Source organism: Telopea speciosissima, chromosome 5 (genome assembly GCF_018873765.1).
Source record: "Telopea speciosissima isolate NSW1024214 ecotype Mountain lineage chromosome 5, Tspe_v1, whole genome shotgun sequence".
Lineage (NCBI taxonomy): Eukaryota > Viridiplantae > Streptophyta > Magnoliopsida > Proteales > Proteaceae > Telopea > Telopea speciosissima.
This window is the reverse complement of record NC_057920.1, coordinates 46,874,345-46,946,433: the sequence shown is the minus strand read 5'-3', so window position 1 is coordinate 46,946,433 and position 72,089 is coordinate 46,874,345. Positions and strand designations below refer to the sequence as shown.

General features: G+C 40.0%; 1 long non-coding RNA gene across 1 annotated transcript; it reads right to left on the bottom strand.

The window, feature by feature from the left end:
• Positions 1–31,177: 31,177 nt before the first annotated feature.
• LOC122662169 lies at positions 31,178–43,240 on the bottom strand. The gene is made up of 3 exons (XR_006332985.1): positions 43,074–43,240; positions 40,680–40,682; positions 31,178–31,188 (listed from the first exon to the last, which is right to left on the bottom strand). It is a non-coding gene; the product is annotated as an uncharacterized LOC122662169 (long non-coding RNA).
• Between the last annotated feature and the right edge of the window lie 28,849 nt (positions 43,241–72,089).

Here is a 72,089-nt window from a genome sequence, read left to right as displayed (position 1 = left end):
GAGTAATTTATGCCGAACAGGTTGTTTCCATGGTAGTTATCTCTATTTTGTTATCTACACATACAACTTGGAAAAAAAATCATATTACAATGGAATGGGATGCAGCGAAATAGCATTTCTTGGAATTTAAAATCGACAATGTAACTCAGAGGAATAATAAACATACTGAAATGAGGAAAACATGCATGGATATGGTTGTATTCCCCTCACCTGTGGATGTCTCTACTTCACTTGAATTTCCTTTTCTTTTCCTTTTGGTGGCCATGGCTGAGACCATAAGGGCCTCAACCCAACACTCACCCACTCCAATCAGCAACCACAGAAATACACATACATCCAACCACATGGTCAGCAATATACATGCACAAGAACACACACACACTGCCATATGGACAGCAACACACACACAGCCACATGGGCAGTAACACACTCACACACCCATAATCACAAGCACCTAGACAGCAATTAAACACACCTCACAAACACACGGTCTAATCATTTCTTTTCTATTCTTTTCAATAACAGTGGCTGAGATCCCAAACACACACACATCCAAGGAAAAAGGGGGAGAAACACTGGCTGCTGGCCACTGTTGCAGCTGGGCTGGGCTGCTGGCCGGACCTGCTTTAGGCTGGCAGCTCCCCATGTATCACCCCCTCCCATCTTCACTTCTTCTCTTCTTCTTCTATTTCTTCCTCTATTTCAGGTTTAAATCCTCTACAAAACAACTCAAAACCCAGAAGAAAGGACGGACAACCCATCTCCCTTGTTTCTTTTCTTTCTTTTTTTTTTTTTTTTTTTAACACAGCGGATGAGATCACAAGGACCTCAACCAAACCACAAACATTCACCGTGGGAGGGGGGAGAGGCGGCTGACCGAACTCTCTTGCTTCCCATTATAGATATGTACAATCCAGAAAATGAAGACCCAAAGCACAAAATAGAGCATACGTACTCATCTCAAACAAATCGAAACAGAGGAATACAAAACTCAGTGCTTATTTGAGATGAAATCCTTACCTTTTAGAGAACAAATTTCCTTTTTGTTTGATTTGCTCAGCCCACAGCCTCATAATCTCCAGCCCTAGTTCATGACTTGAATCCAAGCTGTTGTACCCAAGTCTCCTGCCTTCTTTCTAGCTTCCACGATTTTGCTCCTCTTCTCTCCTTGTTCGATTTCTCTCACTTTTCCTCTAGTTCTCCTTGCTTCCACAACCCAGCGTCTCGTTCCCTTTATTCGATCTCCATTCCCCCTTCACTCTCTCAGTTCAATCTTTCTCTCTTTCTTTCTCTCCTCTTTCCCCTTTTTGGCTTGGTGTTTGCTCTTTTACCCACCTTTTTAACCCTAATCTCCCAATCATGCCTTGCTTCCCCCTTCTATTTCCCTCCCACGAGCTCAGCTTCCCTTCACCTTGGTTCGATCGTCACAACCTCCTACTCACTCCCTCGCCAGCAGTTTTGAGAGACATTGAGACTGATTGTGAGAGTTGTTAGGGATTTAAGAGACATTGAGAGGTATTTGGGAATAATTTTTAGAGTTGAGAGAAAATTGTGAGAAAGAAGCGTGAGAAATTGTGGAGACAGAATGTTTCCCTCTCAAATAAAATTGTTATAATAGGGACGAAAATAATCTGTCTCGAATAAAATCATTATTATTGAGATGAAAATTTCCGTCTCTAACTAACCCAGTCTAACTTCTCCTTAGCACTGACAAAATATCTGTCACTATTAAATTTTATTAGAGACGGAAAAAAAATCTGTATCAATTATATATTTGGTTTATAGGGACGGAAATAGTTTTCAACCCAAATAGATGTTTTATTTGGGACGGATAAAAAGTTTTGTTCCTATTATGCATATTAAGGGACTGATATTTATTCCATCCCAAGGTAACTAATCTTTTCTATTTCTTGGGATGGGAATTAAATTACCGTCGCTATCAACTTTTATTAGAGACAAAAAAAAATTTCCGTCCCTAAAAAGCGTTGTACACTTTTTTGTTGTAGTGGTGGTCATATGACCTGCTGCTTGCTCTAGAGAAGGCAGCAAGCAGTAGGCCATATGGCCCACTACTTGCAGACAAGGGATGAACCCATCCAATATGGCCGACAGTCCCACTGCTTTAGGATTAAATGCCAACAATAATGGTTTGCTCTCCCTACCCTCAAATCGTTCTTTTCTAAGTTGTTTTTTTTTTAATATATATTCAATGGGCTGCTAGCCACTATGGCCGACAGCCATCAACTCTCTAATGGCTTGCTTCCATGGCAGCCCAAGAAGCAGCCCCAACTCAAAGCTGAGACCACCCTACCCCTTCTTTTCTCGACCTCAGTCCCTCTCTCCTCTTTTGCTCTCAATCTCTCTCTCACTCTCTTCTCTTTGATCGATACCCCATGAAGGGTTGTGTGAGATCAAAAACAGAATAAGAGAAAGAAGAAAAAGAAAAATTAAGAAGAGGGAAGAACAAGAACAAGAGAATACGGAAAACCTAAATAAAAATCAGATTTTTATAATCAACATATCATATCAAAACATGTGTCCATCGAAGAACGTCGCTCTGATACCACTTGTTGGCGGCAGCGAAAGTGATACAGTACTGAATACATAATAAAAATTATAGAGACAGGATCTCAATGAACACATGTGATAACGAATCAATCTTTCGGATGAGTAGGTTACCTAGAACACACTGATGGCACGTTCCTCCAAACGAATGCAGCACAAGAGTATGATCACCAAAGCTTTGCTCCAACTCCAATGGTAGAAATCCTAGCTTGAGGAAGAAGAAGACTTTCTTTTCTTTCTTAAGAACTCTCTCTCAACTGTTGAGAATAATTATGTTGCCACACCAGGGTTTAAACCAAGCATCTCTTTAAATAGAAAAGCTTTAATTAGGATATTACAAATCAATAGTCGATATCATATCAAGTACTGTGATCCTAAAGGGTAGCCCTTTAAGTTGTTCATAATTACACAAAAGGAAATCTCTACACATTAAAGTTTTCTTTAATTACATAAAAGGACATCTCTACAAAAAACGTAACTTGAAAACCCCCTACGGTAGAAACTTTCATTACATTTTCTCCCCATACTACCAACATCCACAATGCACCCTCACAAGTATGGAAACAAAACGTTCCGCCAAAATTGCAAGTGCACTATATAATTAACCGTGAATATTAGGACCAATGATCAACCAAATTATATGAAACTTCTTTCAAATAATAATATATAATATTACCGAGGCACTAGATTCCAATCGATCATTATCCAATAACTCACATACTTGATGTTCACCCTATCGGGGTTTGAAGCCTTATTGAGGAACACCTTCATTCACACATATAAATCATACAATGAGCGTCCGGTGTTTAGCCAGTCCTGTCGATAGACATCAACCATTGGATCACCTTAATTGCATAAAATAAAAACGCAACAATAAATGCCTCTCAGGTATGGGAAAAAGTAACTACCAAAAATTCCACTTGCGAATACAATGGCAATATACAGAATCAAGAATTCCAATGAATCAATGTTCAACACAATTAAGTACCCACATTTATATTTCCATACTAATCTCCATTAGGGAATATATAATTTAGCAACCTTAGAATAGAGTGCCCAAATCTGTCCATAGTATTGGACAAATAACGGTAAAAGTGGGCAATTACACATTATCAAAATGATCACTATAAGCACATGAATATGAAAATGTATTAATTAATTTTATCATATTAAATTGTGTTTGATGGACACATACATCAAATGCAATTAATCCAACACATACATCCAGACATATGCTTCACTGTTGGCATGGTTAGCCATTATCAGAGTAACCCAGGACCAATTCATTGGCAAGCTGTAAAGAGGAAACTTCGGTACCTATGTGATACTACAGACCTTTCGCTCACCTACAGTGGTTCAGATTTGAGACTGAGAGACTATAGTGATGCTGACTAGGTGTCACGCCCCCATCGCGGTGTAATATATATACTGCCACATAGGGGGTGACTAGGACAACACGTGTCATCCCAACGCCTACCAGGATTGCAGATACAGTGTCCCAAGCCACAGTCCACCCTGTCATCACATTATGATAACAGAAAGAAACGTACCAAAGTGGAATAAATCGTTCCAATCACAGAGTTAGCGGAAGCAAAATTTAATTAAATCATGTGAAATTATAGAGCATCAATTCTCTAATGATAACACATAGTACACTGTTCATAAATCTAATCATTCATGAACATTTATAGACTGTGGAATCCGATCCTTAATTGGATTCCTAATTAATTCTAGGCTCTTAGCCTATAAATATCCTCTTGATTAATGCTCGAAACACCACAATTGATCATAATTAAGAGCTCTCAAGATTCAATTACTCCCAAGTGAGATTACATACTTAAGTTCAAGGAAGTTCAATCTCACCTTGCTCCCTTCATTCGCATTTGCATTTCAAGCTTCATTGTTTGAAAGGTAGCATTCATTTTTCACTAAGGTCTGAGATAATACTAAACCCCGTAGTGTTTATTTTCAACTTTACATTAGTTGGTTGAGTCCTCTTGCTTAAAATCAAGAGAAGGAGTCCTCTTGCTCATTATTTCAAGAGTAGTTCTTTGAGTCCTCTTGCTCGTTTCTCAAGAGTAGTTGTGCGAGTCCTCTTGCTCTTACTCAAGATTCTAATAGTGAAATTCTCTCTAAGTTGAGAGGAGTGGACGTAGGCACGTGTTGGTCGAACCACTATAAATCTTTGTCTTTTTCTTCTTACTCCAATTATTGTCTAATTATTGCTTGTCTTTATATTTTGTGTTAATTTTTGCATTTATTTTTAATCTTCAAACCTTCACCTATTCACCCCCCTCTAGGCGAATTCACATTTGGTATCAGAGCGGGAGCTCAAGACCGTGATTTTTATAATCCAATTAAGAGTTTAAGACCATGGGAACCTCTGCTAATCGCAAGTTTGAAGGTTACAACATTACCCAACCTCCCTTCTTTGAAGGAGAAGGATTCTCCTATTGGAAGAATCGCTTCAAGAACTTCGTGTGTGCCAATAACATTGACGCATGTGAAGTTATTGAAAATAGATCAAATACCATAGACAAGCCCAAAGAAGAATGGACCCCATCTGAAAAGGCTAAGATGCAACTCAACTATGTAGCTATAAGCTATCTCCAATGTGCCTTAGGAGAAAAGGAGTATAATAGAACATGCATATGTGACTCCGCTAAGGAGATGTTTGATAAGCTTATAGTGACTTATGAAGGTACTTCTGAAGTTAAGCAATCTAAGATTGACATGTTAGTGAATGAGTATGAATTATTTAAAATAAAAAATGATGAAAATATATATGCTATATTTACTCGATTTACTAACATTGTGAACAAGCTGAAAGGATTAGGCAAAGTTTACTCCAATGATGAGAATGTTCAAAAGATCTCAAGATCCCTCTGAAAAGAATGGAAACCCAAGACTACAACCATAAGGAAATAAAAAGAAATTGACAGACTGAGTTTAGATGAGCTGTTGGGGTCACTCCAAACACATGAGATTGAGCTAAAGTAAGATACCAAGGAGGATGAGCCTAAAGAACCAAAGAAGAAGGTTGTTGCATTCAAAACCTATGATATCAGCGACGCTGATGAAGAACTTTCGGATGATGAAATTGTTTACTTGTCTAAGAAATTTTTAAGATTTTTTAAGAACAAAGGCAAAACATCATTCAACAAAAGAAGATTTTCTAAAGATAAAAAAGGTAAGAATGTCTCTAAGGATAACACTGACTCTTCTTCAAAAGATATTATGTGTTATGAATGTAGGAAACCTGAACAATTTAGAGGAGACTGTCCTAAAATGAAGAAATATTAGAAGACCTACAAAGCTGAACACACTTTCGACTCAAGTGATGAAGAAGAAGATAATGAAGAATCACACGAAGAAGAGGAACAATCAAATCTTACTTTAATGGCTACTGAAGATGAAGAAACCCAAGATAAGGTAACTTCCACTTCTCCCTCTCATAAAGATAAGGACTTCTTAGAATTGGAAGAAGCTTTTGAAGACTTATACCAAAGTAGCATGGAATTAACTACCACTAAGAAAAATCTCCTAAAGAAGATAAACACCCTCAAAAACCAAAATACAACTCTAACTTCTCAAGTAAATATCTTGGAAGAAAAAAAAGAGAAGTTCTGTAAATCCTTAGAATTTTTTACAAATGGTAAAAAGACATTTGATATCTTACTTGAAAATGCCTCCAAAGCATCCTTCAACAAGGAAGGAGTAGGCTATGATGTGAACAAGAGTTCAAATCAAATCAATGAGGCAAGTTCAAGTAAAATAACAAGTAAGAAAGCTAAGAAGAAATTCTTTAATTATTGTAAAAAGAAAGGACATTCAATTGAGGAATGTTATGCTAGAAAGAAAACTTCTCAATCTAGTAAACTAAATCTCAAAAGAAAGACTTTGTACAATCCTCAAATTGTTGTATGCAATAATTGCAACAAAAAAGGGGCATACTGTTTGGGAATGTCATCATATGAATCAACCTTTCCACAATTCTAGAAGATCCTATAATGGTCAAAATAGGAGGAGTCATCCAATGGCACCAAAACTAACTAGAACTCTAACCAAGGTGCAAAGATCACCAAATAACCAAGGATCATATAAAAAATTTTAAAATCAAAGACCTTGGAATCCTCAACCATACACAAGTTGGTATGGAAATCAAAAGGGAAACGGTCACCAAATGGTGTGGAGACCAAGAGGAATGTATAATACTAACAATGATGGACCCAACACTCAATGGGGACCAAAGTTTTATTAAGTACTCTTGTCTTGTAGGTAACCAACATGGAATGGTATATTGATAGCGGTTGCTCAAAATATATGACATCCAATCCAAAGATATTTTCGGAACTTAAGAAACAAAAAGGAGGATGGGTGTCTTTCAGAGACAACAGCAAAGGAAGAATCATTGGAAATGGATCGATAAAGTTTGGAGGTACAGTAATCTCTAACGTCAGTCTAGTTGATAATCTTAAGTACAATTTACTTAGTGTTAGTCAACTATGCAATAATGACTATTGTGTTAACTTTAATGCCTCCAAGTGTGAAATTAAAGATTCTAATGATAACATGATTCTTGAGGGTTGTAGGAAGAATAATGTTTATATTTGTACATTTAACATGAACTCTCATGATGCTTGTCTCATATCTAAATTTGATGATGCAACCTTGTGGCATAGAAAATTGGGACATATTAATCCTAAAATTATTAAATCCCTCTCTTCTAAGAACCTTGTGAGAAACTTACCTTAGTTGAATTTTGATAAGCAACACACCTGTGGAGCTTGTCAAAGAAGTAAACTTACCAAAGCTTCTCATAAGGCCATTAATTTTGTTACCAGCTCAAGACCACTACAATTACTTCACTTAGACTTATTTGGACCTATACAAACCACTAGCTTGGGAGGAAAGAAATATACTTTCGTTATTGTAGATGACTACTCCCGATTCACTTGGACCCTTTTCCTCAAGCACAAGAATGATGCATATGAGGAGTTTGTAGCTCTTTGTAAGAGATTACAAAATCAAAAGGGTTACATGATTACTTCCATAAAAAGTGACCATGGTGGTGAATTTGATAATATAGAAAAATTTGATGAGTTTTGTCGAAAATAAGGTATAACACATAGTTTCTCAGCCCTTAGAACACCACAATCAAATGGTGTAGTTGAAAGAAAGAATAGAACTATTCAAGAAACGGCTAGGACAATGCTTAATGAGTATTCATTGCCTAAGTACTTTTGGGCTGAAGCTGTTCACACAGCTTGCTATGTGTTAAATCGGATTTTGATAAGACCTATCCTATTAAAGACCCCCTATGAATTGTTTCATAACAAACTACCTAAAGTTGATTATTTCAAAGTTTTTGGTTGTGTCTATTTCATTCTTAATACTAAGAATAACTTAGGAAAGTTTGAAGAAAAGGCAGATGATGGCATATTCCTAGGCTACTCCACAAATAGTAGAGCATATAGAGTATTTAATAAAAGAACACTAGTTGTGGAAGAGTCTATGAATGTTAGGTTTGATGAATCTATGGCAAAAGACAAGTATAAAGACTTTGAAGAAGTTGATGAAGATGAAGTACTTGAAATTAGGAAAAGAGTTGAAAAAATCACTCTAGATGAACCTAATGATCAAGTATATCAACTTCCTAAAGAGATTAGAACTGTCCAAGACCATTGATGAGCACATTTATATGTGAAATCTTAGGGCATAAAACATACATTTTACCACATTGGACAGAGTTACTCGGTGCTTTCTTGTGCTTTTCAGGTTTTAGGTGAATTCTTGTGAAAATAGAGGAGATGATGCTAAGAAAATGTTTTTAAGCTGTTTAAAGGTGTTAATGGCTTGGATGCGTAGCCCATCGAGTCAGCTTCGCAACGGTTCAAACGACACTTGATTCCGAGTTGAAACGAAGAAGTTACGGCCGTTTCCGTAACGAAGCACGAAAATGGTCTATAGGGGTTTATTTGTAATTATTGACACTCGACTGGGGACAAAGTGAAGCGAAAGTTCAATTCCAGGGGTCTTAACGCAATTATTAGAAGTTATATTTCCTGTACCCGAAAGATTCCATTTGGAGGGCTCTGGACAGTCCAACTTCAACTTGAGATATCTTGGGCTCCCAAACTCCAAATTGGACGAAATTTGGGTCTATTTTGGGTGATTTTTCGCAAGGAACACAATGGTGATGCCTATATAAGCACCCCATGCTCCACGTTTTCTGAAGGATAGAATGGGTATTTTATTTATTCTTGAAGGAATTCTAGTCATCACCCTTACTCTCTCTCTCCTCCAACTTCTCAAGGGCATTTCTGGAATTCTACTTGGGATAGATTTATTTTGAAAGATATTTTTTCATCTATGGAAGGTTGAAAAATCAAAGATGCTTTGATTTTATTGCTTGGAGAAGATATCTACAAAGAAAAGGAAGCACAAGTTAGAATTAGAAATTTATTTTTCTAAAAATAGCAGATCTATGTAAACAATTTTCTCTTCTTCTTCTTTCTATTTTTTTCTTTTTTCTTAGGATTCAAGGCATTGTAAAAGAGGAAGGAGAAGAGAATATTCTCTTTTCTTAGGGAATATTTCTCCTACACTTCCCTCTTCTCTCTTCTCCTCTCTTCCCCCTATAAATACCCCTTGCCCTTTGGGTTGTAGGAAGTTAGTTTTTTTAGTTAGTTTCTAGTTCAATTTTAATTCAGTTTTTTAGTGTAATTTTTATTTCATTCACTTAGTGAAATTTTCTCTTCTTTTCGTATTTTTAGCTTAAGTTCTTAGTTTTGATTTCATAAGTTTAGTTTAATGGTTGTAATAGTTTTAGTTTAAAGCTTCCTAGTCTAAGTTCCTATGTTGATGACAAGACATGGAGATTTAGAAGAGGAAGCCATGGTGAGTTTATTCAAGTATTCAAGCACATCAAGGTATCTCATTCTCTAAACCCTTAATCTCATTCTCCCTGTCCTCTATCTCTCTCTATCTTCTTCTTCTTCTCCCTCTATTTCTTTTATTTTTTTTTATATGGTTGTGATATGTGGATGCACTTTTATTCCCTTATTTCTTTTTATGTGATTATGAAGTGTGGCTGCGTTTTTGTTATTCCTTTCAATTCGCTTTAGTTTGATAGGTTAGATGCTCATGTGTTAGGACGTCAATTTAATCCCTTAATTTTGTTAGATGCTTATGAGTTAGGATGCATTAATTTTCATTAGTTTAATTAGTTTAATTTAACACTTTAATTTGGTTCACTTTGCATTACTTTTAAGTTAATTAAATAGAGTGGCGTATATCTCCTCGTGTTCGACCCGTAGCTACGATTGACCCATACGCTTGCGGTATTATTTTAACTCAAACAAGTTTTTGGCGCCGTTGCCGAGGAGATTATTGACCACTTTATTTTTTTGATTTTTAAGTAATTCGAAGTGCTTTAGTTTCTTCTCTTTCTCCTCTTTCTTTTTTAAAAAAAAAAAAAAAAAATATTTTGAAAACCTCTTCTTGTTTCTCTTCTGTTTCAAATAGTGTGCGCCCAATCTAAAGTCCTTCATATGCCCAAACCCAGTCAATCTTGGTGTCCCTTGATTCGTTGGGTGGTTTGGATTGGCATGTGACTTATCTTTGGAGGTGACCACTCTTGATAACAGGAAAGCGACATAGTGAGGCGTTGGAAACATAAACGTATAGTAGTCCTCCACCCTACATCAGAATCCATTTAGAGTCGCCCGTAGGTGGCTCGTGAAGACTATACGGGTTTCCTTGCTGTCAACCTATATGGCAACCTTACAGCTTTGGAACCATTGTTTCGATTTCTGAGGGATAGATGCACTATCTACCTTGGGCTCCCTCTTATTTTTAGTATTTTTTTTTCTAGTCTTTTATTTTTCTTTAAACTTTTTTTTATGGGAGACCTCAATTTGGGATAGGTGGTTAATTTAGAATAATGGGAGATACACTTCCTTATAAGACTTTGGGGGAAAGATGGACCTATGCTAAGGCAACCATGATTTTGGAGGAAATGTTTAAACAGGTTAGGGAAGCCAAAAGTAGTGAGATAGAGAACAAATTTGCACCACCCCATTACAATTTTGCTCCCCAACCCAACCATGGACTTTCGAAAAATTTTGATTGGTCACATCCCCAAACTATCCATGTTATGGAAGGATGCCCTAATCTTTATGGAGGTTGCAATGGTGATGAGAATGTGAGCCCTCAATTTCAATACAATTCTTTTGGCACTTACAATCACGGGTGGAGTGATCATCCCTATTTCTCGTGGGATCAATGGAATAACCAAGCTGGACCACCCAATTTTCAATATCATGGTCAGTTTGGTCCTCCAATGCCCAACCCTCCATTAAATCTCAATGGGCCACCTCTCCTTGAACCATATCACCAACCCCTTGAGTTTCAAAACATGGGTGAGGAGGCCAGACTGAATGAGCTTGAGAAATACATAGACCTTCTCACAACAAGCCAAAATACCATGGAGATGCAACTCTCTCAGCTAATAACCATGGTGCAAGAGGAGGAAACGGGTACATTACCTAGTCAGCCTGAACTGCCCCATCCCCAGTTTAATGATATTGAAAGTCCACCACCTCAGTTTGAGGTTAATGAGAGTCATTCCCAACAAGCTGTTTTTCATGATGATTTATTTGTTGAGATTGAGTCTCCTCAGGATATTAGTGAAGCGAGATTTGATGAGCTACCTGGGGAAATCCCACTTTTTTCTGAAATTTTTGATTTTAGTGAGCCTAGTGTTTTTATTGATTTAGAATTAGATTTTCATGATAACATAGAAACCCAGGAAATTCGATCTCCCCCTCTCTCTTTGGAAAACTTAGATAATTGTCATTTTGAGGATTCCATTGTCTCACATGTTGATTTGTCCAAACCTCCTAGGTTTAACGATTTTATTGAGGAGGACAATGTTAGTCATAATGCCTTTCAAGCATATTTCCATGATCCTTATTTGGCAAACCAAGTTATGCAAAGAGCGGATAGTTGTATTGCTAGGATTGATTTGAGTAAACCTCCAATTTTTGATGATTATTTAGATGAGGTTATTCATAATCCTTTTTATGCTTATTGTGATCCGTTTTTGGTTGGTTTTTCAAAGAATGATAGGTGTTCTACATTGCAAATGGGAGAGAAGGGAAGGATTTATGGCCTGAGTTTTATTGCCTTCATTTTTCACTGTCCCTGAGGATAGATTTTTCTATTGGATATTTCTCAGTTGTGCTTAACTTCCGTATTATTTCTCGCTTTACTAAAATTCATGGTCAAGTGTTTTCTGGTTCTGAAGCTATTTCTCCATTTACTGGCCATGGATTGAGATTTCTATTGCTGTTCCTAGCACTTTTTGTAGCGCTCATGAATCTTCATGATCCTCTTTGTTGATTATATCTGGTAAGCCCCTTCAGCTCCTCCCATGTCCTTATTTTTTTTCTTTTATGCATGCATTGAGGACACTGCATGAATTAAGTGTTGGGGGGATGTTGGGCTTAATTGGTGAATTTTGATTGTGGCAATAGTTTGGTTTTATGCATATGTCTCTTTGATTGCAAAACGAGAGAGAAAGGGAATTAGGTGTCCTAGCATGCGAAATAATAAAAAATCCCTTTTCAAGGACGGTGGTTGGTTTGTATCCGGTGAGAGTGATTGAATTGAAAAATATGAGCATTATTTCATTTGATGGTTAGATTTCTCTATGTATTTTATGGACCTTTTGATCTTTTGGCTAGTAGTTGAGACCAATTTGTTTGTGACAAGGCAAGGCATGAAAGTGAATGAAAGAAAAAAAAAAAAAAAAAAGGAAGGTGGAATTCCTTGGGACTAGACAGGGCACTGTGCCTCATGAAGCAGGGTGACTTGATCAAAATTCCTTGGAAGGAAACTCAAAAAAAAAAAAAAAACTCTTGCATCAATGTCTCAATGTCTTATGGATATATGCAAAAAACGAAGCTACCAAGTATTTGGGTGTCTGGTGTATGCTCCACCATGTCATTCAGGGAATAGTGGTTGAGTAGAAAAAGAGTTTGTTGTTGAGAAAGAAAAAAAAGCTTTTGCCTTAATGCCTGAAAAAGAAAGTATGGCCAACAATACTCAATGCCTAAGTCTTTGGTTCCATCGATGCTATGGGGGGGTTTACTTGAAGGTGAGTAGTGTTCAGAAAATATGAGGAGATCCCTTGAACTTGATGCATGCTTGTTACTTGAATTGATGTGGGGTGATAAAATTCAAGTGTGGGGGAACCTTTGGCTCCTTGATCTTTAGTTGAACACTTTTTGGGATTATGTGCACTGTCCTACTTATGCTATGATTAAAATTTGCAGCATTCATTTACAATTGAATTTTGGGTATATATTCACTGCAAACACCCACGAGACACAACTCGTCCACTAGGGGTAACCTAGGGGTTCAAAGGCTTGTTGCACATGCTAAGTGCAACCGTGATTCCTACGAAAGTGAGTTAGGATTTTCTGCATTCTAGGTTAGTTTTTCTTTTGCTTTACTTGAGGACAAGTAACGTTTAAGTGTGGGGGAGTCTGATGAGCACATTTATGTGTGAAATCTTAGGGCATAAAGCATACATTTTACCACATTGGACAGAGTTACTCGGTGCTTTCTTGTGCTTTTCAGGTTTTAGGTGAATTCTTGTGAAAATGGAGGAGATGATGCTAAGAAAATGTTTTTAAGCTGTTTAAAGGTGTTAATGGCTTGGATGCGTAGCCCATCGAGTCAGCTTCGTAACGGTTCAAACGACACTTGATTCCGAGTTGAAACGAAGAAGTTACGGCCGTTTCCGTAACGAAGCACGAAAATGGTCTATAGGGGTTTATTTGTAATTATTGACACTCAACTGGGGACAAAGTGAAGCGAAAGTTCAATTCCAGGGGTCTTAACGCAATTATTAGAAGTTATATTTCCTGTACCCGAAAGATTCCATTTGGAGGGCTCTGGACAGTCCAACTTCAACTTGAGATATCTTGGGCTCCCAAACTCCAAATTGGACGAAATTTGGGTCTATTTTGGGTGATTTTTCGCAAGGAACACAATGGTGAGGCCTATATAAGCACCCCATGCTCCACGTTTTCTGAAGGATAGAATGGGTATTTTATTTATTCTTGAAGGAATTCTAGTCATCACCCTTACTCTCTCTCTCCTCCAACTTCTCAAGGGCATTTCTGGAATTCTACTTGGGATAGATTTATTTTGAAAGATATTTTTTCATCTATGGAAGGTTGAAAAATCAAAGATGCTTTGATTTTATTGCTTGGAGAAGATATCTACAAAGAAAAGGAAGCACAAGTTAGAATTAGAAATTTATTTTTCTAAAAATAGCAAATCTATGTAAACAATTTTCTCTTCTTCTTCTTTCTATTTTTTTCTTTTTTCTTAGGATTCAAGGCATTGTAAAAGAGGAAGGAGAAGAGAATATTCTCTTTTCTTAGGGAATATTTCTCCTACACTTCCCTCTTCTCTCTTCTCCTCTCTTCCCCCTATAAATACCCCTTGCCCTTTGGGTTGTAGGAAGTTAGTTTTTTTAGTTAGTTTCTAGTTCAATTTTAATTCAATTTTTTAGTGTAATTTTTATTTCATTCACTTAGTGAAATTTTCTCTTCTTTTCGTATTTTTGGCTTAAGTTCTTAGTTTTGATTTCAAGTTCTTAGTTTTGATTTCATAAGTTTAGTTTAATGGTTGTAATAGTTTTAGTTTAAAGCTTCCTAGTCTAAGTTCCTATGTTGATGACAAGACATGGAGATTTAGAAGAGGAAGCCATGGTGAGTTTATTCAAGTATTCAAGCACATCAAGGTATCTCATTCTCTAAACCCTTAATCTCATTCTCCCTTTCCTCTATCTCTCTCTATCTTCTTCTTCTTCTCCCTCTATTTCTTTTATTTTTTTTTTATATGGTTGTGGTATGTGGATGCACTTTTATTCCCTTATTTCTTTTTATGTGATTATGAAGTGTGGCTGCGTTTTTGTTATTCCTTTCAATTCGCTTTAGTTTGATAGGTTAGATGCTCATGTGTTAGGACGTCAATTTAATCCCTTAATTTTGTTAGATGCTTATGAGTTAGGATGCATTAATTTTCATTAGTTTAATTAGTTTAATTTAACACTTTAATTTGGTTCACTTTGCATTACTTTTAAGTTAATTAAATAGAGTGGCGTATATCTCCTCGTGTTCGACCCGTAGCTACGATTGACCCGTACGCTTGCGGTATTATTTTAACTCAAACAACCATCCCCATGACCTTGTCATTGAAAACCTAGATAAAGGTATACACACTAGGAGTAAAATCCAAAATGTTTGCTCCAATGTGGCTTTCATATCTACCATTGAACTTAAGAACATTAAAGAAGCTCTTTTGGATAGTGATTGGATAATTGCTATGCAAGAAGAACTCAACCAATTTGAAAGGAATCAAGTTTGGGACTTAGTACCAAAACCCTCTAACTCCAAGATTATTGGAACTAGATGGGTATTTAAGAATAAACTTGATGAAAATGGTAATATCACTAGAAACAAAGCTAGGTTAGTTGCTCAAGGATATAACCAACAGGAAGGTATTGACTTTGATGAATCATATGCACCTGTAGCTAGACTTGAGTCAATCAGAATGTTGCTTGCCTTTGCCTGTTATAAGAATTTCAGGTTGCACCAAATGGATGTCAAAAGTGCATTCTTGAATGGTTACATCAATGAAGAAGTCTATGTCATTCAACCGCCTGGTTTTGAAGCCTCAAAATTCCCTAACCATGTATTCAAGCTGAAGAAGGCCCTATATGGTTTAAAACAGGCCCCAAGAGTATGGTACGACAGATTGAATAAGTTTCTAGTTAATATTGGCTTTTCAATGGGTAAGATAGATACCACTTTATTTGTTAAGCATGATAAAAATGATGTGATCATAGTTTAAATTTATGTTGATGACATTATATTTGGATCTACAAATGAATCTTTTTGTCATGATTTTAGCAAATGCAGGAGTAATGAATTAGCGATGAGTCTCATGAGTGAACTAAATTTCTTTTTAGGACTTCAAATTAAATAAACTCCTAATGGGATTTTTATTAGTCAAACTAAATATCTTAAAGAATTACTAAAAAAGTTTGACATCAATGGACCAAAGTCATCAAGTACTCCAATGAGTACATCTGTAACTTTGTCCAAAGATGAAAATGGAATCCCTGTTGACCCAACTAAGTATAGAGGCATGATAGGTAGTTTACTCTATCTAATGGCTAGTAGACCTGACATAATGTTCAGTGTCTGTGCTTGTGCTAGGTTCCAAGCCAAACCTATGCAATCCCATTTGAGTACCGTGAAGAGAATCTTTAAGTACTTGAAAGGAACTCCAAGCATTGGCCTATGGTACCTCTTGGACAATGACTTTGACCTTGTTAGCTTCTCTAACGTCGATTTTTCCGGTTGTCATGTTGATCAAAAAAGTACAAGTGGTACTTGTCATTTTCTTGGATCATGTTTGGTTTCGTGATTTAGTAAGAAGCAAAATTCAATTGCTCTATCTACCACCGAAGCTGAATACATCACTGCAGGACGATGTCGTGCAAAAGTGCTATGGATGAGGCAAACTCTCCAAGATTATGGAGTTAAGTTTGACACTTCCTCAATCCAATGCGATAACACAAGTGCAATTAATCTTAGTAAGAATCTGATTTTACACTCTCGAGCTAAGCATATTGACATTCGTCATCACTTTCTACGTGATACAGCTCAAAGAGGTGAAATCCAACTCGACTATATTGAGACCGAGAAGCAACTCGCAGACATCTTCACAAAACCCTTGAGTGAAGAAAGATTTTTCTCTCTTAGAAGAGTCTTGGCTTATGTGACCCTTTTGAATTAACTGGAAAATGTTTTTCAAAAAATTACTTTGATTTAAAATTGCTGCTTTTTCACTATTTTGCTTGAAACGGTATATCGGTTGTTAAAACGGTATACCGAATCAGCATTTCTGCAGTTTTTAGTCGTTATTGCTTGAAACGGTATACCGGATGCTCAAACGGTATACCGGATCATATGAATTTCTGCCCCTTTTTTTTACTGTTGCAGCATTTTTCAATTCACTGTTCACTTCATCTCTCCCCTATCTCATTCATCTAAAACCTCTAAAATTCTCTTTTCTCTCTCCTCCTCTCTCTCTTACTATAATGAGTAGAAGAGGCAAGGATGTTATGCCCGAAGTGCAACAACCTTCCAAAAGGAGTAGAACCGGCAGTTCCTCGAGACAACCTTATGATTCTGGAGAAGATCATCTCTTTCACTCTTTCGAATGCCGTGCAAATTGGCCTCTTTATCTTGCTCAAAAAATCGAAGAAGGCCGTGAAGTTGACATTTTCTCTTTCAATAGCATTCGGCATGAGAGCATGTTCAAGGATATCGGTTGGGACCCTCTTCTCAACATGAATGACCTCTGCTACCCTCAACTAGTCAAGTATTTCTACACAAATCTCTATTTCAGTGGGGCAGATGAAACCTTGAAGCTTCACTCTTATGTGAAGAGTACTCACATAGAGCTTTCCATTGCCACTTTTGCTAGTTATCTTGGTCTTTCTTGCGATGGCCCCTGCATTTTTTGGACTCCTAAAAGCATCATCTTCAAGGACATCATCGACCATGAAGAAGTCTACTCTTCCATCTTGAAGGTTTATGATCCACAGGCAGCAACAGTGGTAACTGGAAAACTTCGCCTCATTCCTTATGTTATTTCATACATTATTCAGCATAATTTTATTCCTCGGCGAGGCGATCGAAACAAATGTCTCACTCTTCAAGCCTATCTCACTTACTGTGTTTACACCTCTACACCTCTTTGTCTTCCTTATTTCATCATGAGGTATATGGAATCTTGTGCTCACCCCCAAAAGCACACTAATCTACCCTATGGGAGACTTCTCACTCATCTCTTTAAAGCTTTTGATATTGATCTCTCTCTCGAGAAGAATCCTTAGTGACTTTTCAACCCATTACCCGTAATAGTTTTCATACTATTGCTATCCCCTCTCCTTCTGAGGTGTTTATTGAAGAAGACGAAGAATTGGATGAGAATATACCTCCTCCTCGTCAAGCTCAAGAAGGAATTCCATCTTCCTTACAAGAATGGGTGTCAAGCATCGATGACTACATGGACGAAGCAAATACACGCATAATGGAACTTGAATTTAGACAACAACGAATTCAAGATGAAGTAGCTTCTCTCCGAAATGATGTGCAGATCGGTTTTGACTCACTCAATGTGCGCCAAGATAAAATTCTTAATGCTGTTCAAATTCTTGCTTTAAATCTTGGTCACCTCTCTCTTGACACACCGGGTGCCACTCCTCAAGGAGTTCGTCCACCTTTCCCGGTGCAACCAGTTGTATTCCACCTCTTCCTCCTTTTGATCCTACCTACCTCTTAAGTTGTGATGCCTCTCTTTTTTGATAATGTCAAAGGGGGAGAAGTATTGGATTTGGATTAGTTAATTAGTTATAATGGAACGTCTACATGTTTTTTTTTATGCTTATTGTCTTATTGTAATAAACATGTTTTGATCATTGATGAATTAATGAATTGTTCTATTACTGTCAATGAATTAATGACCTGTTCTATTATTGTCTCTTATGTATTATTATCTTTTATGGATTATTTGTCATCATCAAAAAGGGGGAGATTGTTAGGGAAGTACACACGACCCAATACTCTCCAAATATACAAAGATGTTTTGATGATAACAAATAAGACCATCCTTGGACTAATGCTTGTGTTCTAAGTGTTTTAGAGTCAAAGCATAACACCAAGTGAGCGGGAGAGTATACAAATACAAGAGCATACACAAGAAGAGACATTTCAAGACTTGGAAGATAATCCTTGGAAGATTGAAGACTATGTGCAAGCTTTGAAAAGCTCTGAAGAATTTGTATTAAATACTTTTGTATTTTTTCTTTTGAGTCACATTTGATGTAATGCACACATGCACGCATGCATCCATATAGAATGTCCCTAGGAGGTAACTAGACCCCTAAGACATATGCCCATCTAGGTTTGGACACCCCAAACCTAAGCCTTAATGGAATTGGACCTATTTACAATGAATTTGCCCAATCTGACATACCGGTTCCTGATCCGGCATACCGGATTAATGGGAAATCTCAGGAAAAAGGAAACAGTAGCTTGGTTAAGCAAATTGGATCAGGATCCAGCATACCAGATCCTGAGAACCTGCTAAGTGCCCTGATCCGGTATATCGGATCATTACTGGTCCTTTATGATTTGACCGTTACTCCTGTGTTTTAAATGGAAGTTAGGTGATCCGGCATACCGGATTATTTATAGACTGTGGAATCTGATCCTTAATTGGATTCCTAATTAATTCTAGGCTCTTGGCCTATAAATATCCTCTTGATTAATGCTCTAAACACCACAATTGATCATAATTAAGAGCTCTCAAGATTCAATTACTCCCAAGTGAGATTACATACTCAAGTTCAAGGAAGTTCAATCTCACCTTGCTCCCTTCATTCGCATTTGCATTCAAGCTTCATTGTTTGAAAGGTAGCATTCTTTTTTCACTAAGGTCTGAGGTAATACTAAACCCCTGAGTGTTTATTTTCAACTTTACATTAGTTGGTTGAGTCCTCTTGCTTGAAATCAAGAGAAGGAGTCCTCTTGCTCATTATTTCAAGAGTAGTTCTTTGAGTCCTCTTGCTCGTTTCTCAAGAGTAGTTGTGTGAGCCCTCTTGCTCTTACTCAAGATTTTAATAGTGAAATTCTCTCTAAGTTGAGAGGAATGGACGTAGGCACGTGTTGGCCGAACCACTATAAATCTTTGTCTTTTTCTTCTTACTCCAATTATTGTCTAATTATTGCTTGTCTTTATATTTTGTGTTAATTTCCGCATTTATTTTTAATCTTCAAACCTTCACCTATTCACCCCCCCTCTAGGTGAATTCACAGGTCTTAGGCTCACCTCATGGATCCAAGATCAGACAAGGATGGGTCTCACATTGGTCCAAAGGTTGGGTTTGAAAGCTTAAACCAAGGATCCCATAGCCATGGCTACAAATGCAGCACTTAGGGGCCTAGGTCAGCCTTTTTAGAGCTCCCAACTAGGGCCGAGCTTCACCTTGAGTTCCAAATGGAACCCTAGGTCAGCCCTAGCTCAAGGAATTACCAAAATCAAGGAGAAATGGGGGAGAGCTAGGTTTGGGGAGCTTACCTTGGTGAGCTTCCTTCTTCCAACCACTCTCTCCATCTCTTCTCCTCCTCTTTCTCATTCCCTTGGGTCCGGCCAGCTTAGGTAGGAGGTGTGGGACTGCCAGCCATCTTTGCATGGCTTCCGCCTTCTTCCCTTCCCCTCCTATTTCTCTCCTACTTCTACTTCTCCTTCTTCTCTTGTCTCTTCTCCTCCACGGTTTGCTTGGGAGGGGGAGAGATAAGAGAATAAGGATTCTCTCATCCTTTTAAGGGTTAAATGGGCCTTAGGCCATGTTTGGTTTAGGTACCCCCAAACACTTAGTGGCCCTTAGGTCTTTAAATGAGTTTTAGTTAGGTCTTAGGGCTTGTTTGGTCTTAGTCATAATCATCAGGTCCATTGGGTCATGCTTGGGGTGCACCCTAAGTCCATAGGACTTAATTGTCCCCTAAGGTCTGTTTAGTCTTAGGTTAGGGTGTATAAAACCCATTATTCACCTAAGTTAAGCCTTGTGGGCCCACCTTCATGGTTCAACTATCCATCTAATGGTAAGGGTACGGGTCCATGTGGTCTAATGGTCTAATTAAGGTGTCCAAAACACGGGGATGTGGGTCCCACAGGAAAATAATCCAAAAAGGCGGATGACAGCACGGGCGGATCCTCAAGCGGATTCAGTGCAAGTGAGTCCGTTCGTGACTCTAGTGTTGCTGTTAGGGCCCAAACTTCAAGGAAAATTGTGGGGCTTTGGCCCACACTTCCAGGTCTTCGAGGGGATACTTTTAGTAATATTTTAAGTTTGAGGTTACAGGTGTTGGCCAGTGCCATCGCCCCATAGGTAAAGGTCTAAACTGCCCTGGGGTATAGGGGTATATCTGGGGTACGGGTGTAACTTCCCCCCAACCTCATTAAAAATTTCGTCGTCGAAATTTGAGGTGGTTAAGGTCTCAAGGGTAAGGGCTTGTTGCATAACGACATGTCTAACTACCTACTACTTAGGTTAAGTCGAAGGTCAGGTCAAAGTAAGGCAGTGCCTATTTGGCTCAATGGGTCAGGTTCTTCAATTGCCTTTCCCTTTTTAGGGTCTCATCACCACAAGGGTGTGGTTCATAGTCACCCTAAGCTCCATTAGGTTAAGAGTCGGTAGTTACCACATTCCAGAGGTAACCACACTGTCTTCCACACTAAACTGAGTCATAAGGAATGGAAAGTTCCCTAGATCCTCCTGACCAAGTGGCATCACTTAGGCCTTCACTATTCTAGTTACTCTTTGGGTTGCAGGGCTTAACCTGCTTAGTCCCCAGCACAGGGTTTACATTCTGAATGCTTTCACTTCAGGTCACAGTTGTAGTCCTAAGGAATTAATCTAGTCCCACGTAAAGGTTTAAGAAATACATTGATATACTTATATCCACACCAATCATAGGTATAAGTTTAATAATTACATTCATATTCCTATGGACATATCTGTAACCTAGGTCAATCCATAGGAACAAGCGGTCTTCAAGTACGGTATACTAGGTCTCTTTGGGAACCAAATCACGGTGTAGGACTCCCTCTATGAGCCTATACGAGGTTTGGATGAACCAAGTAAAGTACAAATAGAGTCGTCACTGACTTTTGGTGCCATGAATGATTTTTGAGTATACATGGCCCTTATGGCTCGTTCAACTAAACCTATCCAAACCAGCCTAGTGTTTCCTTTCTCCCGGCCTGGCTAAGAGTTGGATCCTATGTACCCCTATAAGAATTTCCACATCCCGTAGGTTTAGGTTCCTCTATCTATAGGTTCTGGTTCATTCACTAACGGGGCTTAAGGATTTTCATCCACAAAGGTAACTATCCTTCTCTCGCATAGAAGGGGAGTCACAACGTACACCGATGCCTGCCATCTTATATTGGTTGGTCTAGTCGGGTGTAAGTCCTAATCCCCTTCAGTTTCGGGGTATTAGACGAGGCTTGGGTGGTCCCCATAAATGGGTCATACAACCAGGGTGCCCAATCTAGGGTATAGGCATAAAATCATCATACATGGGTGGGGTCAAAAGGTCTCCAAAATTTGAGCTCAAAATCCTAAAAGAAATCGAGCGGATTCATGAACAAAATCAGTACTCCGGGTCCGTTCGTGGCTCCACCGAAAATATATAAAGAGAGCGGACTGACCGGGCAGATGCGGAATGCGAATCCGTTCGTTCGTTCATTCTCAGAAGGATTAAAGGCCGAGAGGAAATGAATCGAATGGATCTACGGGCGGACTCGTGAATGTGGATCCGCTCATTGATCCGCTCAGGCTAACAATCTAAAATTTTAAGTTTTATGCGAGAAGGATTGTCGAGCGGAGTCACGATTAGTGGTTCCGTTCGTTCGTCCGTTCGCGGAATTTTAACAAAACTGAGCCGCGAGTTTTAAAACTCACTTTTGGCTCCAAAGAAGGGAAACACAACCGTAAGGGGAGAGGGCTCTACAGGGTTTTCGTTTGGCTTCCTAGCACCTTCTTGGGAGTTTTTCTTGAAATCTCAAGCCTCAAAGTTCATCTCTAACTTGTTCAAGGTAAGATTTCATTCCCATTCCTCCTTTCCCTTTTCCATTCTCTTCTTTCTTCCATTGTAAGATTTTGCTTGTGTCTCTTCATATTCTCTTCCTTTTTCTTCTTGGATTTGAGATGGATAATCCTAGGTTGTGATAGGATTTGATTTCTATTTGCATTATGATGGTTATGCACACCAAATCCATGCTAAAATCCATTTAGGCAAGGGTTCTTGGGTTAGAATCAAGCCCTAATCGATCAATGGCACTACATGGTTGGATCCCTTGTATGAACATTGTATTCCTTATAAATTTTAAGCCCTTGTAAGCATTTTAGAGGTTGATTGCTATGGTTGTCAATTGTAGTTGGATATACTTGGACAATTCTAGGTTTAAGTTGGGGTAAAACCTCAATCTTTCCATGCTTTAGAACAACCCTTCAGTTTGTGCTTAATTCTTTATGTGCCCTAGAATCTCATAGGAATTATCTCATTGTTTTATCTTCAAGCATCTTCTCTTGTTTGTAATATTATTGACAAAACCTTTGAAATCTATCCTCCATCTTCCAATAATTCATTTACTTGATGTATCCTCAATGCATTACTTATTTTTGGGATTATTTGCAAAATTCTTGGGGCTTATCCCCTTTTTTCTCAATTAAATAGTCCTTGTCTCTTGTTGGGGTATCTCATTCAATATCTTACTTGTTTGACATTGGTTGAAATATATAATATTCAAGAGCACACACATCATTCATGTTGACCTCATATTTCGACACTAGGGATCTCATGTAGGCTTAATGTGTGAATTAACCTTGTTTTTCAATATATCTCCAATAATATCCATATTCCATATTCTCATAATTTACATGTGTATATTTTGATTTTCCTCATCATGTATAGCCCTTTTCTTCAAGTCATTCCCATATCATTTAAACATTCTTCTCCTATAATTTATTTGCCAATCATATGCCATCATTCCATTTTGGCTTACATTTATCGTCCTTCTTTGATTTGTGCCTTATGTGTAGGAAATCTGATCATGGGTCCAAAAAGGAGAGATCTATCCATTGTATCTTCCGCTCCTACGGCTTACAACGTGAATCGTTTTACCTCCGAAAAGGCTGAAGGAATCTACAAGGAGCATCTCTTCAATAGAAGATTCTGGTAGAGAGAGATGTCACAGTGGAAGAGCATTTGGCCTACAAGGTGGGGGGCTAGGTTTGATAGACTGTAGTGGATCGACATGCTCTCTCAACCAGACTTCTATTACCCCACTCTGGTCAGGGAGTTCTATGCAAATCTGGTAATGGTCCAGGAAGATGACGACGGCTCCAGGTTGACTTCCTATGTAAAGGGAGTGGTCATTAGCTTCAATGCCGTGGAGCTGGGGGTTCTTCTCAGTGTATCTTCAGAGGGTGAGAGGGTATACAATCCTCCAGGCAGTCATCCGGACCAGTGCCTCCCTTCAGATGAGAAGCAAAAATTATTTAAGGTTCTCTCCAATGACAGGTTCGAGGAGAACGAAGATCTTTCCAAGTTTCCTCCTACACAGCAGGTTTTGGTCTTTATAGCTAGGACCAATCTGGCTCCTTCTAAGGCGCACAACACCTTGCCTCCATTGATGTCTGTAGTTTTGGCTCATTCTTTGTACACTGGCTAGCCCATCTGTCTGCCTCACGTGGTCATGTAGCATATGGCCCGCGCGGTGATGAATCCTGCTCAAAACAACACTCTACCCTATGGTCGACTGCTCACCAAGATTTTCCTATTCCTTGGGATTGATCTTGACTGTGAACCCAAGGGAACATGCACTGAGGGACCTATTGGATTCAATGCACTGCAGAAGCTGAATCTGTACTATGATTATGACAGTGCAGGGGAGCAAGTTCAGTACCGGGATGGCAGAAGGGCCAGGGAGGAGGATGAGGATGACAGTGATGATAATATTGAGTTCATGGGCTCAGGGCCATCCGCAGCAGGTACTTCAGGTGCACTTGGGGGAGGTAGTGACATCATGATGGCTATTCGACGACTAAACCTGAGGATGGCGGACGGCTTTGATGATGTCAAGAAGCAGTTCTTCGATCAGGCTCGGCGTCTAGAGAGCATAGAGCGAGAAGTGAAAGATCTCAATGCCTTCCTGGGTCACCGTGGTGGTGGTGCAGATGCCTAGCTCAGTTCCTCCCCAGCAGTTCTCTAAAGTTATTTTGAATCAGTCCCATTAATTTCTTATCTTTTGATGGATTGGGATGTTGGAATTATTTCCTTTCTTTTTTTTCTTTTATCAGTTGGATTGGTGAAATTTTAAAACATTTTAATTATGGTGGATGAATGTACCCTCGGTTTGGGCGGAACAATTCAGATGTTTTGGGTTGGATCTTTAAAATCTTGTGCTTGAGGTTGAAATGGGCACTGCTGTGCCCAAACAAAGAATTGGGAACAAATCGATGGTTGAATTCATATGCATGATTTAGCAAAGTAAGATTACATGTTCAGATTGGAATGAATGAAGTCACAGGGTTGAAGTCGGGAAAGGCTTGGCTAGCTTCAAGGAAAGATTGGGACTATGTGGAAGTATAATTAGCCCTATATATATATATATATATATATATATATATATATATACTTTTATATTGGATAAATTCCACCTTGTTTAGATCATTGTGGATCATTATGGTTGGTTATATTTAATTCATTATCGTTCATGAATTATAGCATATATTTACCCAACTAGTATCTACGTAGGACTCAACCAAGCAATTGCATAATTGTTATTCAACAGCCTGTGTTTTGAGTTCCAAGTTCCATGTTGTCTATTATTAACTAGATTCTTATTTTCACTCCAATTAGTCTTCTTCCTATGTCTGCATGCAACAATTTATGTTCTTGAGATTTTTAGCTTAGAACCTATTTGTGGAGAGTAAATCAAGAGGTTACACTGAACTGTGGTCGGTGCAGAGCTTCATTGCTCTGATACCACTCTGTCACGCCCCCATCCCGATGTAATATATATACTACCACATAGGGGGTGACTGGGACAACACGTGTCATCCCAACACCTACCAGGATCGCAGATACAGTGTCCCGAGCCACAGTCCACCCTGTCATCACATTATGATAACAGAAAGGAACATACCAAAGTAGAATAAATCGTTCCAATCATAGAGTTAGCGGAAGCAAAATTTAATTAAATCATGTGAAATTATAGAGCATTGGTTCTCTAATGATAACACATAGTACACTATTCATAAATGTACCCATTCAATCTCTCCTATAATTAAACACATAGTTTATACATGAATGTGGAAATGAAGACAGAATTTAAATGATAATTAATTACCATGAGGGCACCAATCTTGGGTATACATCTACATCCAAGTCACAGTCACCGGCTCCACTTAATTCGCATCCAACGGTGCTCATCTAAGTAGTACCTCCTGCATAACAACTAAAAAGGGGTTGCGCAACGAGGTTAGCTACACTAGCTAGTGAGAGAGCAAAGGGGAATGCATATATACCACACAATCAATATCAAGCCAAATGATGCATGCTAATGTTAGATTCATTTTTCACCTAGCAAACAATTCTATTGGTCAAGTATATGCTACTGTGATAACTTGGGAGATACTAAGGGTCACTTATCCTATCGCCCCAGTGAAACCTCAATTATCACGAGGGGATCTACATCGGTAGAAGCCATCATGACCACCCAGTGGCAGACCCCGATAGTCATCACTACCCCTGTCCTAGCCTCTCCCACCTCCACAGACCACAGGTGCTCAGACTATCTAACACATAAACCCCTGTTGGCAAGGGTCGTAGCATAAGGGAACAAGCATCCTAGCCGCAGATATACTATATGCAAGTCCTATCCCATTCCATCTAGTACCTGGGTACCAGCATGACACGGCACATACAGATCAGAATGACATATAGTAATTTTCATAATTAAATAAATTAGGGTTCCGGTACCGGCACACCCGGCACCGTAGCCCGATACAATGGTGAGCATGCTAGCACATTCATAACCGATTACATTTAAATAATAATGCAATGTGCACAATGCCTATAAATATATAATAGCATTCTTAAGCTTTCATATTAAATATATATTCAAGCCCAACAAATCACCCAGAACCCACTCACCTATCATGGGCGTCGCCGTGTGTGGTTGACATGAATCTCACCTGGGCTCCCAGCTATCCATCGAGTTGGGTAGCCTAGGAATACAAAAAAAATCATTGAAGCATGCATAGAAGGTCCCATGCTAGGCCCTCGAGGTTAAAATTAGATTTCAACCAAGATAGTACGAGCGGACTCACGGACGGTTTCAGCAGAGGTGAGTCCGTCCTTGACTCTATTCAGGCCAAAAGGTAAAAACAAAGCGAGCGAACCCACGAGCAGAACATTTCACTTAAATCCGATCGTGCATCCTTTCGACACCTGAGGCACAACTAAAAGGGAGCGGATTAATGGGCGGATGTGCTTCTTGGGTCCATCCCTGCATCCATTCAATCCCTAAGTCACACCCGAGAGCAACAGGCCCCGGGCAGAGGCAAACAGAGTGAATCCATACCTTCGTCCGCTTAGGCTAAGGCGCAGGGTTTGTACTGGACGATCTGACGGACGCTACCATGATTGGTGGATCTGGTCGTTCGTCCACTGGTAGTCTCTTCCAAGATTTCAGAGGGCTTTTGTTCCAGATTGGAGCTTGGAGTGCCCTAAACTCTCAGGGATAAGGGAGAGGTGTCTAAACCTTCCTAGGGTCACTAGGTCTTGGGCTCACCTCATGGATCCAAGATCCAATAAGGATGGGTCTCACATTGGTCCAAAGGTTGGGTTTGAATGCTTAAACCAGGGATCCCACAGTCATGGCTGCAAATGCAGCACTTAGGGGCCTAGGTCAGCATTATTAGAGCTCCCAACTAGGGCCGAGCTTCACCTTGAGTCCCAAATGGAACCCTAGGTCAGCCCTAGCTCAAGGAATTACCAAAATCAAGGAGAAATGGAGGAGAGCCAGGTTTGGGGAGCTTACCTTGGTGAGCTTCCTTCTTCCAACCACTCTCTCCATCTCTTCTCCTCCTCTTTCTCTTCTCCCTTGGGTCCGGCCAGCTTGGGGAGGAGGTGTGGGGCTGCCAGCCATGTTTGCATGGCTTCCACCTTCTTCCCTTCCCCTCCTATTCCTCTTCTACTTCTACTTCTCCTTCTTCTTTCCTTCTTCTCCTTCTTCTTTTGTCTCTTCTCCTCCATGGTTTGCTTGGGAGGGGGAGAGATAAGAGAATAAGGATTCTCTCATCCTTTTGAGGGTTAAATGGGCCTTAGGCCATGTTTGGTTTAGGTACTCCCAAACACTTAGTGGCCCTTAGGTCTTTAAATGAGTTTTGGTTAGGTCTTAGGGCTTGTTTGGTCTTAGTCATAATCATCAGGCCCATTAGGTCATGCTTGGGGTGCACCCTAAGTCCATAGGACTTAATTGTCCCCTAAGGTCTGTTTAGTCTTAGGTTAGGGTGTATAAAACCCATTATTCACCTAAGTTAAGCCTTGTGGGCCCACCTTCATGGTTCAACTATCCATCTAATGGTAAGGGTAGGGGTCCATGTGGTCCAATGGTCTAATTAAGGTGTCCGAAACACGGGGATGTGGGTCCCACAGGAAAATAATCCAAAAAGGCCGTTCATGACTCCGATGCTGCTGTTAAGGCCCAAACTTCAAGGAAAATTGTGGGGCTTTGGCCCACACTTCCAGGTCTTCGAGGGGATACTTTTAGTAATATTTTAAGTCTGAGGTTACAGGTGTTGGCCAGTGCCACCGTGGCATCGCCCCATAGGTAAAGGTCTAAACTGCCCCGGGGTATAGGGGTATATCTGGGGTGCGGGTGTAATACTAGGTTAGTAACAGAGACATGCGCAAATCCACTTTAGGGTGTGCATTTGTCCTAGGTGGTGGTGCTATTACTTAGAGTAGCAAGAAATAGACCTGCATCACCCTATCCACGATGGAGTCGGAGTATGTCTAATGTTTGGGAGCAGTTCAGGAGGTCGTTTGGCTCAGAAGGTTCTTGTAGAGACTTAGTGTTTCTGTTCATTTAGACAATGTAATGCTTATACATTGTGACAGCACGACAACACTGGCATTTACGAAGTACCCCAAGTTTTATAGGAGAGCCAAGCACATCGACATATGATATCATTACATTCGAGATATGGTTGCACAAGGTGAAGTTGTTTTGAAGTATATCTCCACGGACAATATGTTGGCTGATCACGAAGCTCATTGCCAGAGATATTTCCTTGTTTATGTTAGGAACTTGAGACAGATTTGATATGTAATTAACTTTGGGGCACTTTTATGGATCAACATTTATTTGTATCTCTCTTTCATTTAATTTATTAGATATATTTGTTTGCACGATATTGTGTGTACATATTCATTTAATTATTGTAAAGATGTCACTAGGCATTGAGTTGACCCACTAACATGGGTGACTTGCCTTAGCACTTGTGGATAGTGAGCAAGATGAGCCTATGACCATTTGTGCTTCATGACGCCTTGGTTAGAACCAAGATGAGACCTTATGTGGTCCAACTTGGAAGATATCACACTTCTACGTAGCCTGTGAAAAGCCAGATGTGAGGTTTTAGGCAGAAACCATGAGGGTGACAGCACTAGAAACTCAAGTTAGGCACTTGGCGTAGCAACTAGATTAAGATCCATATGGCGTTTATATTTTCGTGAGTGACAAGCCCACCTCAGTGGGAGTTACGTCATAGCATACATATCATTCTATATGTGCTTGTACCGACCGATAGTGAGAGTGGCTGAATGGATCCTTGCTTCGTCACTATGTGTGCCACATGGATTATATTAATCCCTCAGTACCCTTATTACTTGAGACAATGTTATGAAGTGGATCCATGTGAGCCTACGTAGAACAAGATCTACCTATGTATCTCTACATGGTTGGTCATGAAATGTTACACTTCACTAGATATTCCATTTTATCTTAAAAATACGAGAAACAAATAGGAAACATGGAGAGGTGGAGTTATCTTATTGCATTCTAAATAAGCGAACAAGCGTGAAGATACATTGCAAGTAAAATAGTAGTCATGCTCCTACACAAGAATCCAGCCCACAAGAGGTATTATTAGCAAATAATAACTATAAATCAACAATAACTTTATTGGCATGATCATCCTTGCTTCTGTGTAAATTATTTAAACCGCTCTTTCTTCCTTCACTTTCTCTCATTTTAATCAATCGTTCATGGATTTCAGTTCAGGGAAGGAGCGGTGTTGGTTCTATTCATTCCCGGATTTATGTTGTGTTTTGGAGGAGGAGGCTGCCAGGGTTCTGTTCGCAACTTCCTTACATTTGAATCTACAAAACAAATAATCCATATTCAACCTAACAATTCATAGTTGATGAAATACATTAAAACCATAAAAGTAATTAAAACTGAGGCTACATACGATTGTCCAGAAAAGGTTGAGATTTGTTATTTGAAAACTGATCCAAACGTAGACTAGATTATAACTACCCATACCTGCAGAAACCATTCCCAACTGCATATGCATGAAGAAGATGACACAGACAAGGAATACCAGAATGAGGGAACGAGAAAAGGAAGAGATACCCATATATATTCTCTACTAATAATGCTATGGACATACGTACACATCTCCTCTCCTAAAGCTTTTCAGCTACTTATAGTGAATGTAATGGGTCACAAAGAAAGAAAAATGGGGAAATAAAGAAGAACTTGAGAAAAGAAAACGGAGTAAAAGAAGAAGAAAGAAAAATATGAGAAACTTCTCAACTTCCGACCTATCCTCCTTTCTATTGATCAAATGTATTTATACAAGTACATAACCAATTCTGTTATCCATTATTCTACTTTCTTAGTATTACATTTAAGTCCTTCCTTTCACATTTTATATTCTTGATGCCAGGCTGGCTTCTTGACTGGTCTCCTGTGTCTACCAGTTATATTAGTGCCATCTGTTGATGACACCTCCCTATTTGAGCTGGTATCATCCCTTATGTCTTCAAAAGACACCTTGTCCTCAAGGTGGAACGCTGGGTAGAGAGTATGAAATTCCCGTGCATCCTCCCAAGAAGCCTCTTCCAAGGGTAAGTTTTCCCATTGAATCAAAACTTGAGGGACCCATACTCCTTGTCTGAGAATCCTTCTATCTGCTATCACAGCCAAGGGCTCAAATTGAGGAGAATTGTCAACATTTGCAGCAGGTAAAGGGAGGGGCTGAATGAGGTCGGTGTGATCCCCTCTAAAAGGTTTAAGAGCTGAAACATGAAACACCGGATGTATTTTGGAATGCTCTGGTAATGTGAGTTTGTAAGCCACAGAATTAATTCGCTGCTCAATAGGAAATGGACCAAAAAATTTTGGAGCCAGCTTATTGGAAGATCTATTGGCAACAGTAGTCTGCCTATAAGGTTGAAGCTTGACTAACACCAAATCGCACACTTGTAACTGTAATTCAGTCCTATGTTAGTCAGCTTGCTTCTTCATTGCAGCTTGGCTCTTACTCAAATGAGTTTTAAGCCGTTGTAGAATGTCTTCTCTAGTGCCCAAATCCTGATCCAATAACTCCAGACTGCTAGTCCCTCTGCAATAAACTGGAATGGAGGGAGGAGCTCTCCCAAAAACAGCTTGAAAAGGAGTCATTCCAATAGAAGAGTGAAATGCAGTGTTATAGTGAAACTCGGCAAGATACAAGAATTGGGTCCATTGATGAGGCTGATCTGCTACAAAACTTCTGAGATATTGTTGTAAACATCTATTCACAACCTCTGTTTGGCCATCTGTTTGTGGATGGTATGAAGAACTCATCCTCAACTGTGTCCCTTGTAACTTGAACAGTTGCTGCCAAAACTTACTAAGAAAAACAGGATCTCTGTCACTCACAATAGATCTTGGTAAACCATGATGCTTGCAGACCATAGCCATGAACAACTCAGCAACTTTATGAGCATTAAAATGAGATGGCAATGGACCAAAATGTGCAGCTTTTGTCAATCTGTCCACAACCACCAAGATGACTGTAAAACCACGCGATTGAGGCAGACTGGTGATAAAATCAAGACTAACATCTTCCCAAATCTGATTAGGAATAGGAAGTGGTTCTAGTAGTCCAAAAGGAGGAGTATTGCAAGATTTGTGTTGTTGACACTAAATGCATTGACTAACAAACTGTTGAACATCTTTCTTCATTCCCTTCCAAGTAAAATTAATTCCCAATCTCAGAAAAGTTCGTTGAATACCAGCATGACCTCCTACTGGAGTGGAATGAAATTCCTTGAGCAAATTTTGTTTTAAAACTGAAGATTTTCCCAAAAACAGCTTGCCTTTGAAGTATAGCAAATTGTCTCTTACAGTCCATTGAGGATAACGCTGAAAATTAGCCTGTACTGATTGCATTAGTTGTTGAATAGCGGGATCAGAGGCATGCTCTTGAACTAGTTGATCCAAAATGTCAAATTGCTATATTGATAATGCCATGAAAGAACCCGGATGTGTACTATGATCAGGGACTCTGGACAAAGCATCTGCAGTGGCATTTTCTCTCCCAAGTTTGTATGTGATAACATATTTATAACCCAAGAGTTTCACCAAATAGTGTTGTTGCTCTGGAGTTTGTATCACTTGATCCATTAAAGCCTTTAAACTCTTCTGATCAGTACAAATGGTGAACTGGCTCCCTAACAAGTATTGCCTCCATTTTGAGACAGCAGAGGTGATTGCAAAAAGCTCCCTAATATAGGTAGAAGCTGCTTGCATTCTAGGGCACATTTTCCTGCTGAAAAAGGCAATAGGATGGCCTTGTTGTAAGAGAACAGCTCCTATACCCTTCCTAGAAGCATCTGTCTCTAATGTGAATGGAAGAGTAAAATCCGGTAACGCCAAAACAAGTGCTTGAATCATAGCAGTCTTCAGTGTCTGAAAAGCAGACTCAGCTTGTTCTTCCCATTTAAAATCACCCTCTTTCTTCAAGAGATCCGTCAATGGGGATACAATGGATGCATAACCTTTGATGAATCTTCTGTAGTAGCCTATAAGTCCAAGGAAGCCTCTAAGTTGCTTCTGATTAACTGAAGTTGGCCATTGTATCATGGCCTGGATTTTGGACTGATCTGGTTCAACTCCCTTCTCATATTGGTGTAACAACTTCTGGCTAGCACTAGGAAGGTCAGTAGTACAAGAAAACAACTGGGCAGATGGGAAGGACTGCTCCTGAGGCAATAATTGCAAACATAATACCGTTCCTCCATGATCATGAATAAATTGCAAATTATTGCTAGAAATAAGCCCAGCAGCTGAACTGTTTTCACCCTGTAGATGCACTCGTTTGCCTTCCCACTGGAATTCCATAGTCAACTTAGCATAATCTGTGACAATAGGGCCCAATAGCTGCAACCATTGAACTCCCAAAATTATATCAGCTCCTTGCAACGGAATGATAAAAAAATCTATCCAAAAGGAATGATCCTGGAGCACCAACTCTACTCTGGAACACATTCCAATGCAAGTAATGTACTCCCCATTTCCCACCAGCACCCTAAAATGAGGCGAAGGAGTGATGGTTAGGCCAAGAAATTTAGCCACTTTTTCTTGAATGAAATTGTGGGTGCTACCCCCCATCAATTAACACTTGCAGTTGTTTGTGTGATATCTGGCCCTGCATTCTCAGAGTCTGAGGTGTTTGATGAGCCATAAGTGCATGAAGATTGATGGCTGGACTAGCATCGACAGTCTCCATAGCCCCTGCATAAGGATCTATACTAGCTTCCTCCTCTAATACAGGTATGGAATCCTCATAATCCGCTCCTTCAAACCAGAAACATGCACCTTTATTCTTACACTTATGGTTTGGAGTATATTTTTCATCGCAAGAAAAACACAAGCCTTTTTCTCTTTTTTCTTGAATTTGCATTTGGGTCAATTTTCTTCCAGGTCCTCTATTCGTTTCTGAAGGTGATGGCAATGCTGCAATTGGTCTTGGATTCAAGATTGGGGATGATACTCCAATTCTTGGTTGCCACGACCTAGTAGCCATCCGCATGTCTTGCAACCGATCTTCTTACAGTCTAGCCAATCCTATAGCATGATGCATTGTGAGTGGTTGATGTGCTATGACTTCTCTCCAGATCTCTGGTTTGAGCCCAGAAATGAAACAACTCTTGAGAAATTGTTCTGATAACCCAAAAACCTTGCTGGATAAGGATTCAAACTGAGTCTGATACTCCAAAACTGAGCTAGTCTGCGTCAGTTTAGTTAATAAACCCTGAGAGTCTTCATATAGAGAAGGACCAAATCTATACCTCAATGCCACCTCAAATTCAGTCCAAGATCGCAACTGTCGGCTTTGTAAGACCCATTGGAACCAACTTGAAGCTTCACCATCTAAATGGAAAGAAACCATAGGAAATCGTTGCATATCAGGTACTTGATGAAATGAAAAAAATTGGTCTACCTTAAACAGCCATTCCGTTGGAGCTCCTCCTCCAAATCTTGGAAAATCCAGTTTCACAGTCCTGATCTGAGACACTGGCATTATAGCATGCGAAGAATCTGTCGCTTGCGCAAAATGTTCTTGTGAATTGACCCTCTGTGCTTCCACATCTGCAGTTAGCTTATCAAATTTTTGGGAAAATTCCTTTTGCATTGCTGCCATCTGAGCGGCCATCTTCTCTAGAGCCAACTCAGTCTGTCGAGCTCGAGTTCCTTCCGTCATGGTTAACAATGAAAGCACCAATGATGGGTCACAAAGAAAGAAAAATGGGGAAATAAAGAAGAACTTGAGAAAAGAAAACAGAGTAAAAGAAGAAGAAGAAAAATATGAGAAACTTCTCAACTTTCAACCTATCCTCCTTTCTATTGATCAAATGTATTTATACAAGTACATAACCAATTCTGTTATCCATTATTCTACTTTTTTAGTATTACATTTAAGTCCTTCCTTTCACATTTTATATTCTTGATGCCAGGCTGGCTTCTTGACTGGTCTCCTGTGTCTACCAGTTATATTAGTGCCATCTATTGATGACACCTCCCTATTTGAGCTGGTATCAGAATGACATGTTTCCTCGCCCTACCTTTGTCAACAATTAGGTAAATACAATCATGCTTCCCAATAATTATGATGGCATTCAAATAGTCTTTACGTGAGAGTGATTGATGTTGCTAGTTTGATGAAAGGGCTCGGCATCAAATTTTGTCTGTGTAGATGGGATTAGTAGTTAGTGATAGTTTCTAGTACTTGCACTTCTCTATAACCATTTAAAATAAAAAATATCCATCTCTTTTATTTTGTAATGTGAATGATCTTAAGGTCTTTTTGGCGGTTCATTTTTGTCTTGACATGCCACCTTATTTTTTTTCCGAGAGAGAGTGATGTAACAAAAATAAAAGGTCAACCATACAATACACCCGAGATTTTTGTTTTTTTGTTTTTAAATGAAGTACTAAAACAGTAGGATTATTATACAGAAAAAGAAAAAGGGACGTACTTAGTGCACGAGGCTCCCGGCACTGCGGGGTCTAGGGAGGGTCATAATGTGCGCAGTCTTACTCGCTTTATGATTTACCATGTTTTTGTCTCCTAGAAGTATTGAACCCAAGAATTTTCCCATGTTGATTTTAGTAAAGCTAAAAATAGGAAATCTTTAGTCCCACATTAGTTTTGGAGGAGGGTGAAGGGAGGTTTATATAACATATTGGGATCTTTTTTTGTTTTTTTGCTAAAAGATTAGCAAATTTATAAGATTTTATTTTTTTAGCAGTTTTATAACAATAAATGGAAGGAAACTATACAGAATTAATATCAAGGCATCCCTGGGTGGATGAAAATAAAATAGTTTAGAGAAAATTACTTGAACACCCCTTAGACGGACCATTTTGCTTACTATTGTTAGAAATTTATTCATAATATAATTCTACTGGACATAATTAAATCCTTAAACCAGGTTAATTAGGGTTTTGGTCTAATAAAGGGGGTCATTGAGTTGTAGTAGGAGTCCTATGTGGACTGGCTTTAGAGTGGGCAGATAAATTCCTATTGGGACTATGATGAGTGAGGCCCTATAGGAATTACTGATTATAAAGAGAGCTAGGTCCCCCCCTCTACCCATAACAACTAATTATTCTCAATCTTTGTTGAGGAATGCATTCTGGAAATAGAGGGAGAAATTCAGTGTTCATCATCCCTGTGCATATGGTATTCTCATCAAGCCAGTTATCTTTGGGAATAGAGGGGAAACACCTAGATCTTTGGTCTTTATTTTCCGTGGCGATCATCATCACTATGGATGTAAAACAAGGTTAGTTGTTCTATCCCTGTTCTCTATTATTTATTTGATTGTGTTCTTGAACGCCCTATGGAGATCCTGGATTTTATGGTTTTGTCCCTGTTTGGATTAAACTATTCTAACATGTGGTATCAGAGCCTCCATAGATCTGTTCTTGAACCTATATGGATTCAAAAATAATATATCATGCTAAGGGAATCAAATTTTTTGATTTCGAATCAAGGTTTTTGTGGTTTTTTTCATTTTTGGGAAAACCTGTACGGACATAGGTTTTCTGTTGATTTTTTTAGATGACAAAAGTTGAAATAAATTATACAGAGGTGTAGAGCTTGAAAAATCAAAGATTTTGGTGGGTGGATCGCTGTTGTGCTCTCGATTTTAGTTGATGGGGGTTGGGACTCGGGACCAATGAGATCGATTGCCCTTGAGATTGTGTGGAGCCAGCTCGGAAATATTACAAGGCTTAATGCTTCAGATTATGATGTTGTTGTTTGGAATGCAAATCCTCCAGGTCTCTTTTCTTCTAAATCGGCTTGGGAGCTTCTCCGGAGGCCGAGTCCAAAGGTCATATGGGTAGCTGTTGTGTGGTTTCATTTGAGTACCCCCAGGCAGTCCTTCACTTCTTGGAGATGCTTAGTCGACTCACTCCCTACATTAAACCAGCTTCAGAAGAGAAATGTTCATCTTGCACTATTTTTGTTGCTTATGCTGGTTAGGTTCGGAATGTAGAAACCACTTATTTTTTGAGTGCAGTTTCTCTGGTCAGATCTGGAGAGAAATCTATTGGCTTTGCTCTTCTAGATCCCCAACTTTAAATGTTATGGTGGAAGTTGAGTGGGTTGCTAAGGAGTTTGGAGGTGATCAGGTGGGAAGCATTGGCAAAGTGGCATTTGTGCTACCATTGCTCACTTGTGGAAGGAGAGAAATTTCAGGATGTTCAGGAACAAAACGCGCACCGGATTTGCTATTATTCTTGATATTTCTACTGATGTAAGGAATTAATCGTTTTTAGTCTATCACCCTTAGGGGGAAAAGATTCTATCGGAACTATTACCTTATTGATAAATGGGGGGTAAATGCTCTTCTATCGAGCTAGCTGGGTTGTTTGTGTTTTGTTCACTTTCGGGCTTTTCTTTTTAGCCTCTTAGGCTGATTGGAGCCCCCTTCTTTGTATATTCCTTCTTCTTGTTCTATAAATTTGATTTACCGATAAAAAAATATATATTTTAGATGCCAATAATGTCACTGCTTATTATGAGGGTTTTAGTAGGGGAATTATGGTATTAATGAGACTGACGTTTATGTTTTGTACCCTATCTAAATTTTTTAAGACTTCCGCTGTTGACGGTTATATGTGATGATCAAAGTTTTAAATACTATAGAGTTTTGAGTTGCTTGCTCCAATGTTAAATAATTATGAATGAATTTCACATTTTTCTTATGTGGTCCTAGCTGGATTTGGTGTCATGGGCACCACTAGGTCTAGGTGTTTGGGATCGTGACATCTGAGGCATACCTAGATACCAAATTTTTTCACGATTTTTCCGTGTTCAGTGTGGGGTTGGTCCGGCTTCCTGCTTATGGCAATGCTGAAGGTAGATCCAGTGCTGTCAGGTCTTGTCCGGGTATCTTTTTATATCCCTTTTTTTATTTCATTAATTTAATACGTCTCCAATCTTTAGAGAAAAAAGAGAAAGAAAAAGGAGACATGGAAAGGTGGATTTATTATAGAATTCTGAAAATAAGCAAACATGCATGAAGATAAATTGCAAGTAAATATAGTAGTCATACTCCTACACAGTACTCCAGCCCAAAAGATTGGCATTATTATCTTATCCCTGCTTCTTCTGGGTGAAGTCTTTAAACCGCTCTTCTTGCTTCTCTTTCTGTCATTTTAATCAATCGTTCTTTGATTTGGGATAGGGGGAGGGGCCTGGGTTCCATTCGGTCGCATAATATTTGGGTTGGGTATTGGAGGAGGAGGAGTCCAGCGAATAGGTCGCAGCTTCCTAACATTTAAATCTGCAAAACAAACAATCCATAGTCAACCTAACAATTCCTATCATTAAATCAAGTTCTATTCTCTGTTTTTTAATTTTTTTTTTCTTTTGTTTTCAAAACTGAAAGTTTCTATAAGAAATAAGAACCTATTTATAGTCTCTTTTAAAAACCATAGGTTCAAGCACAGAAAAATATTTGTCCTCTTCTGTAGTTCATAAAACAAACAAATGAAAATTTTCATATTTTAGCTGTGACGATAAATTGATTAGTTGGCTAGATAATTAGTGATAGAAATCAAATCCATAAATGTAATTAAAACTGAGGCTACATTTTTTATTATCCAGAAAACTAAGGCTTTTGGATGGTGAACACTAGAAAAGATTGAGATTTTTAATTTGAAAACTGATCAAATATTTTGGACATCCAAACTTAGACTAGATTATAACTACCCATACCTGCAGAAACCATTCCCAACTGCATCTACATGAAGAAGATGACACAGATAAGGACTACCAGAATGAGGGAACGAGAAAAGGAAGAGATACCCATTTTCTCTACTAATAATGCTAGGGACATACGTACACATCTCCTCTCCTAAAGCTTTTCAGCTACTTATATAGTCAATGCCCTTACATACAAATAGCCAAATACTATCATGCTTCCCACTAATTATGCTTCCAACATACACATGGCTTTAAAATATTTTACATTATTAAAGACTATGTGTAGTTCGTATAGTTCCTAGTACTAACACTTCTCTCTAACCATTGAATAAGATATTATATGATCCACTTAATCCTAATAAAAATATTTTTTTCTGTATTTTGTAATGTGAATGGTCCAAAAATTTCAATAAAAAATTATGGTTTTGTACCCAGTTCATGTTTGTCTTGACATTCCACCTTATTTTTCACAAAAGAAAAGACAAAAAAAGTCAAGCATACATACACCGATTTATTTACTTTTTTAAAATGAAAGGACACGTCATTAGAAAGCATACTAAGATACTGTAGGAATATTCTACCAAAAAAATTGTAGTATTAAATGTGGCGTAAAGCTGCGTGTAACCGACGTGGTTACAAAAGACTTTGTAACCAGTTATTTTTGCCCTTTCCCATTCCCACATAGTAATACAATGTTTGAAGGAATAGGTTAGTGTTTACACCCATTTTGGGTCAATCATGACTGATATATTGATAGTAGGGTAGCTATAAAGAATTTCGGTCAGGACGACGGATGATGGAAGGGGAGCTTTGACCGAATTAAGGATCGGTCAGTTGTGGAACCGCCTCCACATAGAAGTTAGGATCGGAAGTATTTAAGGTATGGACCAATATAGTCTTCCGATTCTTGGAATGGCTATATTGGGTTTCCTAATGTATACCAATCTCAATCTCTTGTAATCTAATCTAATCTGATCTCCTACCTTTGTAATCCACATGTGATATAAAAACTCTATCTATTATGACATGTGGAATTCTATTCTGTTTTAGATTCTTCCATCTCTTTTATATCTCATGTAATCGATTACAATTCTATGAATGAAATACTATATACTTTACACAACATGGTATCCAGAGCAACCTAGGCTCCAACGAACACTCTCTTTGTTTTCTCTTCTCCTTTTTTTTCTTCTCTTCTCCCTATCATCATTGGAGATGAAACTGTTGCTGATTCTGGGTCACTGGTTCACCCGCTACACCATTGCTTGGTGGCCATTCCCTTCATTAGGCTCACCATTATATCTCGGTGAAACTTACCTCGAAGAATTTTCTGTTTTTGGCGCACACAACTTGAACCCTTTCTCGATGGCCAGGGTCTTTTCGGCCATCTCGATGACAGTACTCCTTACCCTACAGATCCAACCACTGCCCTGACTTGGTGCATTCAGGATGCTATGATCCATAGCCTTCTCATTGCCTCTCACTCTGATGAGGTCTTCCCTTTGATTCTTGGGAAGAATACCACCGGTGAGATATGGGATATACTTCACACAACCTTCTCCTCTCCTTCTGAGAGCCGTCTCATGTCTCTTACTATGGCTATGCAAGATCTCTAGCATAAACTTGACAAACTTGTTGCTCAATTTCTTCAACGAGCAAAGTCTATCTCTGAAGAACTTAGTGCTATCGGTCAACCACTTCGTCCTAGTGCTTTCAATATGCACAGCTATCGTGGTTTGAGGGGTGATTTTAATGACATAATTTCCTTGCTGATCACACGTACCACCTCTATTACCTATGATGATCTCCTCTCCATGCTTCTTGGTCATGAGTTTCTTCATGGCTCCAGGCTCTCTAAACTATCTCTAACTGAATCCAGTAGCACCGTCGGTTCTCCTTCAGCCAACAACGTTCAACGCAGCTCTGCCCCTTCTGGTTCATGATCTCCTACTACTGGCCGTGGGGGTGATGCTCCTTACTGTGGCCGGGGTGGACGTGGACGCTTCGGTCGTGGTGGTCGTTACTCAGGCAATTGCCAATGGTCTCACTGGTGCAATCAACACCCATGACACTGCTCAGTGTTATTCCAAACCCAAACCCCCTGGTTTGGTGCCCTACCGTCCCCTTTCCAATTACCTCTATAATCCCTCCACCATCCCTCCCGCACACTACACCAAATACCCATCTCACCCTAACTCGCTTATCCTTCCTACCCAACCCTATCCACCAAACCCTGCCCTTACCTGGTACACGCATACTAGAGCCACTCATCACGTAACCCCAGACATTCATTCTCTCTCCTCTTATGATCCTTATATAGGTACCGACACTCTTCAAGTTGGCAATGGTAAGGGAATTCCAATTTCTAACATTGGCTATACATCATTTAATTCTCCTTCTTCTAACCATAAAATTTTGTTGTCTAATGTTCTTCATGTTCCCGACATCTCCAAACCATTATTGTCTGTTCATCATTTTGCTTAGGATAATGATGTCTTCTTTGAATTTCACCCCTCTTGTTTTCTTGTGAAGCATCGGAGAACCAAGTCCACAATCCTGTCCGGACTGAGTAATGCTGGCCTCTACACATTGTCGCCTTCCTCACATGCTTCTCCAACTGCCTTCATTACTTCTCACACTTCTCTTGATGGCTCACATGGTCGTCTCGGTCATCCTCATGCCCAACTGCTTCGTAGCATCATTCTTGACAATAATTTATCGTGTCAGTCTACACGGCTTAGTTCTTTATGTTATGCCTGTCAGCTTGGCAACTCTTGTCGTCAGTTGATGAATACATTTATGTGTGAAATCTTAGGGCGTAAAGCATGCATCTACTACATTGAACAGAGTTACTCGGGTACTTTTCTATATTTTTCAGGTTTTAGGTCATTTTATGCTATTATGGGCTATTGGGAGCTGTATCTCCTAATCTACACGTAAAGTCACCATATTTTTTTTTCCATGTCTATAAAGAGGACTGAATTTTGAGCAAGATGGACGTGATGCATTAAAAGTATGTATTTGTTTAGGCCATCATGCAAGCGATTAATTTTTTTTGGGCTAGGAAAGAATAATGGGCCAGAAATGAGTTAGAATGCAAGCCCAGGCTTGTCTGTGATTTTTCAAGGGTATTTTTGACATCAAAGAAAGTGATTTTGATCAAGGGTTGAGATTTCATGCAAGCACAAGACCCCTTCTGCGTTTTTCTTGCTTGAAGAGAGAGAAGAGCTGCCATCTACACATAGGGGGCCACCTTCCACGTTTTTCTTAAGCACCATATGCTCCACGTTTTTTGAAGGGTAGACTGGGAATTTAATTAATTCTTGAAGACGGGAATCCCAGTCATCACACATTCTGTCTCTCCACCAAATTTCCAAGGGCATTATGGGAATATAACTGGTGCTGGATATCTTGTGAGGAATATTCTCTCATCCATGGACAGTTGAAAAGTCAAAGATGGAGATAGCCTTGTTCACATTACTTGGACAAGACACCTGCAAGAAAAAGGAAACACAAGAGTCAAATTGGAAAGCTCTCTTTTTAGAAAATAGCAAGTGTATTGAACTAGGATTTGTATATTTTCTACTTTCTATTTTTTTTTCTTAGGATTCAAGCAAGTTGTCAAAGGGAAGTGTAGATGAGAGAATCTTGGATTGAGTGAGCAATAGGCTCCAACGATTTTTGGAGGTGGGACCCACCCAAAACCGTGGAGGCTATTCCTCCTCCCCTCTCTTCCTTCTCCTCTCCCTATATTTACATAAGGGGTTGGGGTTGTGTTGAGTGTTCATTGCTAAGAGAATTTTAGTTTTCTTCTTACTTTTGGCTTCTAATTTTCTAGCTTTGCTTTTATGAATTTTATTTCAATAGTTGTAATTCTTTTTTATGCAAATTTAATTCAAGGAGTGTTCTTCAATTGTGGTTGTAATTTTTCAATCTCTAATTTCTAGTTTTTGTTTTAAGCTTTATAGTTATAGGTTTCTAATTCTTATGAGAGGACTTAGAGATTTGGAAGAGGAAGGCATGCAAGCGAATTCAAGCAAAGTAGGCTTCATCAACAACTTTCATCCAATGCTCATTCAACACATTCAATTGATTATTTGGTAGAAGGGAGTATCGATTCTAATTTTTTTCTTTTATTTTTATTCTCTATATTTCTTCCATTCACTTTATTTTATTCTCACTCTCATCCTCTCTATTTCTTTCATTCTTTTGGGATTTTATTTTCTATCTACTCTCATCATCATGTCTTATGTTAAGTTCTTATTTTAATAATTTTATTTTATTTTTCAGATTTGGTAGATGCGAATTCAAGTGTGGTAGAGGAAGCTAATCAAGTTCAGTCCAGTTCAAGCAATCTTTGGGTTTTATTTCTTTGATCTCTTGGATTTATTTTTTTTTGTTTGTGTGTGGGTGTGGTGATTTCAATCCGATAATCTCGTAATCCGTATTAGTTTTTTATAGGATAGTATAGACACTGAAATTTTGCCACCACCCCTAGCAATGATGACAATGGGACACAGATGAGGAACATTGCACCATTTCCCCCTGAAAAGCCTAAGAAAACAAGACCCACGGGTCCAGACATGCCCAAAACACCAAAGAAACCCATTTAAGGCCCAAAAAGTAGGAGGAATGGTCTATAATTAACCATGGGGCCATGGACAATCCTCCACGGCACCGTGGAAGCCTCCCCCGGCAGCGTGGCAAAAAACCATGCCATCGTGGGGGGCTATGATGTCAGCTTGCTGACGTCGTCCATGGCACCATGGACAAGTCCTCCACGGCGCCATGGCGGACTTATCAGGCACCATGAAAAGCGAGGTACCCCCTATAAATAGGAGGGTCCCCCCACCCCTCATTTCATGGATTCCAAGCCTAGGGAGACCCTCCCAGTCCGATTTTTGCCCTCTTTCAGGCCTTTGTAGGTGAGTTTTAAGTAGTGTTCCGAGTTATGGGTAGATCCATCGGTTACGACCGCACCATGGGCTAGCCCATACACCCATTGCACGAGTTGAATACTACTTAGTCAAGTAGAAGGGCCAACCTGAGAGCGAGGCAAGCTGGGAATGGGCTAAGACAGTATTACGATTCGAAGACAAAGTCAGAGACTATTGGACGTCTCGCAGAGCGACTCTCAACGAGGACGTTGAGACTTTTCGATTAGAAAAAAATGTGACAATACCTGGAGATATCAGAAGTGAGAATGCTGACATGAGTAACGAGAAATCCTATGAAAAACACGATCGCCTGCCAATGGAAGGCTTTCTGCATTAAGTAAATCTATGCAGAGTGAATCGGTCCCTAAGAAACCCCCGAAAGGGTTGCCGTCCGATGGGTACACGAAAGTGAAGAAGTTGCTTTGACTACTGAACCATGCCTGTCTACCACTTGAGTGGAGAGTGCTCACCCCATCCTAATCAAGCCATTATTCCATCTATATACGGATAACGAAACTTCCTTTTCATTAGCTGTTATTCTGTTCATATACAAATAATGAAGAACAACACCCAGGAAGCCGTCATTCTGCCCAAAGAATCAGTGTTAATCCATCCATCCGTCTCCCCCTGAGCCAAGGGGATCGCCAAGATCCGAGGAATACTCATGTGTAGGTATAATCATTGCATTTTTATTGTTACAATGTAGTCTTTTGTGTTTTCCCGTTTTAATGTACATAGTGTAAATTGAATGTACATTATGTAGTCATACGTTATGAAGAGAGAATATTTGCCCTTTTAGCATCTATAACGGAAAGACTGGTTTTTGCCGAGCAAGATGGGTGCCTAACACCTTCCCATGCTTGTAACCTGACCCCTTACCCAAATCTCTGACCATACCATATGGAATCATGTAGCCCATTTTTGTTCATAACGGATAGGGTTACACCTATTGGGTCCTAGGCCCTAACCCTAGGTGGCGACTCCTTATTTTCTTTTTAATATTTTTATAAAGTATGACCCCTACGCCATGATAATGTATCAAAATGATACCACCACAATAACCGACCAGTAGTCTGTCGCCAATAAGGCTGAGGAAACCTCGTCATCGGGGACCGCGGTACTTATAGTGGCGACTCCACTGGGGAATGAGTAGGTGAACACCCACTTGAGGTCAAGCTTTCTAAAATAGATGCTACCAATAAATCCAAGAATGTTCTCTCCAATTTTGTGTGAAAACCTGTGTGGCTAACTTTTCTTTGTACTAACCACATCCTGCATGGTGCTTGAAGTGAAATCAAACAAAGAGGGTACTCCCTGTCGTACCTTTAGTCCCGGGGAGGTGAGGTAGGTCATACTAAGTACTCTAAGATCGGATGATAGCCGCTTGTTGTACCACTTTCATGCACACACACACACACACACAACATGGAAACGCATTTACCCCGTGGTTAGTTGTTGGACCCCATGAGTAGTCATGGGTAATTCGCGGCGAAGCCATAGCCCTTGATATTTACTATACGAGTTTAGGATCACTAGCGAGGGTAATCACTAGTGTGTTGTGGGGTGCTTTAGCCACTCAAAAAAGGCACTAGCATGGTTACCTTGACATTGTGTGACCTACTCTATAGGTATATTAAAAGAATCACGTACCAATTGTAGGACCAAACGCTTGCCAATCCCCCAAAAGATGTCTTGTGAGGGAAGGTGCAACTTTAATTTCTTATTTCACACTAGCCAGCGCGCATCGCTCCGCCCGAGCCAGGATCTGGGCAGGGCATTTTGGGTACATTCCACCCCCAATAATCCCCCCCAAATGCACACCCAATAACAGAGCAACCATGGCATCGGGGAGACTTGAACTCGCGACCACCTGCTCTGATACCAATTGTAGGACCAAACGCTTGCCAATCCCCCAAAAAATGCCTTGTGAGGAAAGGTGCAACTTTAATTCCTTATTGCATACCAGCCAGCGTGCATCGCTCCACCCGAGCAGGGACCTGGGCAGGGCATTTTGGGTACATTTCACCCCCAACACTAATGACTCGCGTAAGCGATAGGTATATCGATTCTATCAAGGGTGAGCTTTTTCTGTCCTATTAGCCTACCCATTGCATGCATCATGTAGAAAAATAGACCATATAGGATTAGAATACGACACAAACTAACCCTTGTTAGCTTGGAGAAGGCCTAAGTTTAAGATCACCAGACTATTAATCTGGGTTCGATACAAAATGCCGCCCAAAATAGGGAATTTTATAGTCCCGCGATAGTCCCTCAAAGAAAGATGGGAGTCCACTCGCGTATGATGGAATCCTACATGTCCCTCAAAAATGGGGCATCTCGTATTGATTCAAGATACAATTATCAGGAACCTGAAACTAGGCTTTTTCTTTGTTTGTTTATCTTTTCTTTTAAGAAATGTTTGGGCGATGATGGCATTTGAAGTATGGTCTGAGGGACTTTCTACAATATTTTATTCTACAAAAAAGTATGCAAAAAGAAATGAGTTAAAAAAAAAACTTATCCTAGATTGTTTAATTTTGGAGCTTTTTCATTCAAATAAAACTCACTCTTAGTATCTAAACTAGGATTTCTCTTTCTCGTAGAGGCACAATTCCGTACTCGAAAAAAAGAAGAAGCCGTTCTCACTAGTCTGGACCCGACAAGATGGAAGGCTGATTTGAGCTAATCCACCATCCTTTTCAAGTTCCCAATCCTCTTCCCATTCCTCCAATTCATCGGTTGAGATATCACTTGAGAGCAACATGGATCCAATGGATGATCACCTGTTTGAAAGTCACGTAGAGCACCAAATAGAGAGGTTGCAAACAGATATGGCAGATGTGCGATAACTCGTGGCATAATTGGCGTAGTCAGTCCATGAAATTTTCAAAGGAGGGTCCGCACTTGGATCCACTGAACAAGAAGTAAGAAGAACTACCTCTGCAACCCCCAAAACTCCGATCACCATGCTGGTAGAAGAAGGAGACGACAGTCGATATTTGGATCCCCCTGAAACTGAAGGGGAAAAGAAAATGAGAGAAAAGGTTGAAGAGCTTGAGGTGGCAATCAAAGACAAGAGTAAAGAATAAGGTGAAGAAGAATTGGTGTTCTTCCCCGAAGGGAAAGTCCCTGAAGATTTCAAGTGGAAGTTGGACAAGTTCGACGGATCAGGCAACCCTAGAGCTCACCTCAAGATCTTTGCCACCATTGCTAGATCTTGGGGACTTATGGAAAATCAATTGGGACAGGCCTTTTTGTATTCCTTGACAGGATCCGCATTGAAATGGTTGACTCAACTGGATCATATTCAGACCCGATCATGGGCATCTGTGGTAAAGGCCTTTACAAAGCAGTATTTGTATAATACTAAGATGGACATCACTAAAAAAGAGCTGGAGACTTTGCGCCTAGAGTCAAATGAAGAATTTTTGAATTTCATCGCAAGATTCAGAGAGAAGGCTACTAAGATGTGGAATTATCCCACAAAAGAGGAACAAGTAGAGATCTTGCTTAAAAATTTGTATGGTGAGTATCATGAAGAGATATACTACCAACATATCAAGACTTTCGATGCACTCATGACCATTAGGGAGAAGATGGAAGATAAGATCTTCAAGGAGAGGTTGTGGGAACTTATTTTAGAAGGACAAGCTCAAAAGCAAAAGGATTAAATGTAATAGGTTCAAGCCGCCAGACAGCGGAAGTACATGTGATGACTGCATGGACCTCACCGCTTGTGATCCGGTCGGAGCCAAAACCTCCCAAAAGAGTCTTCAATTTTGGAGGGATGACTCCAACATTGTTGTTCTTTAAGTTCAAAAAGAAAGGAATGATTGACTCAATCCCCCTTAGGCATTTGGACCTGAACAATCTTCCTACATGGTACAAACCCAATCTCTATTGTCATTATCATGACCAAAAGGGGTATCACACTGATTGGTGCATATTCCTCAAGCATACGATTCAAGACATGATCGACAATGGCAAGGTCATGCTTCAAACTAAGCAACAATCAAATATGACTGCAAATCCTTTGCCAACTCATGGCGTGAATGCATTGCAAGAGGATTCTAAACAAGGGGATCCTACCCTTTTGATCAAGCCGATCGGAAGAAAGAAGAAATTGATGAATGCACATGTCTACAGGGCAATTTTAGAAAAGAGGCACAAAGGGAGCATGAAATTTTTGGTTCAGAAGGAGGTCTACCAAGAAGTGAATCATCTAGATTCCCCTTTTTATCACCCTAGATCACCCGATGCTACCTGGGTAGAATCTCCGACACCATCATGGAAAACACCACAGCTTCCCCTGAAAGGGACTGATTCCCCGGAATCGTCATCGAGATCAGTAAATATGTTAGGAGAGGAAGAACCCATTCCAAAAAAATTCCCGATGGCATGGAGAAAGGCATCCGTGAAGATCATGAAGAAGATGAAATATTTTCCAGAATTAGGATTGGGAAAGAACCAGCAGGGTATTCCAGCTTTCCCAAAGATACAACCCAACACTAACCATCATGGTTTAGGCTCCAGTCCAAGAAAGGTTCCAAAGAAGGGTGTCTCGGAACAAAGAAACCATGCAACCAAAAGCATTCCTTATTTCAAGACCTTGAATGGTTACTTTGTGAAGGAAGGAGAGAACTTTCCTTACTGTGGAAACAATGGGTCATGGCTTCAACCAAGGTTTGAGATATTCTTCAAAGATGAAATAGATTGGGTGGCCATGGAACCAGATCGAGCAAGCGAGGCTGGAATCCAAGAGGATCAGGGAATTGACAAACTATTCAAAATAGCAGCAACGATTGAGGAAGAAGGAGGGCTAGCACCTCAGCTTCTCATATAACCTCTTCAAGGATCCATAGCAAACTGAGCAAGGGTGATGGAAAATTTCCACATTATTGAGTCTAAAGTTGTAGCCAACCCTGATGTAGTCCTGTCTGAGTGTATTTCTAAGTTTGTAGTCCCTTTCCCAAAAGAGGTTGGAAACTTCTAGCCTGTTGAGTCTGTCTGTATTCCCCCTCTTATCATGAATAAAATTGTTGATTCTGAGTATTACTTGTCTTCTCCTTCTTCTTATTCTTCTGAGGACGATAATGTCCTTGAAACAATTGGAGCAAAGAAAGGCTCAACCCATCTGAGAGGACCCTCATCTTATAAATCTGGGAACTGACCAATGCCCTCGAATGATCAAAATTGGTTCTTCTCTCAATAACGAAGAAGTATCCCGAATGACCTCTCTCCTCAAGGAATTCGAGGAAGTCTTCGCCTGGTCTTATAAGGACATGTCTGGCATCAGCCCAGAAATCATGCAGCACAGGTTACTTACGTACCCGAACGCTTGCCCTGTCAAGCAGAAGCCGAGACGGATATGGCCCGAATGGAGCGAGGATATCAGGGAAGAGGTCATCAAGCAATGGAATGCAGGATTCCTCCAAGTAACTCAGTACCCTCAGTGGTTGTCCAATATTGTTCCAGTTTCTAAGAGGGATGGGAAGGTCAAAATGTGTGTTGATTTCTGTAACCTAAATAGGGTCAGCCCCAAGGATGATTTCTCGTTGTCCCATATCGACATACTGGTCGACAACGCTGCAGGCCATGCCTTGCTGTCATTCATGGATGGATTCTCTGGCTATAACCAAATTAGCATGTGTCCAAAGGATCGAGAAAAAAAATAGCCTTCACCATACCATGGGACATTTTGCTATAAAGTGGTGCCTTTCGAAAAATGCTGGGGCAACGGATCAAAGAGCAGCTACAGCCTTACTGCACAACATGATACACAAAGAAGTGGAAGTATATGTCGATGATATGATAGTCAAATCAACAAATCAGCAAGGTCATTTTGCAGCATTATGGAAATTCTTTAAAAGCATAAAAAAATTCATGTTGAAGTTGAACCCCCAAAAGTGTGTGTTTGGAGCAAGGGCAGGCAAACTACTAGGATTCCTTGTCAGCGAAGGAGGAATAGAGGAAGATCCTGACAAAATGAAAGCCATCACCGAAATGCCAGCACCAAGGACGAAGAAAGAAGTACGAAGGTTCTTAAGCTGCATCAATACATCAGCAAATTCATATCTCGCTTAACTGTGACGTGCGAACCCATTTTCAAGATTCTGAGAATGAAAAGTGCAAAAAAAAAAAAAAGAATGAGAACTCCAAAAAAAAAATGAACGAGAATTCCAAAAAAAAGAGCAAAAAAAAAAAAAAAAAAAGGAACAGGCCCAGCATACGGAGAGCCAGTTGATCTACTCACCAAGAATGGGAGGTCACTGGTATGCGCTGATAGTTGAATGAAAGGAAATACCCTAAATACTTCACGGAAGGAAAGAAGAAGCATCTACGAAAGCACGCTACTCAATTCATTCTCCAAGAAAGCATGGTGTATAAAAGGTCTTATGATGGCATTCAACTGCTATGCGCAGATGAGGAACAAGCTCAGATCATTATGAAAGAAATTGACCAAGGGATCTGTGGACCACATATGAATGCACGAATGCTCACCAAGAAAATACTCAAAATGGGGTATTGTTGGGCAACGATGGAAGCTGATTGTGCCATTTCGTCAAGGGATGCCACTGATGTCAGATATTTACCAACATCATACACATTTATCCTACAGAGTTGCATTCGTTAAATGCCCCATGGCCATTTTTTTACTTGGGGAATTGACGTGATAGGGAGGATAACTCCAAAGGCTTCCAATGGGCACGAGCTCGCCATCAACTATTTTACCAAGCTGGTGGAAGCCTAATCTTATGCAGTCCTAGCCACTACTAAAGTAGCAAAGTTCATAAAGGAAAACATCATTTGTAGGTATGGTGTGTTGGGTAAATTCCACACATCACCCATTATGATTTTGATGCTAACAAATAAGTTAGTTGTACTAACTCTTGCCTAAAAGATGTATAAATAAGAGCAGAGCATTAAGTGAGGGGGAGCACTCAATTCAAGGATGCATAAATAAGAGCAGAGCATCAAGTCAGGGGGAGCACTCAATTCAAGAGATTGATGCTCAAAGTAAATTGAACTTGTCCAATCTTTCAAGACATCAAAGAATCTTGAAGAATGGAGAACAACGTTTGAAGTCAAAGATCAAGACAAGTTAGACGAACTCACTTTGAAGATACTCATGTAAAGAAGTGAAGTTCAAGACTTGAAGAATTATGAAGACTTAGAAATGTACTAAGATTTAAATTCATTTGTTAAAGTCCATATGTAATGCACACACTCACGCATGCATACATGTAGTGTGACCCTAGGAGGTTGTTTTAGACACTTCTCACTTGGACTAAGACCAAAGAAATTGGCCCGGACTTGTCCAATGGAATCGACCCAAGTAAGTCCAATAAAGGACTTAATAATGTCAGCAGAAATTGTATGATCCAGCATACCGGATCATGAAACGGTATATCAGATCAATAGTGAATCTCAGGAAATGGGAAACAGCAGCTCAGTTAAACATGCTGGATGAGGATCCAGCATATCGGATCATGAACCGGTATACCAGATCATAATCCAGCATACCGGATCACTTTATGACTGTTGAAATATGATCGTTATTCCCTTGTTTCTTAAGGAAAGTAAGTAATCCGGCATACCGGATTCCCATCCAGCATACCGGATTACTTATAGAATGTGGGATTCTTTTCTTAATTGGATTCCTAATTGGTTCTAAGCCTCTAGCCTATAAATACCCTCTTGATTAGTGTTCTAAATACTACAACAATCATCAATCAAGAGCTATAAACATTCAAGCACTCCCTAGTGAGATTATTCTTTCAAGATCAAGAAGATCGAAGAAAATTCAATCTCATCTTTGCTCCTTCATACACACTTGCATCCAAGTTGCATACATTGAAAGGTAGCATCTTTTCTACTAAAGTTTAAGGTAACTCTAAACCATTTAGTAGTTCTTTTACTTTGTTTAAAGTTGTTGTTGAGTCCTCTTGCTCGGAATCAAGATTGGTTGAGTCCTCTTGCTCGTAATCAAGAGTAGTTGAGTTCTCTTACTCTTAATCAAGATTTGTACGAGTCCTCTTACTCTTACTCAAGATTTGATTTAGTGGAACTCTCTCTAAGGTGAGAGGAGTGGACGTAGGCAAGTATTGGCCGAGCCACTATAAATTGTTTGTGTCTTTTTATATTCCTTGTCTTTACTCTTCTCTATCTTTATTGTTTGATTTTATTTCCGCATAGTTATTTTAATTTTCGAACCTACACCTATTCACCACCTCTCTAGGTGAATTCACATGGTGTACCTCAATAATTGATTTTGGATCAATGCTTGCATTTTCGAGGAAAGGTGAAAGAGATTTGTACTAAATTTGGCATAAAGAGGCGTAAGTCCACTACCTACAGGCCTTAAACCAACAGAGCAGTGGAAGCAGCTAACAAGAATGTGAAAGTCATACTGAAGAAGATGACAAATGCACACAATGACTGAGCCGAGAAGCTCCCATTAGCCTTATAAGCTTACCGGACATCAATTCGGACCTCAACTGGGGCAATTCCATATTCTCTAGTATATAGGGTAGAGGCCATTTTACCTGTGAAAATTCAATTTCCTTCCCTTCTAGTATTGTTAGACAGTCAGCTACTAGAAGGAGAATGGATGAGGTCTAGATATGAAGAACTTAATCTCTTGGATGAAAAGAGAATGAAAGCCATGGATAACCTCAAGAAAATCCGTAAAGGATGGCTAGAGCATTCAACAAGGGGGTATGCCCTCAAAATATCAAAGAAGGAGGTTTGGTTATGAGGGAGTAAAGGGCCCCGATACATGACCCAAGAGGAAAATTCTAACCCAATTGGAGTGGTCCTTACAGAGTGAGAGCAATATTACCAGGCAAAGCGGTGCATCTCACCGACCTTGATAGGGAAGAGTTTCGGGGATCGGTCAACATGGATCAATTAAAGGAATACTTCGGCTAAATTCTTTGATCAACTTGAACTACGTTCGACCTGATTCTTCTCAAGGGATACGTTGGCAACTCGGCGTGTTCGAGTGCGGTCTCAAAAGAAGAAAAAAAGAGGGCATTGTGTTAGTCCATTCCATAACCTTGCCAACCGGCATCCCCTATAAATATGATAGATCTCACCATTTGGCCTTCAAAATCTATTCTTTTGACCGGTAGTTTACCTAAGGTTGCTAGGAGCTGGTTACCAACTGAAGACTTACTAATGTCCAGGGTACCAATAGGATCCTTAATGCAGGCATTATACGAGGACCAAAAAATCAAGGATTAGACAAACAATTGCATCAATGGACCCTCCATATGCATATGGATTGCCCTACATTATTGGATGACATCAAGTTGTCGATACTGGGAGAAACAAACGTTTCAAGCTTCAAACATGATCCACTCGAAGAAGCATCTAAATGATGGGATCCTCAGTTGCATGTCTTCCATTTTGGAAAAGTCAAGATAGCCCCAACTGTGAAGAATTTTGGGCTTACATGTTAACATGAAGACTGTTCCTCCCGGTCATGCAAAAGGAACAACTTCTCAAAACTCTGGAAGATTTCTTCATCATGGATAAGGGAGAGATAAAGCAGATTCTCAATTATGACAAAGTGGATGCATTAAGAATGGTGAAAATCTTCAACAACAACAGAGCTAAAGAAGAAGGTCGGGTTCAATGCAGAAAGCGAGCATACCTCTTTTGCATGATTGGAAGATACCTCCAGACAACTCTAGGAAAGGGCATTTCTCCGATGATTGCGGAAGTTGTTAAGCAACTTTGAAAAGGATGCGACGTCATGTGCCATTCTCAGAAATATGAAACAGGTTTTTGTTATAGGTCTCCGACAAATTCCCAGATGTGGTTGATTAAAAAGTTAAGACTGGTGGAACCAATCCCGTGCCCCATCTCCGGCCTATGCGCTACCAAGTAAGAAGGGAAACACAGGAATTTCACAAGATCCAAGATTGGAAAGAATACTTGGATAAGAGGAATGTTCAAGAAATCCAGTGGGACTATCATTGGATGAAGACCAAGGTGGCAGTATCAGAGACGCTAGGGTGCAACTACGTGAGATTCATGGGTTTAACTCACACCAGTTTTTATGTCCCCCTCTTTGGTGTCTCTAAAACCTGAACAGTTTAAGTTGAAGAATTTTAAACCTCCAGAGGCCTTGAATCAAGAAATGGTGTTAGATACGTGGTGGAAAGATGTTGCAAACAAGTGATGTCAATTTGATGTTTGAATTGTCTTTTCATTATCCATGTAATTGAACCAGTTATCAATAAAACTTTGTGCCGCTAGGGAAAAGAGAAGTCATTTTGATATACAAAAAGTGTGTGAGTACAAAATCATACAAACGATCACAATAAGTTGTTCTAAAAAAAACAAAAAAAAAAACAATATACACAATAACAGTACAAAAAAAAAAAAAAAAAAAAAAAAAAGGATCATCGGGGAAGATAGTCTTCCACTGAGAAGCTCGCACCCCCAGTACCCTCGGTACTGTCCCTAGTTGACTAGAAAGCCTCATTCTCGGCCTGAGCCTGTGCAAGCTCAGTCTGGTATCTCTCAGATTCCCTCTAGTGGAATGTAGCCTGGGTCCTCTAAAAAAGAAAGGAAATAAATTATGAGCAAAAAGTAACAAAAAAAAAAAAAAAGATGTAGAGGGGGAGATATATCTCAAACAAAAAGAGAAACTCACCCAATAATGCATCATGTCTGCCCTAGAAATAATGACCTCATCCATGCTGGCCATCATATGCCGCATGTCAACATACCGAGCAGCGGTCACCTAAAAAGAAAAAAAAATGGAAAAAGAAAAGAAAGAGTGAGGATTTCCACTTTTCAAACTTAAATATAAAAAAAAAGGAAGAAGGGAAAGAGATCATGAGATCTTCTTACCCTATCATATGGAAGTGGAAGGCCTAGGTCGCAGTCTGGAGTACTGGGGAGTTCAAATTAAATCTGTATAGCGTTTATATTTTTGTGAGTGACATGCCCACCTTAGTGAGAGTTACGTCATAGGATACATATCATTCTATATGTGCTTGTACCGACCGATAGTGAGAGTGACTGAATGGATCCCTGCTTCGTCACTATGTGTCCCACATGGATTATATTAATCCCTCAGTACCCTTATTACTTGAGACGCTGTTATGAAGTGGATCCATGTGAGCCTACATAGAACAAGATCTACCTATGCATTTCTACATGGTTGGTCATGAAATGTTACACTTCACTAGATATTCCATTTTATCTTAAAAATACGAGAAACAAATAGGAGACATGGAGACATTGAGAAAGTTTGGGTTTAGTGATCAGTGGGTGTCTTGGCTACATTAGCTGTTCTCCTTTACCCACATCTCAGTTTTGGTTAATGGTGGTCCAGTTGATTTTTTTGGTGTGGAAAGGGGTTTGTGACAGGGTGACCCCCTCTCTTCATCCTAGCCGAGGAAGTGTTGTGCAGGGGTTTGAAAAGATCCTTCCCCTGAGAGGTCCTAGGGAGGTGAATACCCCAGGACATTTATTATTTGTTGACGATGTCTTTATTTTCTGTAATGGCTCTCTTAGGTACATCCAGGTGTTGAAGGAGTTTCTAGAGAAATACCAAACCTTCTCAAGCTAGAAGATTAATCTTGAAAAAAGCAAACTTTTTTGTGGAGCTATCATCCCCTCGAGAAGGCATAGAATCTCGGATGTGCTGAATATTCTGTTATGTTCTCTCCCTACAAACTGCTTGGGCGTGGATATCTTCAAAGGGAGGGTAACTTCGGCCATGGTAGTCCCTTTAGTGGATAAATTCAAATGCAGGTTGTTAGGGTGGAATGGGAAACTCCTTTCTCTTGCAGGAAGAGTGGAGCTTGTGAAATCGGTTATGCTTAGCATCCCGGTCCACAATTTTTCAGTTTATTTGTAGCCTTCCTCCCTGGAATCGCTTATGGAGAAATGGATTAGAAACTTCATTTGGTCGGGTGACATTAAATCAAGGAAGCTGGTGGCGGCTAAGTGGGATCTGGTGTGCAGACCGAAATCTGAAGGTGGTCTGGTTATCAGGAAATTGAGAGATGTAAATACAGCCCTGCTCTGTAAATTGGTGTGGTCCATTAAGCATGAGAACACTTTGGTCAGTAAGTTCTTGCATGACAGGTTTATGGATGGTAGCGGGGACCTTAAAACCCCCTCCTCTCCCACTTCCATTTGGTCCAGGATTAAAAGAGTTTGGTCAGTGGTGCAGCGCAATGAAAGGTGGATTGTAGGTGATGGAACCTTAATTAACTTTTGGAAAGATCACTGGTTTGGGTGTTCATCGATTGCTGAGGCCTCAGGTTTGCCAGAGAGCTGGTTCCTTGACAAGAAGGCGAAAGTCTCGGACTTCATTAAGGACTCCTCTTGGTCTCTCCCACTGGTTCATGCGAAGGTCCTCAAGAGAACTTTTGAAGAAATCCGTAAAGCGCCCCTCCCCCTCTCCAATACTACCGATGTGTGTTGTTGGGGTCCCTCCATTTCGAGCAATTTTAATTCTCGATCTGCTTGGGATTGTGTTCGCAGTAAACACCCCTGTGTCCCTTGGGGTAAAGTGATTTGGAACAAAGCCCTGCTCCCTTGCCACTCTCTCTTTGCATAGAGATTGGTTCATCGAAAAATCCCTACTCAGGAGTTTCTACGCTCGAAAGGCTTCCATCTCGCCTCCAGGTGTGTCCTTTGTCGTTGTGCTTCGGAGTCCCTTTCTCATCTGTTCTTGAGCTGCGACTACTCTCTAGGCCTGTGGAAGAATTTCTTAAATATTTTTGGTGTTCACTGGTCAAATGTCTTATCTTATGAGGAGTTGTTAGTGTGGTGGACTTCTAAAATCAAAGTGGTGCCTATACCTAATGCTTGGACAGTTGGGGCCATTCTTATCCCTTTTTAATCTGGGGGGAGCGCAATAGCAGATTGTTCGAGGCTAGGGAGAGGCAGCCGGCAGCTTCCTTCCGTGCTTTGATCACCTCCATCAAGGACATTGCCTTCTCCTTCAAACGGACGGTGCTTAATCTACAGGATCTGTTGTGTGCAAGTCTTCTCCATATCCCTATTATTCCCCGACCGCGTCAAGTTGTTCAAGAAGTGTGGTGGAGTAGACCTCCAGTAGGTTGGGTTAAACTTAATACTGATGGGTGTTCTCTTGGAAACCCAGGTAGGGCTGGGGCTGGTGGTATTCTGCGTGATGACCATGGTGTTCCTATTGGGGCTTTTGGCATTTATTTGGGGATTTCTACTAATTATTTGGCAGAGTTTTCGGCTATTCTTCATGGCATCCAACTTGCCAAGGAGAAGGGCGACAACCGTCTGTGGATTGAATGTGACTCGGCGGCAGTCTGGACGGCTTTTCAAGGGAGGATCATTCCTTGGCAGGTGCGTCAGTTGTGGCTCTCGATTTGGCCTTTCTTGAATTCTATTAATTGGAAGATAAGTCACTGCTTCCGTGAAGCAAACCATGTGGTAGATTTCTTTGCCAAGTACTCGGCAAAAGGTGCTTGTACAGTTGTTTGGGACTCAGTCCTCCCCTCTTCTTTAAATGTTCAGTTGTTAGATGATGAGCTAGGGCGGCAGAAATTCAGATTCTGCTAGCTGGTTTGGCTTGGGTTGAGTGTCTTGAGTGAGGCCTTTGTCCTCTTGTTGTTCTTGTATCCGACTGGGTATGCCTGGTCTCTTTCTCTTGTAACTTCTTTTTTATTTTAATTCAATTTTTGCTGACCTTTAGCAAAAAAAAAATCTTATTGAATTCTAAATAAGCGAACATGCATGAAGATACATTGCAAGTAAAATAGTAGTCATGCTCCTACACAATAATCCAGCCCACAAGAGGTATTATAAGCAAATAATAACTATAAATCAACAATAACTTTATTGGCATGATCATCCTTGCTTCTATGTAAATTATTTAAACCGCTCTTTTTGCCTTCTCTTTCTCTCATTTTAATCAATCGTTCATGGATTTCATTTCAGGGAAGGAGGGGTGTAGGTTCCGTTTGTTCCCGGATTTATGTTGTGTTTTGGAGGAGGAGGCTGCCAGAGATCTGTTCGCAGCTTCCTTACATTTGAATCTGCAAAACAAAAAATCCTTTTCAAGCTAACAATTCATAGTTGATGAAATACATTAAAACCATAAAAGTAATAATTAAAACTGAGGCTACATTTGATTGTTCAGAAAAGGTTGAGATTTGTAATTTGAAAACTGATCCTGGTGCTAAAATATTTTGGACATCCAAACGTAGACTAGATTATAACTACCCATACCAGCATAAACCATTCCCAATTGCATCTGCATGAAGAAGATGACACAGATAAGGAATGCCAGAATGAGGGAACGAGAAAAGGAAGAGATACCCATATTCTCTACTAATAATGCTAAGGACATACGTACACATCTCCTCTCCTAAACCTTTTCAGCTACTTATATAGTGAATGGCATGTCTCCTGCTCCCCCTGCCCTTACATACAAATAGCCAAATACCATCATGCTTCCAACTAATTATGCTTCCAACATACACATGGCTTGTCTACCAAAAAAAAAAAACATACACATGGCTTTAAAATATTTTACATTATTAAAGACTATTTGTAGTTCGTATAGTTCCTAGTACTAGCACGTCTCTCTAACCATTGAATAAGATATTATATGATCCACTTAGTCCTAATAAAAATCCTTTTTCTGTATTTTGTAATGTGAATGGTCCAAACATTTCAATAAAAAATTAAGATGTTGAACCCGGTTCATGTTTGTCTTGACATGCGACCTTATTTTTTACGAGGTGAGGGTGATGTTGCTAAAGAAAAGACAAAAAAAAGTCAAGCATACATACACCCGTGATTTATTTATTTTTTTAAGATGAAGGGACACTTCATTAGAAAGCATACTAGGAATATTCTACCAAAAAAATTGTAGTATTAAATGTGGAGTAAAGCTGCTTGTAACCGACATGGTTACAAAAGACTTTGTAACCAGTTATTTTTGCCCTTTCTCACTATTTCCCCCAAATTTCTTGGATGAGGAAACTATTCCATAAAGTGAATGGAATCAAAGAGTGGGTTCTACCAATGCCTTGGTAATCCAAGGACTTTTCAAAACAAATACAAAGATTGCAATGCCAAGAAGAGGAAGGTAGAAAGATATTGATATTGATTTAGAAAAGAAAAAAGAAGTAACAAAAGAAAATGGTAGATCAACATTCCAATCCTGGCTTGCTGATGTTGATAACATGGTGCTAATGACCTGCTGATATTGAACATGATGCCCAGTGCTTCAAACCTACTGATGTTGATAACATGATGCCCCTGGCCTACAGATGTTGGTAGATCACATGGTTGCCTTGGCCTACTGATGCTATAACATAATGTCTTCGTTTCTGGCCTACAGATGTCAATATGATGTCAAGTAGCCTGCTGATGTGTAGAACATGATGCCTCTTCCAAATGTTGATCCCCCCTAAGTAAAAGATGAAAATCTTATATATAGACTAAACTTGTAGAATCTTGAGTTGTGGGTAGTTACAACAACTTTCATTTCTCATTTGATTTTGAATTTGAACTCTTTAGGTGGTTACATAACTATTCATAACCTCCTACACCACCTTCCCACTTTATTTTTTTTTTTCAAATTCAAAGGAACCCATTTCATGGCATACTAGGTAGTTTCACAACTACCCACTTCTTTGAGAGTTGGTTGTAACCACCTTGTTAACCATTCGATGGTCATTGACCATTTGTCGATCCATCGACCGTTTATCGGTCATTGACCGCTTCTGACCGATCACCATTTTTTCGATCGTTTTCGATTTCGACCATTTTTTCGTTTCGTCGATCGCTTCGATCGTTTTGATCATGACCGTTTTCCAGTCACTTACTAACAAGTCAATCTTGACATAAATAGATTTCGGTCTATTTGTCTATTGACCGAAATAGACCAAAAATAGGGTGTAAACACCCACAAAGCAATACAATGTTTTAAGGTAGGTTAGTGTTTACACCCATTTTCGGTCAATCATGACTGATATGTTGATAGTTGGGTTGCGATTAAGTATTTCAGTCAGGACGACTTATGATGAAAGGGGAGCTTTGACCGAATTAAGGATCGGTCAGTTGGTTAGTAAAATATGTAACGGGAGACGGTTGTAATTGCCCTTGAAATGAGGTTTTAGTTAAGGAACCGCCTCCACAAAGAAGTTAGGAAGTGTTGCACAAAGAATGATGCTCGAGGGAAATTTTCAAAAAGACTGCAACTTTCAAGCTAGACTAAGCTAGAAAGAAGATTATGGAAAATGAAGATTACTCTTTAGGGTTTCTTGATTTCTCTATTGATGAAAGAATATTTCGAATTGCCTTACATGGGTGCAAAGACTAATATTTATCCAAGTTTCTCCCTAGCCCTCTTTCTCTGCTCCTCCTTTGGATTTGCCAAATGGCTTTCCTTCCCTGTAAGGTGGTCTCCCTGTGCTCGGATTAGGAAACCCATCAAGAAAGAGGGATCCTCTCCTCAGATCCCGAGATCCAGAATCTTCTCGCACGTGAATTACAGTTACCAGCCTCCATTCACTAGGATAATCTCAACTGATCTTGCTGACGTGTCTAGACTAGTACAACCGTTTCGTTAGTGGTCTGGTTTATCCTGGTCGTGGGCCGGTTACTTGTAATCCGAATCATTCCACGCGTCAAGCTCGGATTGGGCAGGTAAAATATGGTGTATCATTTGCCCCCTACTCCCCTTACCTGGAATGAGGTATGAAGAGAATTATCCATTCATCACACGCAGTGGCGCTTCGGCTTGTATGCCCGGTTATCTGCAATCTTTGCCCTTCAATATATCTCGGTGATGATTGGTTTATGTTGCTTGATGCCTAGCAGAACTGGGTACCGATCATAAATTACTTCCCTTTTTGAATTGCATTTCTCTCCTGGATTATTTTACCCTCGGGTATGGAACGAGAGTTTCCATAACCGCGCCGTCATTCGCCATTGTTTGCACATGGGTTTGAAATATCTTTCGGATTTCACGCCTTTTGAGGGGAGTTGAAAGGATATCATAAAGTTTGAATTTAAACCTCTTATTTTCCCGGTGTTTTCCTTGTCGAGGGAGCTTACCCCATCTCTAAACACGTGCTTCTTCCATCTTTTCCTTTCATCTTGACCGTCCAATTAAAATCACTGGGTGGATCTGGAGTCTCCGTTCCTTCCCCAAGGGTATAAAGTGTTCTAACTTCCCAGGGCTTCTCTTCTCCATCATCTTCGAGTTCTTTGAGCCTGAAAATCTCCTGATTCTCTGACTTCATTCCACCTTTGAAGCTATCCCATTTTGTGTTTTTTCTTCAACTACACTTCTCTTACTCAAGTAAGTTCTCTTTCCTTTATTTCTACAGTTGATTTCTTTCTCATCTCCTTCTTATTTTTTTTTTTTGAGAGATGTCGAGCTCTAAGAAAACTCTGGTTCCTAAGTCCAACCGGGATGTAGCTTGTTACGAGGAGTTATATCATGGGAAAGGTGTTAGGAGAACCAGGGTGGTTCCACCTAGGTTGTTTGAGGAGGTTACAACAGTTCCTAGGGTTTCTGCCTCAGTTCAACAGAGTACATCTGGTGTTTCCGCTAGTACTTTCGGTCCTATTCCTCCAAAAAAACCTTTGGCGTCCCTGGGGAGGAAGGCTTACCACATTCGCCAACCTCAAGTTGATCCTACCATAGGAAAATGGGTGGATAAAATTCCCTTAGTACTGACAGTGTCCGATGTCGTGGAGATCCGAGAGATTTACTCGATCCCGGAGTCCGTTGACCTCAGGGCCGCCTCTCCTGAGGACAAATTAAATACTGAGCATCCCAATGAGGTTGGCCTCATCTTGGATGCCTTTGAGGCCGGCCTCCGCTACCCTCTTTCGGTATTCGTTTCCTGTCTTCTTAAGCATTACGGAGTTGCCCCCAACTAGTTGGTCCCGAACTGCTGGAGATGTGTCGGAGCCTTTGTTCTTAGATGTACCCGGTTAGGTAGATGTCCCTCTCTTGCCTTGTCCATTAGATGTTTTCTGCTGAATTCGAACAGTGGTCACCCTGGGTGGTATTACTTTTGTCAGCGCGACATTCCGATTATGGGCAAAATCTCTACCTCTATCCACGGTTGGAAACAAAGGTTCTTTTGGGCTTCATATGTGGGACCCAGGTTCCCCAATACATGGGGTTCCACGACCAAAGAAGTTAGGAAATTAGGAAGTATTTAAAGGTATTGACCAATATAGCCTTCCCATTCTTGGAACGGCTATATTGGGTTTCCTAATGTGTACTAATCTCAATCTCTTGTAATCTAATCTAATCTGATCTCCTACCTTTGTAATCCACATGTGATATGGAAACTCAATCTATTATCACATGTGGAATTCTATTCTGTTTTAGATTCTTCCATCTCTTATATACCTAATGTAACCGATTACAATTCTATGAATGAAATTCTAAACACTTTACTCAATATGGTATCAAGAGCAACCTAGGCTCCAACGAGCACTCTCTTCGTTTTCTCTTCTCCTTTTCTTTTCTTTTTTTTTCTTCTCTTCTCCTTACCACCATGGGAGATGAAACTACTGCTGATTCTGGGATCACTGGTTCACTTGCTACAACATTGCTTGGTGCCCCTTCCCTTCATCATGCTCACCATTATATCTCGGTGAAATCTACCTCGAAGAATTTTTTATTTTGGCGCACACAACATGAACCCTTTCTCGATGGCCAAGATCTATTCGGCCATTTTGATGACAGTACTCCTTGCCCTATAGACCCAACCACTGGCCACACTTGGCGCAGACAGGATGCTATGATCCGTAGTCTTCTCATTACCTCTCTCTCTGATGAGGTCTTCCCTTTGATTCTTCGGAAGAACACCAGTCGTGAGATATGGGATACGCTTCACATAGCCTTCTCCTCTCCTTCTAAGAGCTATCTCATGTCTCTTACTATGGCTATGCAAGATCTCCAGCAAAAACCTGAAGAACCTATTCTCAATTCCTTCAATGAGCAAAGTCTATCTTTGAAGAACTTAGTGCTGTTGGTAAACCACTTCGCCCTAGTGCTTTCAATATGCACATCTATCGTGGTTTGAGGGGTGATTTTAATGACATAATTTCCTCGCTGATCACACATACCACGGCTATTGCCTATGATGATCTCTTCTCCATGCTTCTTAGTCATGAGTTTCTTCATGGCTCCAGGCTCTCCAAACTATCTCTAACAGAATCTAGCAGCACCGCCAGTTCTCCTTCAGTCAACAATGTTCAACACAACCTTGCCCCTTCTGGTTCATGGTCTCCTACTACTGGCCGTGGGGGTACTGCTCCTTATCATGGCCGTGGTGGATGTGGACGTTTCGGTCGTGGTGGTCGTTACTTAGGCAATCGCCAATGGTGTCACTGGTGCAATCCACACCCCTGACACTGCTCAGTGTTATTCCAAACCCAAACCCCCTGGTTCGGTGCCCTACCGTCCCCATTCCAATTACCTTTATCATCCCTCCACCACCCCTACCGCACACTACACCTAATACCCATCTCACCCTAACCCACCTCTCCTTGCTACCCCACCCTATCCACCGAACCCTGCCCTTACTTGATACCCAGATACTGGAGCCACTCATCATGTAACCCCTGACATTCATTTTCTTTCATCTTATGATACTTATACAGGTACCGACGCTCTTCAAGTTGGCAATGGTAAGGGAATTCCAATTTTTAATGTTGACTATACATCTTTTAATTACCCTTCTAACTATAAAATTCTGTTGTCTAATGTTCTTCATGTTCCCGACATCTCCAAACCATTACTGTCTGTTCATCGTTTTGCTAAGGATAATGATGTCTTCTTTGAATTTCACCCCTCTTGTTTTCTTGTGAAGGATCGGAGAACCAAGTCAACAATCCTGTCTGGACCAAGTAATGGTGGCCTCTACACATTGTCTCCATCCTCACATGCTTCTCCAACTGCCTTCATTACTTCTCACACTTCTCTTGATGGCTCGCATGGTCATCTCGTCAGTCTACACGGCTTAGTTCTCTATATTCTGACTGTCAGCTTGGCAAGTCTTGTCGTCAATCTTTAGGGGAGACTTTCTCTTGTAGTTTATTTCCTTTAGATTTAATTCATAGTAATGTTTGGGGTCCTTCCCCCACCCCATCCCCTACTGGTCATCGTTATTTTGTAATATTTGTGGATGATTATTCAAAGCTTATTTGGTTTTATCCTATGGTTCACAAATCTGAAGTTTTTTAATTATTTTTAAATTTTCAACAGTTGGTCGCAAGACAATTCTCCTATAAAATAAAGTCCGTTCAAATAGATTGGGGAAGGGAATTTTGTTCTCTTTCCCCATTCTTTTTGAAACTTGGCATTTCTCATCGCATCTCTACTCCCCATACTCATGAGCAACAGGGTGCGGTTGACCGCCGTCATCGTCACATTATTGAGACCGATCTTTCCTTACTTGCACATGGTTCGATACCTCATCTATACTGGTATTTTGCCTTTAAAACTGCTATTTTTTTAATTAATCGCCTCCCTTCCCGTGTTTCTAGTGGTGTTTCTCCCTATCAACTCCTTCTCCATCGTGTGTCTGACTATTCCTTCTTATAAATGTTTGCTTATCTGTGTTTTCCATTCCTTCACCCTTATAACTCTCACAAATATGATTATTGTTCTTCTTCTTGTGTGTTTTTGGGTTATAGCCCTAACCATTTGGCATATCATTGCCTTAATCGATCTACAGGTTGCATCTGGCTTGCCCACCATGTTTGATTTGCAGAGGATGTTTTTCCCTTATCTCCCACTCCTCTACCCGTTTCCTCTACCCCTTCCCCACCATGGGGCATTGCCCCTACTCGAATCTCCCCATTGCCAGCTACCACGGTGCCACCACCTCTCCCGCCTACCTCGTGGGTTCCCCCCTCCCCGGCATCACCGCCACTAGTGCTTCCTCCATCACCGCCACTTTCCCCACCCATGGCTCCACCCGGGTTTCCTTCCCCCACCAACCCACCACTAGCTAAAACTCGCTCTCTCCTTGACATTTATCAAACCAGTGCCACTCTCCCCTCTACAGCCCCTACTCACCCAATGCGGCTTCGCTCGCACACCCAACCTAGCCATGCCCTACTTACCACCATATCTTTATCTCCTGAACCTACTTGTTTTTCGCAAGCCAATAAACTTCCTGAGTGGCACACCACAATGGCCTATGAGTTTAACGCTCTAAACTAAACAAATAAAATAAGAGAAGAAAAGTTTACAGAAGGTTGGAAAGTAGTACGCCCGGTTCACCAGGTTCTCAAATCAGGTCTTCTACGGAATGGTACTTGGACACTTGTCCCTCGGTCACCCACTATGAGTCTTATAGGCTGCAAGTGGGTTTATCCCATTAAACGTAAAGCAGATGGCTCTCTTAAGCACTACCAGGCCCACTTGGTTGCCAAAGGGTTTCACCAACAGGAGGGTGTTGATTAAAGTAAAACATTCAGTCTGGTGGTTAAACAACCAACTATTCAAATAGTTATATCTCTTGCCATTTCCAATGGTTGGTCTATTTGTCAACTCGATGTCCAGAATGCTTTCCTTCATGGGGAATTATCAGAAGAAGTTTATATGGTCCAATCACCTGGTTTTGAGGATCAAACAAAACCCCATCATATTTGTCGCCTTCATCATTCCTTATATGGCCTTAAGCAGGCTCCTTGGGCATGGTTTCATCAATTTGACCAAGTTTCTACTCGATTATGGCTTCTCTGTATCAAAGACTGATACATCCCTTTTTATTTGTCGCAAGGGCAACACCATTATGTATGCTTTGATTTATGTTGATGACATACTTGTTACTGGGAATTGTCCTTTATAGGTAACAGGTTTACTTTCCAGCCTGGCTGCTGAGTTCTCCATCAAAGACCTTGGTCCCTTGCATTTCTTTTGGGGTGTTGAGGCTGCCCCACACCGCAATGGTCTTCTTCTCACACAGACACACTATATACGGGATTTTCTTGAGCGTGCTGGCATGTCTGACTACAAGCCTATTTTGACCCCCATGGCTACAACCATTAAAGCCACTACCGAAGGGGGTGTTGCCTTTTCTGATGCTGGTTGCTATCTCTCTATTGTTGGTGCAAAATAGTATGTCACTCTTACCCGCCTTGATGTTGCCTTTTCAGTTAACAGGGCATGTTAAACTATGCACTCTCCTACCACTGATGATTGGACCTTGGTCAAACGCATTCTGCGTTACTTGAAAAGCTCCAGTACTTATGGTCTTTATTTTGATTGGGCTGCTTCTCTCACTCTCTAGGCATTTACCGATGCCGATTGGGCTGGTAACACTTCTGACCGTCGTTCCACCTGAGGCTATGCCATCTTTTTAGGGCACAATCTTATCTCTTTGCAGTCCCGCAAGCAAAAGACTGTCTCTCACTCCTCCACCGAATCTGAGTATAAATCTCTCGCCGATGTTGCAGCTGAATTGATCTGGCTTTAATCTCTATTCACAGAGCTTGGTGTTCCACAACAAACTCCACCCATTCTTTGGTGTGATAACATTGGCGTCACATATTTGTTTGCCAACCTGGTTTTTCATGCTCATACCAAGCATGTTGAAATCGATTTTTTCTTTGTTTGGGAATGGGTTGCCCAGAAGCAACTACAAGTTCAATTTATCTCCACAACGGACCAATTAGCCAACAATTTGACCAAGGCTCTTCCAACTGGTCGCATTCAGTTCTTACGGGACAAACTATAGATCAGTTGCTCGGACTCTTCATCTTGAGGGGGTGTATTGACCAATATAGCCTTCCCATTCTTGGAACGGCTATATTGGGTTTCCTAATGTATACCAATCCCAATCTCTTGTAATCTAATCTAATCTGATCTCCTACCTTTGTAATCCACATGTGATATGGAAACTCTATCTATTATCATATGTGGAATTCTATTCTGTTTTAGATTCTTCCATCTCTTATATACCTCATATAACCGATTACAATTCTATGAATGAAATACTAAACAGTTTACACAATAAAAGGAAAAGTCAAGAAGGAAGAGCATCATCAACAATTATGAAAACCAATTCACTCGAAATGTGTTTGTTTTCATTTTACTTTTCTTCTTGTTTTTCCTCCTGATTTCAACGGAAGTGTTGATCAGTTGAGTTTACTTCCTTTCTAACTTTTCTTCTAGTAGTTAATAAAAGCAGTTTTAGTTTCAATCGTTTGTTAGATTGTTCTTTCTGCAATTTTGCTTCAGAATTCAACTTGGTGTAAAGTCCTTGGAGTGACCGAGGCAAAAGTGAAGAAGCTATCTTCGTTTGTGAAGAAGTCAGATTACTCTTTTCTTGGGTTTTCAAAAGCTCCAGCACGCCCTGCAATCTTCGTGTTTTGCCAAAAAATTGAAGGTAAATATTTTGGCACGCCCGGTGGGACCATTAACTGAAAAATCATGGCGACCACAAGAAGTATGACACTTAGTCTTGCGGAAAGGACTCAAGTGGTAGGTTCACCTTCTCATTCACCAGAAGCTAATTGTACACCGCCAGATGTGGTGGAGACTCCTCCAGTTTTGCAAGCAAACAATGAATTGAATGGAGATGTTGCTAATCAAATTATGGTGGTTATGCAACAAATGGTCACATCCATGAACCAGTCAAATTCTAACCAGCATATGAGGCATGATCAATAGATGTCCGTTCTTATGGCCCAAAATCAAATGACCAACTGGAATCAACATAACAACGTAAGGCCTTCATCAAGTCAAGTACACAGCCGTACTGATGGAGGAAACGTTAAGAGCAATGTTATAATAGGCACTGATCACCTAGCCCATGCGTTAAATAATGGTGATCAAATAAGAGGAGTGCCATTGAAACAGCCCTAGCCTAATAATCCAATCAATCCTGTGATGGCATTTGTGCCATCCACAAACTATACTAACCCAATGTTTGTTCCTTGTCAACAGGTTCCGATGGTGGCTCCCTTGACACAGGTTCCTATTATGACCCCATTGCCGCATAATCCTACTGTAGCAATAGGGGTTAATACTGTTCCTACAGGTGGATATCCAAATCAAAATGGAAATCAAGCCGCTAGACATTTCAACCATGGACGGCGAAACGGTCAAAGAAATTATGGCAGTGGTAACCACGGTTTTGCAAATCAGGGTGGTTTTAATTTACAAGAGCCACAAATTGATGCAGGACTTGAAAATGAACGTTTTGGCCGACTAGAAGAGGCTCAGAGGTATCAAGATTTTCAAGGACACAACCTTTTGGCTGCACCACCTCTTGGGCTTGTAAATTAGTTAGTCTTTGATCGAGATGAATTGGTTCGTTTGATTCAGGATCAGATAAACCCAATATTTAGGCCGATGGATAGGCCTACATATAGGAAGCCCTACCTTGATCATCTCGATTTAATAGAACCTGGCCAAAATTACAAGGTCCCAGAATTTGACAAATTTTCAGGAGAAGATGCGATGTCAACCGTTGAGCATATTGCCTGTTTCACGGTGCAATGTGGAAATTTAGGGGCAAACGATGTTATGAAACTTCGTTTATTCGCTAATTCTCTGATTGGGTCAGCATTCACGTGGTACTACAATTTACCAGCTAATTCTATCCAAAATTGGAGCGAAATGGAGGAAAAGTTCCTTTCGCAGTTTTATCACATTGAACCAGTCGTGTTGGTAGTGGACTTGGCAAGAATGTGCCAAGCACATGATGAATCTGTAGAAAAATACATCAACAGGCACAAGACTGCAAAGTATAGATGTGCAACTCCTTTACAGGAAAATGAATATACAAGTATTGCACTAAATGGTTTGCATTTTGAGTTACGAAAGCATTTTGCTGGTCAACAATTCTTAGACCTAAGCCAACTTATGGCTCAAGCTACCAGTTATGAGTTTTTCATCAAAGAGGAAGAATAAAGATGGGTCGCGTCAACAGGAACATATTATAAGGATTCTACTTATAATATAAATTTGATGGGATCAAAAGATAAGAACTCGGTCAGTTACATTGACTGTAAGTCAGTTTGGCTGAAAATGTCGAGGGAAAGCCTTACACTTATAAAGTGTTGGTATACCCAACAGACCAATCAAAACCTCCTCCTCAACCGAAGGTTTATGAGAATAACTGCAAGTATTCTTTTGATTTAAAGAAAGCAGAGTTAATTTTTGACCGTTTATTAAAGGAGAAACAAATTAAGTTGTCTAAGGGCATCAAATTCTTCATATAAATCAGATTAAAGATAAACGGTATTGCAAGTGGCATAATACATATTCACATCACACTAATGCTTGCACTATTTTACGAAATGCTCTGCAAAAAGCAGTTGCTGATGGACGGATAAAATTTTTGAAGAAGGAGAAAGGAGTGATGTTGGTTGACGAGAACCCTTTCCCATCGGTCAACGTCATCACTGCCGATTTGACAAGAATTTCTATCAGACCATGAACAAATGTGGTAAGAAATCAACTTCCTCAATCAACAACAATTGGTGGAAGTAAGGCTGTAAATGGAAAGCCGAAAATCCGAATCCGTTCCGAGTTCAAATCCGTTTAGGAGGTTTCGAATCCAGAATTTTGGTTTCCGAAAAATATCCGAATCCGTCCGAAAACTAATCGGATTCGAAGTTGGATAATAATCGGATAATTTGTTATCCGATTATAAAGTATGATTATTTAATATTTGTCATAAAAATATATTAATATTACTATATTGCTCTTATTATTAGTGTTTTTGTAAGATTATTTTTGTCATATCAAGGGCTCAAGGTTACTTTTGTAATATCAATATCATCCTAACTCTTAACCTAATCGAGAAATCCCAAAATCCCTAGTCTCTTGAATCTCTTCCTCCCTCGTTCACTCTCGATTCTCAAGTCTCAAGTTTCAAACTCTCAGCGGCGCCGACACTCTGCAATCAACCCTCAAGCTTCAAGGTCACTCACTCTTGATTCTCGACTCTTGGCGGCACCGGCAACGGCACTCGCACAACCCTCTCAACTCTCGCTTTGGACCAATTAGGTGTCCGATTGTTCTTCTTCTTCCTTATCTCTTTGCTCAGCGGCGCCGGCACTCTACAATCAACCCTCAAGCATCAAGGTCACTCACTCTTGATTCTCGACTCTTGGCGGCACCGGCAACGGCACTCGCACAACCCTCTCGACTCTCGCTTTGGACCAATTAGGTATCTAATTGTTCTTCTTCTTCCTTATCTCTCTGTTGGTTCTGTCTTTGCTCGATCTCTTCTCTTTGCTCTTTTTCCTGTTTTTATCTTTTCACTGGTCGAACTGTAGAAGGGGTTGATCGAAGTTTCAGAGGGAAAAAAAGGGGTGGTGAGCGTTTTCGCTGGGAATCGACAGTGGGTTTTATTTTAAGTCAAATGGGTGGGGTAATTTTCAGTGAAAATTGAAGAAGTTATCTGGTTTGGGGTCAAGGAATTGGGTGAGAATGAGAGTCGAAGGGAGGAGTGTCTTGCTGTGAACGTGGAGTGTTTTTGTTTGTTTGAATTTGCTGTTACAAGCTTACAGCAGGGGGTAAATCATAAATGGGTAATGAAAGGAGAATATATTACTGTTGGAGCCGAAAGGGGGGAGGGGTTGGGAGATGGCTCAGATGGGGCTGCTGTAGATGATTTTTTTTACAAATATAGAATGAGTTCAGGGGAGTAATACTATAATAGTAATTGCCCCCATCTTACATAAACTAGCATCTTTGTCTCTCTGCCTTCACCATTGAACCATGTGGGTAGCACCGTAGCAGATCTGATACATCTGAACTCGAGTTTGAGTAGCAAAGGCCCACGTGGATTAAGCCTGATTGTCCTTGCAGGTGAGGTGTCTTTTGGCTCAAAATGATTATGGTTTTTGGGCAATGGAAGCACAGTTTCGGGTTCACCTAATACAGACAGAGTAGACTGTAGACTGTAAAACAGAGATCTCTTGAACTTTTGAATTAATAGATGGAAACGGATAGATACCCAAATCCATGTTTTTTCTTAGATAATTTTTTTTTTTTAAATTTATCTTGGATTATTGAATATTTTTTTTTTGTGGCTTTTAGTAACCCGGTCTTCGGGTTAATGTGATGGTATGTACATGTTTGATTTCATTACTGAGGACTTGTAGTACTACAGTTATTTTTCTTCTTGCGATCTTTCATTACTGAGGATTTGTAGTACTGCAGTTATTTTTGTTCTTGCGATCTATCTTCTATCTTTTGACTTTCAAGTTTTTCTTCAAATATTGAAGAAGCAACCATGAATTACCATGATACACAATGGTGTACGGGACTGACTGATGTGGACAGTAAGGTCCATTGAGAGGGTTGGTTACTTGATCAGCTTAAAATGGCTTGGACATGTCTTCACTTTACTGTTTCTTTCACATGGCGGAAAGCCTCTTCTTATCGTAGCCCACAGAGCCACTTGGGCTGCGAATGGTGTGCATTCTAGTTTGATAATGCATATTGTTAGATGATAAATTTCACTGTTTTTATATTCTCAGTATGCATCTTGCAGCCCTAGACTTTTAGAGACTACAACAGAATTATTTGAACTCCTCACCTTGCATTGCCGTGGAAGATTATATCAATCACTTATTTATTTTTCCTATTCTAGACCCACAGATGCTGTAGCATTATAGGCTCAATCAAGCTGCCTCTTCTTTACCTGCAGTTTTTCTAGTTCTGTCTCTCTCTCTCTCTCTAAAGCCACTGACCAACAGTAACCTCTTATTGGATTCTGCTCCAAATCTTCCCTTAGATTCCGGACACACTCCAAAAAGATCATAATACGAAAAAAGTATGGAAGGAAAGATGTAAGGGAATAGATGAAAGTAAAAATTATCTCTAAAAAAGAGAGGCGGGGACACCATATGCCTTCCCTAACACCACATTCTTTAAATATTTTATCATGAATGATGATGATGAACAACAAAACAAGGAGAATAATGAAAGATACAGAAAAGAATTACAAGTTTAAATGGATAAGATATCCAAGCTTGCCTTCTTGACTAACCAATACCGGTAAATGTGGTCAGGAGATATAAAAATATAAAAATAACCTCCAGGGCCAGTTAGTCCTACTTGATTATTGCATATGCTTCAAACATTTCTGAGTTCTAAATTCTTCTATTTTCCCCCTAGGGGGTGGCTACTAAATACTTTCTTGACATCCTAGGTGGCTAGGTGTTTGGGGTAAGAATATTTTTAATAGTATGCCAAATTGAATTTTGGTTGCCCTTCTCTTGCTGTGCATTATTATTTGCATTTTCTTTTTCTCCAAGTCTTGGTCAATTGAGTGATAAGTTGATGTTAGTCTCTTTTTAGATGGCTGCCCTTATCCGGAATTATTGTGGTCTCCCTCGAATATCACTCATGTACATTTAATGAGATGATATCTTGTAATTAAGTTGTCCACATTTAGTAATTTATTCAACTTACCTCAAGAAGGCTTTGCTATTTGTTTATGTGCATTTTTGACTATTCTTGAGCCTTGTGAATTTTTGGAGTAATTGCTAATTGAAGCATAGGTACATGTTTAAATCCATGTGAGAGACATGAATTTTCTCTAGAGATCCCAAGTACATCCTGTTTAATTTTTCTCTCTTCCCTCATTTGTTTTTAGGTTGAACAATCTTGATTCAAGATTGAGGCTTGAGCTAGGAGTAAGGATTGGAACTTGGAAGTGCCCAAGAAAGTGGGAGTGTGGGTTTCTCTAAGAGGTAGGCTACTTTCCTTATCAAATTTCTAAAGGTAGTCGTGGGTTAATATTGGTTTTGAAGATATATTTGGTTGAATATTTCGGTTTTAGAGTTGTTGGTGTTAGTTCTACTACTGTTAAGTGGTAACCTTTGATCTTATTTATAGCAAATAACTTATTGTGGTGATGGGTTGCTACTAAGAATCAATGGGCTCATTTCTCGAAGTAACTTATAGATATTGCTCTTACCATGTAATAAAAGTTTATTAATAGATTGTGAATCAAGTAGATAAGATCATTTGCTCAGGCTTGTCATATTTTTATTGCAGGCAGATGGTTTCCAATTTTCACATTGGTTGGAGTTGTTATCAATGG